At 31.7% G+C, this 71,151-nt stretch overlaps 8 protein-coding genes and 1 pseudogene across 12 annotated transcripts; 5 read left to right on the top strand and 4 right to left on the bottom strand.

The window, feature by feature from the left end:
* The first annotated feature begins 3,031 nt into the window (after positions 1-3,031).
* LOC11439420 (peroxidase 44) lies at positions 3,032-4,500 on the top strand. Its single transcript, XM_039827334.1, has 2 exons — positions 3,032-3,361; positions 3,725-4,500. The coding sequence occupies exons 1-2, from the start codon at positions 3,158-3,160 to the stop codon at positions 4,493-4,495; spliced, it is 975 nt and encodes a 324-aa protein (XP_039683268.1). The 5' UTR covers positions 3,032-3,157; the 3' UTR covers positions 4,496-4,500.
* A 2,616-nt stretch (positions 4,501-7,116) lies between these two features.
* Positions 7,117-12,273, top strand: LOC112416697 (peroxidase 57-like; annotated as a pseudogene).
* A 2,537-nt stretch (positions 12,274-14,810) lies between these two features.
* LOC11435622 (cyclic dof factor 1) lies at positions 14,811-17,687 on the bottom strand. The gene is made up of 2 exons (XM_003624677.4): positions 17,342-17,687; positions 14,811-16,298 (listed from the first exon to the last, which is right to left on the bottom strand). Exons 1-2 carry the CDS (start codon positions 17,438-17,440, stop codon positions 15,123-15,125), a joined length of 1,275 nt encoding a protein of 424 aa, XP_003624725.3. The 5' UTR covers positions 17,441-17,687; the 3' UTR covers positions 14,811-15,122.
* Positions 17,688-22,798: 5,111 nt separating this feature from the next.
* On the top strand, positions 22,799-23,652 carry LOC11432647 (uncharacterized). The gene is made up of 3 exons (XM_003624676.3): positions 22,799-22,959; positions 23,064-23,116; positions 23,315-23,652. Exons 1-3 carry the CDS (start codon positions 22,869-22,871, stop codon positions 23,456-23,458), a joined length of 288 nt encoding a protein of 95 aa, XP_003624724.1. The 5' UTR covers positions 22,799-22,868; the 3' UTR covers positions 23,459-23,652.
* Positions 23,653-30,098: 6,446 nt separating this feature from the next.
* LOC11436961 (transcription factor IIIB 90 kDa subunit) lies at positions 30,099-45,347 on the bottom strand. Of its 5 annotated transcripts, none has more exons than XR_005643133.1 (20): positions 45,143-45,346; positions 44,882-44,963; positions 43,610-43,682; positions 43,109-43,191; positions 42,929-43,005; positions 41,646-41,702; positions 41,439-41,551; positions 40,941-41,020; positions 40,718-40,804; positions 39,414-39,494; positions 39,179-39,340; positions 38,982-39,086; positions 38,502-38,568; positions 38,345-38,409; positions 36,868-36,948; positions 36,587-36,715; positions 34,833-34,919; positions 34,580-34,636; positions 33,986-34,286; positions 30,099-30,240 (listed from the first exon to the last, which is right to left on the bottom strand). XR_005643133.1 is itself a non-coding variant. In XM_039828083.1 (19 exons), exons 1-19 carry the CDS (start codon positions 45,202-45,204, stop codon positions 34,107-34,109), a joined length of 1,695 nt encoding a protein of 564 aa, XP_039684017.1. In that variant the 5' UTR covers positions 45,205-45,347; the 3' UTR covers positions 33,792-34,106. The 5 variants fall into 5 exon arrangements, 2 of the variants coding, with proteins under 2 accessions (XP_039684017.1, XP_024625179.1); XR_003006531.2 differs by lacking the exon at positions 30,099-30,240 and adding an exon at positions 32,401-32,535; XR_003006532.2 differs by lacking the exon at positions 30,099-30,240 and adding an exon at positions 32,408-32,535 and having other exon boundaries at positions 33,955-34,286.
* Positions 45,348-46,800: 1,453 nt separating this feature from the next.
* On the bottom strand, positions 46,801-50,915 carry LOC11435915 (beta-glucuronosyltransferase GlcAT14A). Its single transcript, XM_003624672.4, has 4 exons — positions 50,241-50,915; positions 49,953-50,028; positions 49,739-49,854; positions 46,801-47,640 (listed from the first exon to the last, which is right to left on the bottom strand). The coding sequence occupies exons 1-4, from the start codon at positions 50,731-50,733 to the stop codon at positions 47,126-47,128; spliced, it is 1,200 nt and encodes a 399-aa protein (XP_003624720.1). The 5' UTR covers positions 50,734-50,915; the 3' UTR covers positions 46,801-47,125.
* Positions 50,916-56,548: 5,633 nt separating this feature from the next.
* LOC11426954 (protein PNS1) lies at positions 56,549-59,360 on the top strand. Its single transcript, XM_003624671.4, has 3 exons — positions 56,549-56,856; positions 57,242-58,390; positions 59,073-59,360. Exons 1-3 carry the CDS (start codon positions 56,785-56,787, stop codon positions 59,220-59,222), a joined length of 1,371 nt encoding a protein of 456 aa, XP_003624719.1. The 5' UTR covers positions 56,549-56,784; the 3' UTR covers positions 59,223-59,360.
* Positions 59,361-59,771: 411 nt separating this feature from the next.
* LOC11430153 (protein PHOTOSYSTEM I ASSEMBLY 2, chloroplastic) lies at positions 59,772-61,963 on the bottom strand. The gene is made up of 3 exons (XM_003624670.4): positions 61,691-61,963; positions 60,176-60,437; positions 59,772-60,060 (listed from the first exon to the last, which is right to left on the bottom strand). The coding sequence occupies exons 1-3, from the start codon at positions 61,910-61,912 to the stop codon at positions 59,993-59,995; spliced, it is 552 nt and encodes a 183-aa protein (XP_003624718.2). The 5' UTR covers positions 61,913-61,963; the 3' UTR covers positions 59,772-59,992.
* Positions 61,964-65,971: 4,008 nt separating this feature from the next.
* On the top strand, positions 65,972-68,434 carry LOC11435914 (cation/calcium exchanger 2). The gene has a single exon (XM_003624669.4). The coding sequence runs from the start codon at positions 66,453-66,455 to the stop codon at positions 68,220-68,222; it is 1,770 nt and encodes a 589-aa protein (XP_003624717.1). The 5' UTR covers positions 65,972-66,452; the 3' UTR covers positions 68,223-68,434.
* Positions 68,435-71,151: the final 2,717 nt, after the last annotated feature.

Raw genomic sequence — 71,151 nt, 5'->3', positions numbered from 1 at the left:
AGATGGAGCGAGAATTTCCATTGTATCTCACAACACTGCAATGAAAACTTAGAAAACGCTTGTCATTCTGTGCAATCATATCAGATACTTAGCTAGAGTCTGTTTACTTTCATCACAGTTTTCATTATTTTAGGAAATGCATTTTTTCTACTTACTCTCTATCACAAATGTTTACGAATGATTCATTCATCTCCTTGTTTGCAAAGTGCAAACTAAAATAAACATACATTTTTAAAAAATATAAAAACTATATATTTTTAGAAAGTAAATGGAGTTGTAATCAAAGATTTTTTACCAAAACATAATGTTGGAGTTTATTTGATCCGACTAACAAATCATAAACCGGTCATTTGATCACAAATTAAAATATCAACAGTTTATTTTCTCACTTTACTAACTAAGAGAAGCCAAATTAAAAGATGTTATAGCAGTATTTCCTTGTTTTCTAGCCATCCTTGTTGCCAATTGTTATAGGAGTGCTTTTAAAGTCAATTTTGATAAGAGGCTACACTCTCATGATCCATTGTTGATCTTTTTTTTGGTTACACATCCATTGTTGATCTTTCGTTACAATAACTATAACTATTTAGTAACTACCGGTGTATAGTTACGTATAAAATGAAAAAAAAGAAGGGTTAATAAACATTTATCCCCTGTAATATATGACACTTTTGGTTTTGCCCCTGTAATATTTTTTTTTTTAGATTCCGTCTTTGTAAAATTAAGATTCTTCACGATTGTCCCCTAAGCCCATTGACTCAGCACAATCTTTGATGCGGCACTTAGGTGACTTTTTCTTTTTAATTTTATTTATTTTTTGTTTGCCACGCGTAAAAAATATTTTACACGTCATTTATATTTAAAATAAATTAAAAAATTAAATTTCAAAAAACGAAAAATCTTTTTAAAAAAATCTGACAAACTTCAAATTTTTTTTTAAATTAAAAAAATCGAAAAAAAAAATCAGATTTTTTTTTTCAAAAATTAAAAAACATTTAGATTTTATTTCCAAAATTTAAAAAAATAGAAAAAAGTTCATATCTTTTTCGAAATTAAGAAGATATTTAAAAAATGTGGAATTTAAAATTCAGATTTTTTTCGGAATAAAAAAGTTTTTTTAATTTTTTCTACGTAAAATAAAAATCTAGATATAAATGTTTTTAAATTCAAATTATATAATCTGAAAAAAATTTGATTTTATTTAAAATCTTAACTTCAGATTTTTTTCAAAAACTTTAAATTTTAAAAAAAAAAACAGTTTTTTTTTATAAAATCTTGAAATATTGTTCCAGAATTCAGATTTTAGGAAATTTTGAAGATTTTTTAAATTCTCAATATAATTTTTTATGAAATCTTTTTCGAAATTAAAAAATGGAAAAAATTCAAATTTTTTTCGAAATTAGGAATATTTTAAAAAAAAAATTATGGAACTTAATTTTCAAAATAAAACAATTAGATAATATAATATTTTCAAAGTTTTTTAATTTAAATTATATTTGAATATTTTAGAATCTTTTTCGTTATTATTTTAAAAGATTTCGAAAATTTTGAAATATATAAAATTTGAGATTTTTTTATAATTTTTTTCTAAATTTAAAAACAAATTATTTTTCTCCTAATTAATTCGTTTTTTTTATAATTTTTGAAAATAATTTCCATATTTTTTGAGTTATTAATGACGTGTAAAATGTTTTTCACGCGTGGCAATCAAAAAGAAAAAGAAAAAGCCACGTAGCTGTTACGTTAGAGATTCTGCTGACTCAAAGGGTTCGGGGGACAATTCTGAAAAATCTTTATTTACAAGGACGAAATCTAAAAAACAAAATTTACGGGGGAAAAATCAAAAGTGTCATATATTACAGAGGGATAAAGTTCAATTAACCCAAAAAAAAAAAGAAAAACAAATCAATAACCAATGAATCTACAATTAATTTCAAGGTCATCACGAATTATATGAAATGGTGATTCATACTAAAATTTACTATAACAAGGATACATTCGAATAATAAATACTTAACAAGACAGCTCAAAAACAGTGATGTAGTTATCTCATAATTAGTCTCTAATCTCTATTGAATAGTCTAATGAACAAATACAAGGAGTTGAATACTTGTTTTTACTGTGTAATTTGCCGACCTACAGTGAAAGTTTAATCTTATTGGTGAGTGAGGCTACAATTGTACAATTAAAAATTGAGTACAAGAAAATAACCCCTATTATAATATCACTGAGAGGGGAAATGGAACTTAAGATAGAAACAAAAATCCAAACAAATTTGTTGCAGGCTTCGCCTAGATATAACAATTCGAGCGGATTCTACAATGCAACATTTGGTATTCATCTCGTGATGTTAAATTCTTTATAAAAAAAAAATGTTGCATGTGAATTAATTGTATAAAATTTATTTTTCCTCAATCTTTTATTAATAAAAAACATGTTGTGTCTATAACTATATTTTGGTAGGAACATTGTATATTATATACAAGGATCGGAGTTCGAACCCTGAACACCTTATTTCTTCACATTTTAAATGTGTGAAAAAAAAATGTGCGTAACAATTTTTTTATATGACCTGGATTTGAAGTGAGGATCCGTCACCCCTCCCCTGTATGTGTGAGTTTTTTTGTAGTGATTATTATCTTCGCAAAAAAATTATAGATCAAATTATTTCACAAACTATACGTACACCACACGGTGACTAATACTATATATGGTTCAAGTATCACAAATATACCATTTTTTTAAGTAGTTTTTCTGTCAACGTCAACATATGATAAATGGTGACAACAATAAAGCAAATCAACTGTAAAGAGAAAAACAATAAAGCCAATTAAACTATATTATATAATTTGTAATTTTACTGTGAACATTTACGAAGCTACCATTCTACATTCAAGAAAAGCTAAATATATTAGTCCAAACTTCGGTATACTCATTTGAATTGAATCATTCTTCAAACTCTAATTAATCTACATATGGTATGGCTGTATTAGCTGCATGCATGATTTGTAACATATTAGCTAGCAATGGCGGCAATTTCAACTATGCATTTGAAGACTCTTTTTCTTCCTATATATATAGAAATTCAATTTTCATTTGAGAAGCACAATATATCAGAGAATATTAAGAAAGTACGAGTAAAGTCAAAAGGTTCAAAATGAAGCAGATATCAATCATCATCTTTTTCTTTATACTTCCCTTGGCATTTGCAGATCTAGAATTAGGGTTCTATGCCTCTTCCTGCCGAAAAGCCGAGTCCATTGTTAAACAAGTTGTGCAGAAGCGATTCAATCGCGACAAATCCATAACCGCAGCTTTGCTTCGTATGCATTTCCATGACTGTTTTGTCAGAGTAAGAACTATCTAGCTAAATATGTTCTAAGTGTTAGTTTGATAAAAAAAAAATCCATTTGAAGTTTTAACAGTTATATGAAAGTTAGATGAAAAAAGTTGGTTAACATATTGAGGTAAAAAAGCTTATTATAATTTATTAATTTTTTAAAAAACAATGATAGCTTCGCTCCTCTCTTGCATCTGCAATAAGGGGTTGACCGTTGTTATCCATCAACTAAAAGATCAATACTCAACGGCCAACCACTGACTGCAGAGACGAGACAAGAGAAGACCAATTATTTTGATTTTATTTTTCTATAGTATAATTATTGAAAAGTTTATTAAGTTAGCTCTAGGCGGCCATTCTCAACTACATCGATTCATAACATACATTTTCATCCATGTGCAGGGTTGTGATGCATCCCTCCTCATAGATTCAACCAAGAACAACATATCAGAAAAAGATACAGGCGCAAATGACAGTGTTAGAGGCTACGATCTAATTGACGATGTAAAGGAAGCAATTGAAGCTGCATGTCCATCAACGGTTTCATGTGCAGACATCGTAGCACTTGCTACAAGAGATGCTGTGGCCTTATCTGGAGGACCAAAATACAATATTCCTACAGGAAGACGTGACGGATTAATCGCCAATAGGGATGACGTTGATTTACCAGGACCTAACATTCCTATAGGAGCACTATCACAATTTTTTGCTGCAAAAGGAATTACAACAGAAGAAATGGTGACCCTTTTGGGAGCACATACTGTTGGTGTTGCACATTGCGGTTTTTTCGCAAGTAGGTTATCTAGTGTTAGAGGGAAACCTGATCCTACAATGGACCCTGCATTGGATACTAAGCTTGTGAAGTTGTGCAAATCAAATAGTGATGGTGCTGCATTTTTGGATCAGAATACTTCTTTTACTGTTGATAATGAATTTTACAAGCAGATTCTTCTTAAGAGAGGTATAATGCAGATTGATCAGCAACTTGCTTTGGATAAATCAACAAGTACTTTTGTGTCTAATTTTGCTTCAAATGGTGATAAGTTTGTTAAGAGTTTCGCAACCGCTATGATAAAGATGGGGAAAGTTGGAGTTTTGGTTGGAAATGAAGGAGAAATCCGCAAGAATTGCAGGGTTTTCAACAAACGCAATTAGCTAGAGAGGATTGTAGAGATTCTATTTCTATTTCACTTTCTTTTTATTTTGTTTGAAAACATTAGTTATTGATTTCATTTGTTTGTTCTTATTGAAAGTATTATTTTTCCTTTAGATGTTTGTAAGAATTTAGTACTTTAAAGTTTTTTTTCCAAAACAAATCGTTCATGTAAGTTATAAAATATCGGTACCATCACCCTCTTTTCATCCAACTCTATTGAAAAAGTGTTCATTTGGTTGTTTAATGTTGATGTGACATTTCCAAATTCATTTCTCTCAAACGTAAAATTCACAGGTGCATTATCTACTATTGGTTTGAAACGAAGACCTTTGGTTACTTGATTTATAATGTTGTTAGATGATTTTTTTTTTTTTTGTCAAATTGGTTGGAATATAGAAAGAAAAAGAAGAAAATGCACGTAAGTAATCATGTTTGGTGTCATAAACACTTTTTTTGTTGCATCTATTTGAGAAAAGAGGAAGTATGTTAGAAAGAATGCAGCTAATATAACCAAACTATTAGACTTTTAAAGTGATTCAGTATTAGGTATTGAAAAATCTAGACTTGTATATATCTTTTCTCCCATTTTCGTACACTTTAGCCACACTTGCAAATTATACCCTAAAGTTGCTTTAATGGTGTAACCATAGTGCAACATTGAAAGAAACCCTAGTTGAGACAGCCGATTATTGTTGAAAGTTGAAACTGTGACAATGCCGTCGTTCGTGTCGTAGTCACTTTGCCGGTTGTTGATATATGTTCAAATTTAGATTACATATGCTTGGATCTATGAAGTAATATGACTAGCTATTATGTTTGTGTACATCATAATTATGAAATAATATATGGGAAATGCTAACGATTAAGAACCGTAGATGGTAAGTTCCTATACAATGAAATTCAGCCTCTTTCATTTGAGAAACACAAGATCAGAGTGTATTAAGAAAGTAAGAGCAGAGGATAATAAGTCTTAAAATGAAGGAGATATCGATCAATCATCCTCTTTTTGTTTGTACTTCCAATGGCATTTGCTTATCTACAATTAGGATTATATGCCTTTTCCTGTCAAAAAGCCGAGTTGATTGTGCCGCAAGTTGTGCAGAAGCGGTTCAATCGCGACAAATCCGTAATTGCAGCTTTGATTTGCATGCATTTCCACGACTGTTTTGTCAAAGTAAGAACTAACTTGTTAAATATATTCTAAATTCTAGCTTGTGAATTTGTATAATTAGTTTCTGCTAAGAATATGATTCTTATCTAACAAAAAAGAAATCATTTTAAGTTTCAACAGTCATACAAAAGTTACATGAGAAAACTTGGTGAAAATGGTAATTGTTACTTGTACAAAAAGTTTTAGTTTAAAAATCAAAGCTTTGATCATGTATTACTTAATTGGTTTGTCAAACGATCAACCTACCAAATAGGCATAAGAAGATTGGGATCTATTAAAAAATTGTTTTGATTTAATTTTCGATAGTTTTTATTCAAAAGTTTATTTGTATCGATAACATACATTTCCATCAATGTGTAGGGGTTGTGATGCATCTCTTCTCATAGCTCAACAAATAGCACGAAATCAGAGAAATAAAATGACGCAAACGAAACTGTTAGAGGCTATGATCTAATAGACGAGCCGAAGGAAACAATCGAAGTTATTTGTCCTTCAACAATATCATGTGCAGACATCTTAACACTTTCTAGAAGAGATGTTTTGGCCTTATCCGGAGGACCAAAATACAATGTTCCGACTAAGCTTGTGAAATTGTTTGAATCAGGCAATGATGCTGCAATTTTGTATTAGAAGACTTCTTTTATTCTTGATAATGAATTTTACCAACAATTTCTTCTCAAGAGAGGTATATTGCAGATCGATCAGAAACTTACTTTGGTTAAATCAACAAGTCCTTTTGTGTCTAATTTTGCTTCAAATGGTGATAAGTTTGTTAAGAGTTTTGCAACTGCTATGATAAAGATGGAAAAAAAATGGATTTTTGTTAGGAAATGAAGGAGAAATTCGGAAGAATATTGTAGGGTCTTCAATAAAATTCAATTAGCTAGAGTGGATTGAAGAGACTCTATTTTCTATTTGGGTTTTATGCGTATTCCTACCAAAAGTCGAGTTCATTGTTAAGCAAGTTGTGCAGAAGCGATTCAATTGCGACAAATCCATTACCGCAGCCTTGCTTCGCATGCATTTTCATGACCATTTTGTAAGATTAAGAACTATCTAGCTAAATATATTCTAAATTCTAGTTTGTGAGTTTGTATAATCAGTTTCTACTTAGAATATGATTCTTATCTAACAAAAAAAAATATTCATTTTAAGTTACATCAACTTTTGAACTACCTTTTTTGCGTACACTTCATTTTGGAAGGAGTATCTCTTTATGTTTGTGTACAATTATCATATATATATATATATATATTTGTAAATGACTTATTGAAAAAACATGTAAATGACTCACACACGCACATATGCACGCACACATGCGCACACACTCAAGAATGCAAATAGTTTTCAAACATTGAATTTTCTCAATTTCAATGTCAATAAAAATATCATTCTCAATAGATGTAATCAAACAATTATTTAATCATTTATCTTTTTTTTATAATTTCTTTTGCTTTTGCTGATCTAAAATTAGGATTATACTCCTCCTCTTGCCAAAAAGCTGAGTCTCTTGTTCAACAGGTGGTGCAGAAGTGGTATAATCGAGTCAGATCCATAACCGTGGCCTTACTTCGAATGCACTTCCAGTCCACGACTGTTTTGTCAGAGTAAGTACTAGCTTGTTAAATATTTTTTAAGAGTTAGTTTAAGAGCTTCTATAATTAAGATCCATAACTTCTAAGTATCTGATTCTTATATAACAAACAAAACATCCATTTTAGGTTTCAATAGTTATATATTAGAGTTACATCGTATATCTTAGTGAAAATGTGTAAGTAATGACAACAGAGAATAGTAATAACTTGTGAATTTCACTAATTTGCAATTGAGATTTCAATAGTGATGAAACAGCACACAAGTTCAATTATGCAATAACCAAATAAAGGAAAATTACAGCAAGGAAAAGGAGAAAATTGAAGGTACTCTTCTTACAGATAAGCAGTACACAGCCACAGAAAAATAGGAGGGAGAGAGAGACTTGTATTCACCAAATTCTTGCCTAACTAATCCAAAGCACAACTCAAGCATGAACACATCAGTTTTTCACTATTTTGCCATCTTAACTGTTGTCGTTGCTACCGTTGCTCAGTTTAGAGTAGAGGATGAAGGAGACTACATGCACCAATTTCTAAAAGCGCTGACACGACCTCCCACAGGCTGGTCAAACAACACCCACCACTGCAAATGGAACAGTGTCACATGCCGATCGAATTGCGTTACCACCAGCAAGCTTCCTTCAAGCTCACTAGTAGGTACAATCCCTATCTTGATCAACACTCTCACTAACCTCACACACCTTGATCTTCGGAACAATTCGCTAACAGGTCCAATGCCTGAATTCAATGCCCTCATTGTGCTCCACACTGTGGACCTCAGGTCCTATTAGGCTAACTTAATGAGCACGTTTAAGAGGAAGTCAAAACATTGTTAAAATTAGGCCAACATATTATACAGAAGGACAACTACATGAAAAAACCTGTTTGTTTGCTTTGATAACTCATAGAGAGATTAAAGGAGTGGTTTGTTAGCATAGAACCAGTCAAAAGAAATAAGGAATATAAATATTTGAAGAACTTTTGAAATATAAGCAATATTTACAACAAACTCATCTTCAATGAAAGTGTTTTAGATCTATATTCATCATCCATTATCAGTTAGACCATCAAGTCACAATCATCACCCTCACCTCGCATATCCTCCACAAAAGCTTTGACTTATTTCATTTTCCTTGTTACTTACTTACTTACTCTCTTTCATCACGAAAATTACAGCAAGGAAAAGGAGAAAATTGAAGGTACTCTTCTTACAAATAAGTAGTACACAGCCAGAGAAAATAGGAGGGAGAGAGAGACTTGTATTCACCAAATTCTTGCCTAACTAATCCAAAGCACAACTCTCCCTTATATGCTAATCAGGTGCTGTATTTTTTGTTAGCCCATCTAATCTCCACAATAGTTGGATCACAAGCCACCTGTTCATTTTCTCTAACAGAATTTGATACTGTCGGCAGTTGGAATATTCTCATTCATAACAAAATGCTTATTGTAACTTGTACAAAAAGTTATAGGCTTAAAAAATCAGAGCTTCGATCCTCTCTTGGTTTTATTTTTATATCTTGTTAATTGAATCCATATACAACGCGCATTTTCATTCATCTTTAGAGTTGTGATGCATTCATCCTCATTGATTCAACCAATAACACCACAGCAGAGAAAGACAGTGGCACAAATGAATGCGTTAGAGGATATGATCTAATCGACAATGTAAAGGAAGCAATCAAAGTTGTATGTCCTTTAACGGTTTCATGTGCAGACATTGTAGCGCTTGCTACAAGGGATGTCGTGCCATTGTCAGGAGGACCAACATATGGTGTTCCGACTGGAAGACTTGACGGACTTGTCTCCAACAATGAAGTTAATATACCACCACCTACCTTTCCTGTGAAAGTACTGTCACAATTTTTTATGACAAAAGGCATTACAACCGAAGAAATGGTGGCCCTTCTGGGAGCCGTACCATCGGTGTTGCGCATTGCGGGTTTTTCTCTAATAGGCTTTCTAGCTCTGGAGGTAAACCGGATCCTACCATGGACCCTACGTTGGATGCTAAACTTGTGAAGTTGTGTAAATCAAATGTTGATGGTGCTACATTTTTGGATCAAAATACCTCTTTTGTTATTGATCAAGAAATTTACAAACAAATTCTTCTGAAGAGAGGTATTTTTGCGTACATTTCATCTGGAAGGAGTATCTCTTTATGTTTGCTTACAATTATCATATATATATATATATAAACTTGTAGATGACTTGTTCAAAAAACATGTAATTGACTCACACACGCACATATGCATGCACGCGTGCGCACACACTCAAGAATGCAAATAGTTTTTAAACATTGAATAATTTTCTCATTTTCAATGTCAATAAAAATATCATTCTCAATATAAGTAATCAAACAATTATTTAATCATTTATCCTTCATCCAATTTCACATCCGATTCTTGATAATACTCATTACAAAAAAACTATTTCATTAGTTACAGTTACCACATGTAATATTAATGACAACTTTAAAATCCAATATACTGATTGATACACACAATATGTTTTTTTTTTTTTTTTCCAGTGGTTTGGGATTTACAATTTGAAAATTGAGATATATTTAATTTTGGGTTAATAGGCTTTTAATTATAGGTCATTTTTTGTTTTCCTCCCTGTAAACTTTTGTTTGTTTTGGAATACCCCCTAGACCAGCTGACTGTGTATTTTCGCTGATGTGGCACGCTGAGTCATCGTTTTCTGATGACGTGACGCGCTGACTGTATAATTATTTTATTTTTATTTTTTAGTGTACACGTGACATTTGTGATTTTTTTTATAAAAACGAAAAAAATTAAAAATAATTCTAGAAAAATTAATAAAAATGAAAACAAATGCTGAAAAAATAAAAAAATTGATAAAAATCAGGTAAAATAAAAAATATTGAAAAAATTCTAGAAAAATTAATGAAAAAAAATCTGTGAAAATTTTTAAAAAATCTGAATTAAGTTGCTGAATTTTTCCCTTTTTTATAAAAATTCTAATAAAAAATAACACTTCTTATAAAAATTTCAGGAACTTAAACTATTTGGAATTTTTTAAAAATAATAAGAAAATATATTTCAATTTTTTTTTTAGGAACTTAATTAAGATTTTTTTTTTAATAATTTTTTCAAAGATTTCGATACATATTAACTTTCCAGATTTTTTTTTATTTTTCATTTTATGAGATTTTTTTTTATTTTTTCAGATTTTTATAAATTTTTTTATTTTTTTCAGAATTTTTTAAAAAAAAATCACAAATGTCACGCGTGCACAATAAAAAAATTATACAGTCAGCGCGCCACGTCATCAGAAAAAGGTGATTCAGCGTGCCACATCAACGAAAATACACAGTCAACTGACCTAGGGGGGAAAATCAAAAGTGACCTATATTACAGGGGGTAAAGATCTATTAACCCTTTAATTTTTAGGTTATTAATTGTGGACCTTTTACCATTCCTCTATTTGTTCGGTAGTGGAGTAATGTATTTAGAAGTTATAACAAACGGGCCCATAGTGGTAAAGGATGGGTCGTCCCTATACCTACTGTATATAAAGGAAATATTAAGTTTTAATCAAATTTTTCCGCTTCCAATTTTAACCTTATTTACAATTTTATCATTCTTTATCTAATTAGACATTGAATTTCATCGTAATTTAAAATTGGATCAAATCAAAAAATAGAAATTAGGATTAGATATAAAAACAATAGAATTACATAAAAATAAAACTGGTAATTACGAAAGTCTGATAAAGAATTGTTTTACACGTGAATCAAATAAGGTTCTACTCTGTTTTTAGGTGGTTTAAGTTTCACAAATGTACATACCTCTGATCCAGAATTTATGTCAATGTATTATATATTTAGATTAGTCCATATTTGAGTATACGCAATAGAATTCAAAAAAATTTCAAAGTCTAAATCGAAGTTTAGTTTGACTGTACTATGTAGCTGCATACAACTTGAAACACATGTAGCAATTCAGTGTGAAAGGCTACAATTTCAAATACGTGAAAGCCAATTTTCATTTTGAAAACACAATATCAGAGAGTATTAATAATTAGGAAACTATGCAAAATTTCCCCATAGTCAGATTAAATGGAAGTGAAATAAATGCGAAATAATAACACACAAAATTCTTAACGAAGTTCGGCCAATAATACCTACTCTCTGGACTGCTGCAGATCTCTTTAATAAAAAGGGAAATATACGTGTTTACAATCACTCACAATCTCTTTAATAAAAAGGGAAATATATGCAATAAGGATTATATGCCTCTTTTTGTCAAAAAGTCGAGTTGATTGTGGAGCAAGTTGTGCAGAAGCGGTTCAATCGCGACAAATCCATAATTGCAGCTTTGATTTGCATGCATATTCAACGACTGTGTTGTCGGAGTAAGAACTAATTTGTTAAATTTATTCTAAATTCTAGCTTGTGAGTTTGTATAATTAGTTTCTGCTAAGAATATGATTCTTATCTAACAAAAAAAAAATCATTTTAAGTTTCAACAGTTATACAAAAGTTACATGAGAAAAGTTGGTGAAAATGCTAATTGTTACTTGTACAAAAAGTAATAGTTTAAAAAATCAAAGCTTTGATCATGTATTACTTAATTGGTTTGTCAAATGATCAACCTGACCACAGAGGCATAAGAAGATTAGGATCTATTAAAAAATTGTTTTGATTTAATTTTTCGATAGTTTTTATTCAAAAGTTTATTTGTATCGATGACATACATTTCCATCAATGTGTAGAGGCTGTGATGCATCTATCCACATAGACTCAAAAAATAGGACTAATTCAGAGAAAGAAAATGACGCAAACGAAACTGTTAGAGGCTATGATCCAATGGACGAGCGGAAGGAAACAATAGAAGTTATTTGTCCTTTAACAGTATCATGTGCAGACATTATAACACTGGCTAGAACAGATGTTCTGGCCTTATCCGGAGGACCAAAATACAATGTTCCGACTAAGCTTGTGAATTTGTTTGAATCAGGTAATGGTGCTGCATTTTTGGATTAGAATACTTCTTTTATTTTACAAATTCTTCTTAAGAAATGTATATTGTATATTGCAGATCGATCAAAAACTTACTTTGGATAAATCAACAAGTCTTTTTGTGTCTAATTTTGCTTCAAATGGCGAGAAGTTTGTTAATAATTTTGCAACTGCTATGATAAAGATGGGAAAAATTGGTCTTTTGATTGGAAATGAAGGAGAAGTTCGGAAGAACTGTAGGGTCTTCAATAAACTCAATTAGCTAGAGTAGATCACAGAGACTCTATTTTCTATTTGGGCTGAAATAAAATTATTTAAGTGAAATAGAAAATAGAGTCTTTGCAATCCACTCTAGCTAGTTGAGTTTATTGACGACCTTACAATTCTTCCTAATTTCTCCTTCATTTCCACCCAAAACTCCAATTTTCCACATCTTTATCATAGCGGTTGCAAAACACTTAACAAACTTATCACCATTTGAAGTAAAATTAGACACAAAATGACTTGTTGATTTATCCAAAGCAAGTTGCTTATCAACCTGCTATATACATCTCTTCAGAAGAATCTGTTTGTAAAATTCTGATCCAAATTATGCAGCATCATTTCACACAATTTCACAAGCTTAGTATCCAATGCAGGAGGATCAAAATTCTTAGAATTGATATATCTCTGACCAAGCCCTAGATGCTTGAGGGTGTTAATGATCATTATTTGTGTGAGACGTGTGTTACAATTCATTGTCTGGAGTGAAAATATTGTTAGGTAACACATATATTGAATTATGTTACAAAATCTTATAATCATATATAAGATAGTTAATGCATGTGCATAAGTATTTTTATGAACATAGTCAAGAGGTGTTGAACTACATTAATCTGAGTATTTTTTTTAATCTCTTTTCTATGTGCTTATGTGTGTCCCATCAAAGACCTTTAGACATGTGGGCAAGTTCAATAGTGTGCAAGATTTTCTCTAACACTGCAATATGAAGTACTTATAATTAGATTAAATTTTTTATTTAACTAATAAAAGGAATGCCTTTTTATCAAATGGACCATTTGAGTCATTCTTTTGACATGAGTCAAAAAAGCAGAAATTCCACCAGTTAATTATTTACGTTACTAAAAAGAAATACCTCTACCTAATTGTTTAGTAAAAGGATCTTTTTATCATAAAAAGTAGAGCCATAAAACAAGGCTTTTTAAAACCCATGGAGACTTTGGTTATAAGTAAATAAGACTAATTGCTCCAAGAAAGATAGGAAAAAGTGATAAAGTAAAAGCACTTATGATCAAAGACTATGAGTCTTTACCTTGTTAGAACTACACTTAAAAGAATTTCCAATTATGACTTGCACTTCACTAGACAACAGAAAAATAAAGTAAACGTAAGTAGGGTAGTGTTTTTCCCTAAAGATAAAGGATAATGACTTAACCAGCTTAAAAGAGAGTTCTTACAAGATCAAATGTGACATACTACTAATTTCACCACTTTTCCCGTACAACATAATGCTTTCATGGGAAAAATCACTTTTAGAAAATGTATATTAATTTTCAACACTTTTCCTTAGTGCTCTTTTCTTGAATTGGAAAACGAATCAAAATTAAAGACCAACTAACCTATGCATATGTGTGTCCTATGAAAGTAATAATAATAGTATGTTTAGAAAAAGTAATTTTTGTTCAAAACCTATCCAAGAGAAACTTTACACCCAAAGACCATTGGTATATTGTGCATCACAACTCTTAAGAGTATATATCGCCGATGAAGATTAGATGGTGTTCCACCAATCACAACGGGGAATCGCTCGAAGACATCACGGAATTTCCCTCCAAAACTTCGGAAAAGTTCCACTGAAAAAAGATATTTGCAATTAGGAGAAAGATATACATCATTGTAACTACCTCTCAATCTCTCATTGACTTGAACGCCTCAATATTTACAGGTACAAGTACAACACCCCACTAAGAAGCTACTTCCGTGTCATCCATCACGCTCAAGCAAAGCCAACCTTCGCTTGAGATCCATCTCGATCAACATTAATTAAAATTGTTTACAGTTAAGTTTGAAGTAAAATAATGTGATTGAATGATTTACCAAGTTTGATGTAAACATTAATACACATTTTTCAACTCGCCCAAACACTTTAATTTTGATTAAAAAATACAAGGCAAAATCAGTTATGGTATAAACCAGTAAACCACCACTATGAAATCAAACACATACTAAGTGTGTGTTTGGATAAACATTTGATAGATGTGATTTTGAACATGCTTAATTTTGTATATTGATTTGATCAAGATAAGTTTGAAATAAGGTGATTTATGTTTGTATATTTTTACTCTTAAAACAAGTTTGATGTAAAACAGTAAAAGTTAGTCTCAGCAATCAAAATCAATTAGATTCAAAATGATCAAACTATTCTACTAGATTTTACTAAAATTCCATTTGACAGAGAACAAAATCAATCTCAACATATCTTGTGTGAATCCAAAAACACAGATTACTTCCAAAATTCATTCTAATCCACATTGGACAATTGAATCATGAACTCACACATCTCAAACCAATAGATATTTCGCTACATACATTAATAACATCCTAAACTTTTCTATTTACACCTCCATAAGTGAGTACTGTTGGAGTAGAAATAATCACTATCAGTTATCCTTTATTGTGTCAAAATAAAAAATCATCATTTTCATAGATTATAGCTCAATATAAATTTAAGTACACAATTGAAATAAAATCTTACAATAAATACCACAAATCAATGCTACCTTAAAAAAAACTGCAAGAGAAACAAAGGCCAGCAATATGTACTAGTTTATTTGACTGAAAATATCAATGAAAAATTTAAAGCTAGAAAATTATTATATGCTTTCCTGGATTGTATGAGCATGAGAAATAGCTCCTGAGCTGGCTTCCAAAATCTGAGAGCCACCCAATACACCGTCTTTTCCTTCTTCATTAGGCTTCTTGGTAGCTAATGTAGCCCGGATAGGACTTTTCGAGACCGCATCTGTGACATCAGTTCTAATCGTTTTTCGAACCGGAACACACTTGTCTGTTTTGTCTTCATCTACGAAAACTGTATCTCTACTGTGCTTTCCTAGGGTTGGTGAGCCATTTCCTGAGCAGCAACTGTTACTAGTAGATGAAGGCGGCGAGAGGCAAAGTGACGGTCCACTCCAATGTGATGCTGCTACAAGTTGTAAAGGTATATTTTGTGGCCGAATTCCTGGAATTGCCAACATAGGCGTCGGACACCATTGCATGGATGCAGAAGTCGGATGAACTGCTGCCATCGAAGCAACATTATTCCAACCTGGATTCATCGGTAGTACCCATGGAGAAACAGGATAACACTGCAACCAATTTGAAGCATTGTGTTCTGATACTTCATTTCCTTGATTTCCGGTATTCGTTACAGAAGATCCACACAAGGACGGATCCTCTCTATGTTGCACAGAACTGTTTGAATTTGCATCAGCATTTCTTTTCTGGTCTCTAAGATGAAGCATTGATTCCATTGATTCGCAAAGAGGGGTATCAGGACCAAATTTCAATACAGTCTCGTTATCCGTAGATGTGTGGTGGTGATCGGATGAGTTAGTACTTTCTAGCCTCGTGGTTGGAATTCCATTCGTGGTTACTATAATTTGCCGGTATTGAGAGGCTAGGTGCTTATTCTTCCGCCTCCCAGCACCTATCGGAACATTTCTCATTGTTCCACCAGCAGTCCAATACCTTTGGCAGTTCTTGCAGAAATGTCGAGGTTGATTGACATTATAGTTGTTGAAATAACAAAACTTGGTGTCCCAACTGTTGCATCGCGGACACTGAACAATCTTGTCTGGTTTCTTTAAGAGTTTATCTTGATCTGTAGTCTCCGTGTTATCTTCAGTGGGCTTGGAATTTACTATTGGCTCCTTTTCCTGTATAGACTCTTGTTTACTATCCATTGAATCAGAAGAATTGTCTTGTTGCTCAGTTTTTTCTGCACAAGGTATTTCCGCTTCTGTTTTCCTTGTACTGCTGCAAGTATCCTAAAATTTAAACCACGAATTAGTGATAAACTAAGCAGAATACAAACTAACAACATAACCTAAGAATAGACAGAGAAATGAAAGCTAGGAAACACAATTACAATATTAACAAACACAACAAATTCTCACATAACAGGACATAAGTATAACTTATTGGCATCTCAAATTTTGCAAGCATAATATGCACCTATTTCACTAGTCCTGATCTTTTACTTCTATTGGATAACAATATCTGCCTCAACTTCTGCTTATCTCAGATAATTGTCAAAGTATTGAACTCAATTCATATACTTGATTTGATATACAGTAGGACTGAAAAAACATCAGAGATTATGTATATAATGCCAAGAGAAATCATCATAAAAAACACCTAGAAATTAGAGTGTACAAATGACTCTAACAAAACGAAGAGGATCATGACCAAATCCTTTGGTTCACATCAATCCAAGAATTACAAAAATCAATTTGATGAAATCAGTCTAAATTAAGTTTTTTTATCTTTAGATATAACATCCATCTTCCACCACAATAAAACATAAAAGAGAGATGCTACAATTAAAAAATGAAACAAATTCATCAATCATCAATCATTGGTATAGCTAGCTTCACCTAAATACCGCCTTTGTTTACATTATTTTGGTCTTAACCCTCTACTCTCTCGTAATCTTGAGTTTAGCTACGAAGTAAGTAAAGTCTGACTAAAGATTGTTATAGTCCGGATTCAAACTCGGGTTCTACCAAACAATTTGTCCTTAACTCAAGCTCATTAAAATGAATCTTAATGGTAACAACACCTCCACTGAGAAACAAAATCACCCTTAAAACTTCAGAAGATTTTGATGCTTAAAATGAACTCAAATAACAAACCAAAAATCTCAACAACCCCATAAGAAAACAAACAAAATAAAAAACCAAAATTTACGTCCAACCAATTTTCATATGCAACATACAATGAAATAAAAAAGCATGATTCATGAAGAAAAACATAAGCTGAGAGGCTGAAAAGATTGTTCTGTTGTTATTATAGTTATATATGTATGTACCATGGGTCCAGAATTGGGCGGAATTCGACATTCTGGCACCGGAATCTTCCAACCAAATAGCATAATACCATGATCCTTCTGAGTCTCAGACATGTTCATATGTTGTTTCAAACTTTGAAGCTAAGCTAAGAACCTTAAAAAAAAAAAAACATAAAAACAGAACAGAAACAGAAACAGAAACAGAGGAAGAATCAAACGTGTGAGAGTAAAAAACAAAGAAAGTGTGTTTGTTTTTGTTTTGTGTAACTAAAATTTGTTATAAAACAAGACAACTTTTGAAAGGGTAGAAAGAAAGAGTTGAAAGTTGCACTATAATAAACCCTCTGAAAGTAAAAAGGTTCCCTGCAAAAAGCACAAAGAACATGAGGCATCAAAAACACACACACATTAGTAATTTTTATTTTTTCATTTACTTTTTATTAGGTAGATAAAAAAAAGTATTCTTTAATTCTTTCCTTTCCTTTTGCAATCACAAAGTGTTTCTTTTCAAAAGATTTTGCCTTTTTTTTTTTAATTTTTTTTTTTATTGAAAAGTGTTTTCTTTTCTCTTGATTGTGCCCAAACATGGGACCCTATCTATAAATTGAATATAAATGACTTCCATATCATTATGTTAAAGAGCTAATCTAATTGAAATAAAAAAGTTTATCTACCAAAAAAGAAAAAAGGTTTAGTTTTTCTCTCTAAAATGTAATCTTTTTTACTTATAACCCAAGCTGCTCAACATCTTCCTTTTTGCATTGATGTAAATGTGGAATTTTTTTCACCTAAAAATATAAAATAAGGAAGTTTAGAGTAAAATAAAATGTTCTCAACTTCTTTTATAATTACTAAAACATTATTAGATTTTTAATTTTGTTTTAATTATAATTTTTATCAAGAATTAGTAAACTTTTCGCACAAACTTAAAAAAAAAAAAGGAAAAAACTTAGGTATAACTCTTAAATATTTTTTGTATGGTTCTTAACTAAATTCATCATGATTTCCTTAAATTCATAATTTTCTCAAAGTTTATTATATCTAAAAATAATGATATTTTTAGTTAAGAATCATACGAAAAATACCTAAAGAATTATACTAAGTTTTGTCCTAAAAGAAAACCTACTTGTATATCACAAAACAAATAATATTCAAATATTTTCATTCTTATTCTTTTTTAGAATAATCTTTGTATACCGACATTGTGCATTTGTTAATATATTTTCAATTAAGTTAAATTGCAATAGCACTTTATCATGTTAATTCTTAAAATACTTTTATAAACACCTATTTGATAATATATTATTGAATGTATACATGCGTATCGAAATTATAATAATCATATATATTTACAAAATAATTAAGTCAAATGTTAATAATAGATAACATTTATAATTACAGGTTTAGAGTTTATATTCAACTTTGAAAATGTAACAATGTTAAATTTTTTAAGAGAGATTTTTCTTATTGCAGTTTTATCGATTTAAATTATTAATCTCTACAGTTGGATATAGATGATATATAGTTCACATAAAAATACCATGTACCAAATGGAATATGTACAAGCTTTCCGAAAGAAAAAAAGTGAAATATGTATGATTATCATAAAAAAAATAAAGATGATCTTCAAATACACTCTTTAACTCATATTTTGATTAAAACACATACGACTCTCATCAATTTTATATGAAACTGAAAACAAAATATACTCTAGAATTTGAGTTTTTTTTTTTTTAATACTCTAGAACTAGAATTTGAGATATGTTTGCATTTTCTGCTTTTGGTCACGCGCGTTTGTTGCAAAAATAATAAAATAGAATAATGGAATAGCATATATTATATGTATATAGATAGAATATTATTATTGGTATTGGAATGGAAAAAGTGGAAATAGATGAAAAGGAGAAAGTAAAAGTGCTAAGTTGGGGGGTGGAGACAGGTGGCAAATGAGTCAGCAAAGAGTGTAAATGATAGCCAAGAAATAAATTGGGAAATAAAGATGTGGATGACATCAGAAAGAGAAAAAGAGACAAAGGTGATTCTTGATGCTTTTGTATTTGTTTGCATTTGCAATTGCATTGCCGACTTAAACATTGGCCCATGCTTCCCTTCCGTGCAACCCAACACTAAGCTAAAGGAGGTTCGCTTTTTATAGACTACATATATCATATATTGAATAAATTTTAAAAATAAAAAATTTCTTATATTTGAGATTGGAGGGAGTACATGCCAATACTATTGGAGTATATCACATTTTCTATATAAAATTTGGTTGGAAAAATGTTCTTATTATGTGTTTGAGATATCTAAAATAAGATTACCTTCATTGAAAGGGAAAATGGATTTAGAGTTGAATAATTAATTTTCACATGTTTGAATAATCTCAAGTAAAATTGAATTTGTCTCAATTAGTTCCAACTTGAAATCAAAATTTTTAGTTATTTTTAAAGGTCTGACTAAAGAATTTGTAGTTTTTATCTCATACAATTGATTTTTAGAGTTGAATTTATTTTTCAACTCATTATTTGAAAAAAAAGATGAGAGCTAATGGCCGAATCCTCTTCGTCTGACCTGACAACGATTTAATTTAGCTCGTCTGATCATGGCTACAATTGGTACTGTATGCACAAGAGTCTCATCAGCATGAAACCTATACGTCGAAGGACCATTTCATTTATGTCTTCTAGATTTTCTATTCCTCACATTGACTTAATTAGATGGGAGAATGATGAATGAACAATTAAAATAAATTATTTAGATAAGAGAGAATGATTGATTGAGATATAGGAACAATGTCACCAATGTCATTCAAGTGCTACCCAACCATGTGACGTTTACACTATACCAAATTTAATCTTAATCAAAATTCAAAACCATACCGAAATCCACAATAAATCATAGTAGTCTCCATCAAATACTTTACAATATTCAAGCCAAAGTTCTTGTTTCTAGATTAATGATTTTTATGCTGATTAGCAGTTTAGCACTTAACTGTCTTAGTCTTTGTAGTTTTAGCCTAAGTATCATGAGATTACTTGTAATGAAAGTCATCTAGCCTCGTGCTTTCCATCTTGATGTTTATCTACATTGAGATAGTGAATGAAATCAATATTTTCACATTACAATGATGATGATGGCTAATACATTTTAAGATCAATGTTTTCATTGAAATTCAATTTCAAGAAGGCATACAACTCGATTAGTCGGAGATATTTGGGTTGTACTCCTAGATATCTACTTGATGTACGGTTGTAGAGTTTAGGAGGAAGAAGTTACTATTGTGGAAAGGTATACTACATCTATCAATAGGATGGTTTTCTTATAAAGTCCAGTGTTTGGTGTGTTTCCTTTATACTTATTTTCATTTTATAATGCTCCATAGGCAATGATTTAGAAGTTGATAAGGTTGTAGAAAGAATTTCTATGGATTGGAGTTCAGGAAATAAAATAGGTTTGTGTTGCGACAGGATGTGTATGCCAATCTGTCATGGAGAGTTAGAAGTTATTTTGTCGCTTTCAGCTTAAAAGGGAATGGAGATGTACAACTCAGCTTATGCTTATAGTAATAATTTCCAATTGTTGGTGTTTTGTCCTTCACGTAATCAAGTTATATGGTTATGTTCACTTTTGTACATGTATAACAATGTAGACATCAAACAAAAACATGGTATGTTGAATGATCGTACAAGATTAATAGGTGTACATATATACACCTCAAGGATATTTGACACCGTATTCCAATTTATTAATGAATAGTAATGAGTATAAAATTAAGTAGGTGTATATTTTAATGGTCTTGGACGCACATTTCCTGAACCAAACTGAGTAGAGGTCCAAAGGAAGTACTCACTACACAAATATCCTTCCACTTGATTGACATGGATGATGGTAGTATTGATTCCTCAGAAGTGGGTTTAATTAACAAGGTCATATTTTATTATGCATATGAAATATTTTCATAGCCACGACACGAGCCACCCTCACTTTATGCTAATATGATATGATAATGTTAAACAACATTAAATACCTCTTCTTAGACTTACACACATTGGAGACAAACTCACCCATGATATCTTTCTTCCTAGGTACCTCATTTTCATTTTAACAACCCCACCCTCATAAGAGAAAAGTTGTCATTCATTGTCGAGTTAATATGAGGACATTCTTTCCTCCAAAACTATATGGTGCACAAGTACATTATGCATTGTACTATTAACTTTGTATTTGGATACACCGTGGAGAGAATTGATTTTCACAAATTGATTTTGATTAAAAGTGAGTTGAATATAAATTGATTTTTGTTTGGTTACATTAACTTAACCGTGATTCTTATAAATTCATTTTGTTTGGATAGTTTTTGATTTATCGTTTGAATCAAAATTAATTTTGAATGCATAATGACCACATTAGATTTCATTTTTATTTATATATTAGTAAAAAAAATTATATTAAGAGCTTTTTTTGTATTACTCTCTCCGTCCTAAAGTATAAGACGTTTTGGACATTTTCCATGTATTAAGAAATGTATGAGAAAGATAAATTAAATAATTGAAAGAAGATAGAATAATAATTAAATAGTTAAAGGTATACTAGAAAAATTAACATGAATGTTTCACTGGTATTGTAAAACTACTTATAATTTGGGGCATTTTTTTTTTCCTAAATCGACTTTTAATTTGAGACGGAGGGAGTAATATAGATAGTTTAAATTTAGTTAGATATATTATATTATTTATATGACAAATATAGATTACTCAACAAATTCTTTTCAATGTTTTCTTTAAATGAATATGTCAAAAAAACAAAAGAAAAACTTGGTAAAATGGAAACTTATCCAATAAGAATTTGTCATTTAATCAGCATAGGAAAAGAAATTGATGGGCTTTAAGAGCCCAATTCTTTTGACAAAAAGAGAGCCCATTTCCAACTTCTTCTCTAACCTACAGAAAGAAAAAATAAATTGCTCTTCTCCCATAAAAAATTGTTCGCTCCCAAACCAACAGACGAAAATACCTCAGCCACGTAGGTGTTAAGTTCAACGTGACTTAAGTCATTTTCGCTACATTAGTACATCCTAGGTGAGTTAACTTATGTAGGTTATAATCCAACGTAAATTAACTCATATATGTTATAACTTCAGCGTAAATTAACTCATGTAGGTTATAATCTAGCGTGGTTAATTCATAGGTTATACTTCAGCTTATTGAATGTAAGTTAACTCTTGTGAATGATATTTTGGTCACTTGATTGTTTTTTATTTAAAATCATGCCGTTGAAATATTGCTAAATACAGGCCACACCTTTATTTATGATCCAAAAGTACTTTTATGGTTTTTATCCACAAAAAGGTAGTTTTGTGGATGATTAACCGTGAATACATCAATAAGTTAGGTCAGTGGGCAGATAATAACAAATGAAAAATAAATGAACAAGTTGACTTTTATTGATTGGTATGGTACATTCATATATGTCTATTATTGTGCCACATATATTATTTAAACACTAAAAGGTTCTTGTTCCCCTTGTCTCATCCAGCAAGTAATTCAAGATGCAAAGAAATTTCTTGAGCCTGCTTGTGCTACTGCTTTTCTTTTTGAGTTTCTCATATGTTCTCTCTTCCTCTGCTTCCCTTGCAACCAGTAAGCATTTCACAGAATATTTAAAGGATTAATGTTTAATATTTTAGTTCTATTTCAATTTCTTTGTAGAATATTCTATGAATATTTGACTTTATTTGTCCTAGGAACCAAAAATTTGAAAGGTGAAGATACATCATCTCAGCCTTCTCTAGCTATGGTCAGTGGCTCAGTGCTATTCACCTCTCTCCATATATATATATATATATAGACACACTATAATATAGCCTATAAAAATATTAATGTTGTGATCTCAAGATTTGAAATGGGATTATGTTAAAATTATGTACCCTAATCAATGTTTATTGGTTTATCTTCTTTTGATTGTGCTCTTTTTTATAATGTGTATAATTGGCAGGTGGATGGTAATTATGGTGAGAAAGTTATGGTAGTTGATAAGGAAGAAGCATTAGTTGAAAGGAGGATGGATTTGGAAACTCAAGACTATGGAGGGACCGGAGCAAATACAGATCATGAGCCAAAACCCCCTAGAAGGATTTAATCCCTAATTAAAAATGCCACTAAATTTATGTTTCCTTGTCTTTTTCATGTAATGCATGCATGTTGTTCCCTTTCATTAATTTAATTATAACGTGTTTGTTTTGTCACGCCTTTGTCTGCTGCTTTTCTATTCAAAGTCACAAATTGTATGTATCTTGAGTTGTTATTTCAAATAAACAAGGTTGTTATTATATATAGGAGTGACAGACGAACATTTTATCCGTTTTTTTTATTGCACTAAAACATGTAAAATTTACATGATTTTTTTCATGAAATTCAATTCTCATTAAATTTTGATGAAAATTATGTCGAAATATTTGTGACGTTTAAACTTATATCTTTTTCAATAAAAATCAACAATAGGAAAAAATTTATTTAAAGATATAATTGCAATAATGAAAAATCTAACATAAAATCTCTCATTCCCTTTATAAATTATTGTTTTAGATAATATTGTTATAATGAGGTGATTCATATTTTAATGGTATTTAACTATTTTGAAAATTAATAATTTAAGTTCTCTCAAAAAAAAAATTAAGCAAGACTATCCACAATTGTGGATGCTTCATTTATTTAGCATCGAGCTAAATAGGCACCCCCGTTGTGGAGTGATATAAATTTTTTCGATGGATTCTCTATTGGCAACAATCCTATTTGAGACACTATTACACCATTTTTTTTAATTTAATGGCAATATATATATATATATATAGATAAAAACAAAGGTTAGAACAAAATACACGCGAAGAGTCAACAAGCGACACTCCACCAAACCACCGCAAAGAGGAACACATCAAACCCCACAAGCGGGGCCAAAGGCACACAAAAAAAAAACACCTAAAGAAGCAAAAACACAGAGACAAAAAAGAGCACCAAAAAGCCAAGAGCCAACCGCCGCAGCAAGCCCAGTAAACACCTGCAAACATAAAGAACAACAAGAAAAGCCTGAAAAGCCACACCGGGAAGGAAGGGGGGGATATGACCCCGCCTAGCCCCGCAAGCAGCCCCAGGAAAACCCACCACCATAAAACCCTACCGACTCAAACACAGGACGGGTTGCACCTCCCACTCATAGAGAGAACAGGGACTAGCAGGGCACTTAGCCAAGAACCACTTTCAAGCTAAGATTTTAACTCTGTCCACCACTGGCTCCTCTCGGAGTAAGCCACCAGCAAAGATAAGGTCGTTTCGGGACGCCCAAATGGTCCAAATAACAGCATGCCAAACAAGAAGCAAACATAACCTAACTTTCCTCCCCCCTCCTAAACCCGTAAAAGCCTGAAACTGTTGGGCTAGCCCCAGAGGCATCACAAACTCCCAACCCAGCCATCCATCAAGACACCTGATACCACACCGGGAAGAAGGAAGGACAAGAAAGGAACAAGTGAACTGTAGACTCAGACGGCCCGTCGCAGAAGACACACCCCATCCCATCGACAGGAAGCGGCACACCGCGCCTGATGAGATTGTTATGCGAAGGACACATCTTTCAATCAAAATTCGGATTTTAGTTTGTCACATTGTAACAGTCTAACACATTTCACCGAGTTTAACTTCCATTGGTGATCATTTGACTAATAATTTACACCAAGAAAATATGTCCACAAAAAGTAAAACAATCACCAAACATGCATCTTAGCTATATTTAAAAAGGTGTATCTATCTACATTCGAAATCCAACATTCAGATATAATTCTAGCGATACTCGAAACAATCTCCTGCGTCGTCTCGTCTCTCACATCTGATCTTGTCTTTGCTTCATTTCCTACAATAATAAACCAAAAATGATTATTAAAGAATGTTGTCCCATTTGAAACTAGTATAAATGAAAAATGATTATTAATTTGAGCAGAATATGAATTCAGTTCATTTGCCAAACATGTTACTGCCTTGCAGGGAAAGACACAAGAACATGAATAAGTTCAATACATTTGTCAATCATGATAGAAAGTGGGAATAAAATTGTTTGTACCTCATAATACTCTTGGTACTGATTTTCCCATGTTTTCTGTCTGTAATGCCTCTCTTCCTCATTTAAAAGGTAGCCATCAACCTATGCAGCATTTTCACAGCGAGAATAATCAATGTCTTATGCATGACCATGAAATGATAGTAAAATAGCGCGGACACAAATATGTGCTTGTGTGTGTAATACAAAGCAGCATCTAGATGGAAAAATTTCAAGAGCCTAACAAAAATATCATGTTAAAAAAAAATGTATCTATTTGCCGTCTATCAAAAATCTGAAAATAGTTTTGCTAAAATAATGTAACAGTCATTTGCAGCTCTAACAGATAAAACATTCACTTATTAGTCACCTCTTCGTCGTCGATATCAGAGAAACTTTCTGATTCATCTTGAGCTTCTGCAGTGGAGTCATCATCTCTATGCGAGTCATCATTATCATCATCTTTAGAGGATTCACTCTCAAAATCGTCCCCTAAAAGCACTTTTGAGAAAAGTAAGAATTAATAGCTGTAAACAGAGGAAATCTACATTCCCTAAAGAGAAAATAAGAGCACGCGGAAATACTTTCTAGCGCAGCGGCGAGCAATTCTTTTTCCTGTCTCTTGTATGCACTGTTTGACGCTTTCAACACCTAACCAAAGGAAGTGGAGAAAAAGATATTTGAAAATTGTGTTTGCAAAATGAAATATGCAAAATAAGCTACTAACATCTAGACAAGAAAGAAACTACTAACATGTTTAAAGCATGTTTCACATAGTCCAAGAACACAATAGGACACTTTGCTATCTTTGTGCTCACACTGACACGGTAGATTTTTTGAAGTAGATGCTTTGAATTCACTGTTTTTTTCATGCTCTTTTGCCATTGTATTCAACTCTTCAACCTGTAACCAAAAACATACTCTAAATATAAGATCCCAAAAGTGTATAGAGCTTTGGTAATCCAAATATAAAAAAACACCTCATAACAAGAACTAGAACATTACAAAATCTGGATATAACACTGAATGAAGAACCAAATTCATAAAGTGTATAACTAAACTACTGTGAAGGTTAATGCTATATCTTACTGCTAACATGATCATTCTTTATCTTTAAAATTCGAAAGCTTGAAAGGAAACATAATCATAATCACAATATATAAATCATAATAATAAATTTATGGAAAGAAAAACCTAAGGTCTCAAAAAATAGCAGGCAAACGAGCCACCACAAAAAAATAAAAAATAAAAAACTGCCACCACAAAATTCTGCATTTACCAAGTAAATGTTGGTTGGATCGAGATCAAACTGTGCAGATTTCAAGGTTGGAATTTTAGTTTAGAACAAGAGGTGTTCGACCTTTTGATTTGATTAGACAACTTTTACACATGGAACTTACAAATAATGATTCCCTTAAATCCAGCTCAACTAATTGTTCTCGTATAGCAGCCGAGCCAGGAATGGCTGTTAGTGCACACCTACCATAAAAAAAAGTAAAAAAAAAATCTACTTAAAATCTTCATTGACCCAATGATCACCGACGCGATGATTGTGTGAATGAGGGATTTTGACTGGACAGTGAAACAAAGGAAAAAGAAGGGAAAGAAAGGATACCACAGAACCGCCGGCAAACGTCTTCGCGAAACTCCGGAGATTGAGAAATCAGAAAGCGAGATGAAACCCTAATGACTATGATTAATTTTTTTTCATATCAAAAACCCTAATGACTAATGAACGTTCTAGTGTAGTACTATTTGTTTATTTTAATTACGATAGATTTCCAAAAATACCCTCAAAATGCCATAGTGTATAAACTTTGATGACGGGTACTTTTGAAGTTTCACCTCAGAATAAAAAATTCCCGCCATTTCACGATGAAAATGGGCTAAAATTTTATGTATTTTGTACTCCAAGACAAGATACACAGAAAGTTCCCCTAATTTATTTTACGGAACCCTAATTCCAAGTCCCGAAATCATCCTTAATCATAACCCTATAAATAAATTATATTTCTTCAATCCTTCTTCCCACTTATTTTATTTCATTCATTCTTTTTCAAGATACTACTCTATTTTGTGTTTCTTAATTCAAAGGGTAGTCTTAAAGATGGAAGGTTGTAGAGTGCTTGAAGGAGAGTCAGTAAGGAATTTGTTTGCTTATCAATTTTTGGTGGGTGATTCGATCATTTGTTAAGGAGGGATTGGGTATCTGTAACTCCTCGCCATGTTAACCAACTTTGTGACAACTTATTTTGATGGTTCATACTATTGTATCTTTTCGAGAAATCTAAATTGACTCTAGATAGATAAAATTTATTTTTACATGTATGATATAAATGATTTTGTGTCAAAAATTGATTCTAAATTGAAATTACAAGTTTGAGTTTCAATTCTAGAATCTAATCTTCCTTTTAATTTTATTATGACTTTATCCATTGTTTCTGAAAACCTTTATTGTCTTGTCCCAATCCCTAAATGCAAGAACATAACATCATCAAAGTACTATCAACCATTAGTCTTTGTAATGTGATCCTATTCATGAAGATTGTAACCAAAACCTTTGCTAACCGCCTCAAGTTTATTCTCTCTATCATTGATGAGGAACAAAGCGCTTATAAAATAATGCCTAACATTCAAATAAATTAATGTAACTTAAATTAAATTAAAATGCTAGGGCGCCGCAGATAATTTATATAAAAAAATGTTATTTAAAACGAATAAAATACAAAAAATAATGTAACGATGCAGCAAATAGATTTAGGGTGTATTGCATCACGAAGATGATAATAGATAGATTAGTTAGAACTTGATTGCTTGGACAGTAAGTTGCCTTGCTAAGTAGTTAGTAACAATAATCCTATGTGATTACTTGCACAATAAGTTACGACAGAGCTTCATTTGTATTACAATATGGGAGGTTGATTTACGAAATAGGCTCGTGGAGTGTTTTTTTTTTTTTAATCAGCAAATATTATTAAAAATCAGATTCATGTTCAAGACGAATAAAGACCGGTGATACGATACAAACGAAAGGCGCCATATATATGCGGAACATCTGTAGAACAAACACCAAAAAAAGATACCCATGCGCACAACACCCACCAAAATAAGCATGGTTATCTAAAAACAAACTCCTACACGCAATCGACCACTGAATAAACGATATCCATAACCTCCTATCGCCACTACTCAACTCAAAAATAACCCCCTCTAAATGAAACACTCCGTCCGCAAAAGTCAAATATGCGCCAAGATAGCGTCGAACCACACACCCTTGCAGAGATCAAGCGCAAAACGCCTGTAGGCTGCATGTTTCCTTATTTATGTTATAAGGATGACAATATAAATATTAAACCAATTAAATTAACCAAATTAATTGTGATTATCGTTGTGCGTCTTGCACGGGCTATGCTTTGAAAAACTTTTGCTGATTCAAAAAGAAAAAATGTAACTTCATCAAATATGCGCCAAGATAGCGTCGAACTACATAACCCTGTAGAGATCAAAAGCAAAACTCCGTAGCCTGTTTCATTATTTATATGCTATAAGGACGACAATATAAATATTAACAATTAACCATTGAATTTGAAAGTTTAAATCTTGTACATGATCTCCCTAAATTTTCGACTAAATCTAAAACCCTTTTTACTTTTATTGAAACAAATTAAGATTATTATTAAACGACGTAAATATTCGTGTATTCGAATTAACAAAGATAATGTGTGTGATATAAATTTTAACCCAATGACGACTTTCTTTTTCAAAATATGTAACTAACAAAAATTGTTGAGTATAACGGTAATCTGGTAAATTAAGCAAATCTTTTTTGGACTCTAACAAGCTAAACATTAGAGACGATGATCAAAAGTATACCTTCTATGTCGGATTCGTGAAGAGGTAAAAAAAACGTTGAAAATGATGGGTGATCGCAAATTAGTTGGGTCAGACAACATAATTATTGAAGTGAAAAAAAAAATCTTGGTGATATAGGTCTCAAATCAAACGACTAGTGAAGGAGAAACACTTTAATTCTAATCTATAAGAACTAAAAGGGGATTTACAAAATTGCGCAAAATATAAGGAAATTAAACTTATGAGTCATACTATGAAGTTATGGGGAAGATCGATTGAAATGAGACTACAAAAAATGACTCGAGTTATTCACAACCAATTCAGTTGTATGTCTGGTAGGTTGACCATGAAAGCAAATGAACTTACTAGGACGTGTGATGGAGTGATACCAGATGGATAAAAAAGACTTGCACTTAATTTTCATTGATTTGGAAAATGCATACGATAAAGTGGCTAGAAAGATTTTGTGGAAAGCTCAATAAATAAAATGGGTTAGAATTGCTTATATCTCAGGTATCAATGATATGTATGGGGGGCTACGACTAGAGTGCAAGGATGTATGGTGGGGAAACTAACAATTTTCTCGTAACTGTAAGATTGCACCATCGGTCAATCCTAAACCCTTACTTTTTTACTTTAGTTTTGGATGTACTTGAGAAAAAAAACACCCAAGAGTTATAGCCAAGTTGTATACATTTTGGAAATGATATAGTCATGTTTGGACAGTCGATGAAGGAATTAAATGGAAGTTGAAAACATGCCTTAGAAGCGCATGACTTCCGCATAAGTAGAAGCAATACATAAAATATGGAATGTAATTCCAACAAAATGCAAATCATTTCTAACTTAGAGGTGAAAGTTTGAGAACATATTAACAAACCAAAAAATTATATGTTGAAGTCTAGTAGTACTTTATGTCTTGTTTGGTCTCGTCTCTAGTGTCGTCCCGTCTCGTAGATCTGAGCTTGTCTCTCCTTCATTTCCTACAATAGTGTATTTACCAAACCAAAAAATTATATGTTGAAGTCTAGCAGTACTTTATGCAACATTAATCATACTATGTAGACAATAAAACTATGCATAACAGTTGGATCCGCACTACTAAGCATTTCACTTGGCCTGCACATAAATAAATGCTGTCCCATTTGAAACAAATATAAATGAAAAATGAGTATTAATTTGATTTGAATATGAATAAGTAGTAAACAATATAGACAAACGCATATGTGTATATATACCAATTATGACATTTCTTGATTCCTTGGCTTAAACAAAAGAAATACACATTATGTGTTCTGCTACTACATGAAAAAACATATAGATGTTTTGAGCTTTCGATAATAGTTAAGGGACCAGCCTGGAATAAGATGTTGCGAACTTCCTGTTATAGCCTTTGACGAAACCGTTGGAGTTGTGGCATGGAACAATAGAGCCATTTGGTCATAAAAATTTCATTTGGCATGCATAGGAGTCTTTTTGAATAAAGTAATTCTCTATTGTGAAGGATAAACCTTTCGTGGAGAGAATTCTCTCCTATTATCTTTTATCCTTTATCAATCTTTCAATAAAATCACTCATAGTTTTATACAAATCTGCTCATTTTTTATATAGTCTAACTTCCACATTATATAAGTGTAAGCAACACTAAAGCTCTGGTCATAAGTTTATAAAATGGGACAGGGCCAATTGGTATTAGTGTTAAGACTAGGAACACTTGTTGTACCAGAGAGCATAACTTCCTACATGATATGATTTTCTGAGATTCTATCACATTCTTCAAGTATACCAAATTTTAATTCAATTGGTTGTTACTGATAGGTCGAGGTCTAGTAGAAGACCACAAAGCAGCAACTAAAACATTATTTAATCTGGACATAACACTAAGGGAAGAGACAAATTCATCAACAAAGTGCATAACTAGAACTAACAAGAAGGTCATGACATATGCTACTGCTAACATCAACATTCTCCCTCTCTTCAAGAACCAAAAGTTTGAAAGGAAACAAAATCTAATAACCCCTACCCCTCCTACCACTCTTATGAACAGCTTTAAAATCAAATGTAACTGCGGTGACTAATCCCTTCAATATAACTAAGATCTATTTAAGGGTTTGACATCTCCCAACAAATGCTTCTTCATTCACATCGACAAGAATCAAACCTTAGACCAAATGGTTAAGGGATCCAAATATATTTTACTTTCCATAATTTATCACTATTGTTTTCTTCTTCCATCAAATAGTCTAGTAGCTATATGATCTAAGTGTGAGAAGTATGAAATCCGAAAATAGAACTTCAGTCCCTACATGACACGTAATCAATTTGTATTCGTCAGGTAATTTTAGCTCCATTGAACTAATCAATAGACTATTTGACAAAAAAATTAACGTTTCTCCGTCTATCACACTGGATCGACAACTTTTTTTATGGAATAAGTTTAAACGAGTTAGTAGAACTAGCATGCTTCATTAGAGTCCAAACCGATTTCAATATTTAAAGAACGTTTAGAGATATATCATCCACTAAAAAGATATCAATTGAAAACATGTCGTTAATTTAAGAGTTTTCTTTTTAATAAAATCTTAAGAGATTTATTTTATTTTATTTTGACATAACTTAACAGAGCATGTTAAAATACATCCATGATAGTAACTTTATATTAAGGCTAAAATATACTTTTGACCCCTACGTTTGGCTCCGTAGCAATTTTAATCCCCTATTAAAAAAAATCACTTTCCAACCCCCTAATTTTACCCGCTTTTGCAATTCATAGGCCCCTCTGATTTTGGCCAGGTCAAAGGCCATTGTGTAATTTAAAATTAAAAAAAAAAACAAAAAAAAGAAATTAAAAATAATTTCCCTCCTCACTCATCACTACTTCATCTTCTTTCTTTTTTTCTAGAAGAAAAACAACACCAACAACTCTCACCATTTTTTTTAAACCATCCAAAATCTTATACTTTTATTTTTCATTGCCCATTAAGGATTACAAAAAAGAAAAGCACCAGATAATAATTTCGTATCATCACACAGATTTTCTCTTAAAAGAAAACAAAAAGAAATATATCTCCAACAAGTGAAATATTCTTCTCAAAACCACAGAAGAAGTTCAACAAGACGAAGAAACATATGAGGAAGAAGAAAAATTATGAACCCCACTTTCATCTATGAGCAGTTATCAGCGTTTCTATGAACTGCAATCCATCGAATCTCGACACAAATTTCTCCGTCGTCGACGAAGATCTCTCATCATAGCCTCTTCTTTCAACTGTACCATCCTAAAAAAAAACACAAATTCACACAACAAAATTTAATACCATTCAAGAAAATTAAAGAAAATTCAGATCCAAGGCCAACTATTATTTCACAATCGGACCAACTTTTCTGACAACCACGGCACCAGAGTTCTACACTCCCGGGCCGAGAAAGTGATCCACGACCATATACTTATTTTCCTCCTTTTTCATGAGTTTTACCTTTTCTGTTTATGCATTTTAAATTTGTAATGAGGACACTAATTTTATTGGGTATTTTCAAGATTTTTGAAGATGATGAGAACAAAGAGAAGAGAAGGAATGGGGTTTATTAGCTGAGGGACACAATAACACTCATATTCAGTGTTTTAATCTTGACCCCTGATTTAATCCTATTCCTATCATTATTTTTTATTTAAATTTAATTCAATAATAGCCTTTGATTTGGTCAAAATCAGAGGGGGGCCTATAAATTGCAAAAGGGGATGAAGTTAGGGGATTGGAAAGTGATTTTTTTTTTTAATAGGGAGCCAAAATTGATACGCAGCCAAACATAAGGGGCAAAAATGCATTTTAGCCTAATTATAATGGCCAAAATAAAAATAAAAAATCTCTAGAAGCACGGATCGAACCCAAGTCATTTGGATAAAACATGAGCACTACACCACCGCCAAGCTACGCCATTATTATGTTGTACATCCGACAATATAAATATAAGACGGATAAACCTACCAACTTAAAAATTAATAGTGTTATACCCCTCAATTATTTTTTTTACCAAATATATATGTTTGAAAATTGATCACTGGTTGAAAGCTTATAGCATGTAGATTTTATCTATAAATTTATTAAAACAATCTGAAATCAATTAATATGTTATTGAAACACGTCAAGATTAACCTCTTAAGTACTATTATCGAACAGTGTTAATCTTGCGTATCAATAACATCAAATCATTTCAAATTGAAATAAAAATTTAAAGGACAATCTATATGATATAAACTTTCAGTCAGATGATTAATTTGTAAAAATATATGTCTGATAAAAATTTATTGAGCAGTATAACACTATCCATATTTTACACGAGTGTAATTAAATTTAACCAGACTCGCTGTTTCAAACACTTACCAATACCCCAACCAGATCAATAGCTGATCTGCATTTTAAAACCTTGCTAAAATTTAGTAAGAAAAAAAACCTATCTAAAATGATAGGAAAGACTTTCAGTGTCAACTGTGAGATTTTGTAGCTATCATATATATCTAATTTAGCTATTGACATGATTAAATGTACCATTTTTGTATTTCGATGAATATTTTTTGGTATGTAACGCAATATCTTAAACATTTTATGTCAAATGGAGTACCCCTACCAGATAACAGCTACCAAGATGAATCCTAAATAATACCTAACAATTTCCTGTTATAGGTTCATGTATGTTACCTATGATTAAAAATGGCGTGGAAAAACCCACCTATTCATGCCATCTCAAAATAGATGACAACTAAACATCCAAAGACTTCAACAATCTCCAGTTCCCCTGCCGGCAGCCATGTTGAATATGGATTGCAATAGAAACAGCATCAACCAACTAATCAGTAATAACCCTCATCATAATTATAACCATCTTCTTCAGGGAAATATGATTCATCCATATTTTCATTATTATACCAATCATTGTCACCATCCTCGAAATAATCCGCTGATCCCAGCTCATCATCGTGATTATCAGAGGCTAGATCAAATCTTACTTTCTTGGGATTACGTTCATCTGCCTGTAATATAGATTAATCATAAGAAAACAATTTCCAAAACAATTAACTGTTGATAATGTATATGTTGAAAAAAATTATTTTAAACATGTATAGTAAAAAACAAAAGCAATGTCATTAGATGGAACGGGTTTTAAGCTTCAACTTTTAAATGTTGATAACTTTCAAATGACAGAATCGATGGAACAGAATTTATGTTTCAGCTATATCATATGAATATTTGTTTCATTGGCAAAACTCAAGTGTATACAAATATACTCATGTTAAAAGGAAAAGAGAGTTCAAGAGCAAATTACTGGTTTGTCTTCAAATAATTTTGCAAAGTTATCCATATTGACTTTGTTACTGAGCCCCTGCAAATGATAGAAGTAAGCAAATATTGTTTGTAAATTAGTAATATATAAACAATTTCAGAAGATCTTATGTGTGTGAGCATCCGCTAATTTGCAAATGCCTAAAAAGACTAGAAGCCTAGAAGCTTTATAGTAATAAGTTTAGTAAATAAAACATCTAAGAAAATGCATATATAGTCTACTATTGAAAAAATACCTTTCTTTTCACCATTTGGCAAGCAGCCTCTACAGCAGATTGAGCAGGCCCTGATTTTTTTGCTTGTTGAGCTCGTCTCTGCTTTTCCTACAATAGTGTATATTTAACAAACCAAAAGATTATATGCTTGAAGTCTTGCAGCAATTTGTGCGACATTAATCATACTATGTAGAAAAACTATAACTAAGCATAACTATCGGATCGTACTACAGAAGCATTCCAGTTGGCCTATACATCCAAGAATAATGTCACATTTGAAACTAATATAGATGAAAAATGAGTATTAATTTGATCAGAATTCAAATTCAGTTCATTTGCCAAACATGTCACTGGGGAATAAACAAGAATATAAACAAGTTCTATGTATAGAAAAACAATTATATGTATATATAGCAATAAAGTCCTTTCTTGACTACTTAGCTTAAACAAAAGAAACACATAAGTTGTTTTGTTAATACACTCCTTAGTTTTGACACTTCCTTGTTTCATCTCACTTTTCTATTTTCTATGATTATTCAATTCATCATTAAAAAACATGGACATTGAGATTGAGCTTGGGATGACAGGTAGCAAACCAGCCTGGAATTAAGATGTTGCAAACTTCCAATTAGCCTTGGAAGAAGCTGTTTGAGTTGCAGCATGGAACTGAGCTACATGGTTTCTGAAATTAGTGCCGTACCAACATATGACGAAGCAAAATAAGAGAACAAATTGGCAGCACAGGGCAGCTGAAAGGCAACTTTAGAAAAAGCAGATACTACGGACGCAGCAAACAGAACTGGAGGATGATGGTCGTAAATGGTAGAGAACACGACTAAGGAACACGGAAAGGAAGAACATCTAGAAAATAGAGTTCTGGATTTTTTATGAAGTTTCATTATTTAGGATGGTACCACATGAAGTTATGGCTTTTAGTCTTTTAAGAGAGGGAGAAGAGAAAGAATAAAGACTTTGAATATGATTATGGTACAATATGATTGATAATTATTTGAAACAGAAGATTATGAACCAACACTATACAAACTAAGAATTATGGAAGCTAATGTTGAAAGATGATCTAACCTAAGATATATATATTTAAAAAAAAAAAAAAAACAACTAATCCTATGCGATAAACTAAGATATACAACAACAACCAAGCCTTATCCCACTAAGTGGGACCGGCTACATGGATCAAATTGCCATAATGTTCTATCATAAACCATATTTCGATCTCACTCATTAATCTTTAGATCTTTCTTAAAAAATTCTTAAGATACTCTAACACAGTATCCAAATATTTTATATAGTCTACCACCAAGTTGTTGAAGTGTAAGCGACGTCATAGGGCTAGTCATAAATTTATAACATGGAACCGGATAAATTGGTATCAGTGTAAGACTAAGAGTAGCGTAGGAATATCACATTCTTCAGTTCAAGTATTCCATATTTTAATTAAATTGGTCACAGATAGGTCAAAATCTAGTAGAGTAGACAACAGTTTTATAAATTGGAAAATCATATGCTAATTAAATGATGTGCTGAGAAAGCATAGATTATCTTTCCGGTTATCATGTTATTGGTACGAAGTTTCAACCGCCGTTTATGAGTGACTAATCTCTGTCATGGAACCTGTGCGGTACACAAGCTGGGTTCTACCCTCCCAACCGTTTTTAACATGATTAATGTAATCAGAGCTACAAATCTAACACCAGATTTCACAGAAAATTTTATATCAGAACTGATGATCTCACTAAAAATTGTTCAAAAAGTACCTTTCTTGTTTTTGCCACAGAAGCTGTGGTGGATTCATAAAGCTCTCTTGATTCTACAGGACAATTTTCCAAATTTGCTTCATAAATTTTCTTTTGAGCTGCTGCAGCTGCTTCCTTGGCTGCTTGCTCCTGAAAGAAAATATAAAGTCAAGTGAGATCCAGTGCACATGAACTCCAACGAAATACTAACAAGTAACAATTATGAGAGAAAGTGGAATAACTAACAGACTACTTTATCTGGCCCTATTAAAACAACAAATATTAAATAAAATTGTCTGTACCTCAAGATACTCGCGGTTCTGATTTTCCCATATTATCTTCCTGTACGACTTCTCTTCCTCATTGAAAAGGAACGCATCAACCTAAGCAGCATTTTGGCAGCAAGAATAATCAGTGTGTTTATGCATGACAATGATCTGATAGTATAATAGCGCAGAGCCGCAGACACAAACATGTGTTTGTGTGTGTAATACAAAGCAACATCAAGATGCAAATTTTCAAGGGCCTAGCAATAAACAGAGAAATAACTTTGACCAGGAGAAACAATAATCATTTGTGATTATCAACCAAACAAAATGAGCATAATTAAAGACCCATTTATTACAAATTATTAAAAAAGTGATTTTGATACTCAATAATTTAGAGATTAATTTTATAGATTTTTAAAAGAGCAAAAGCTGGTCTGTGTTTGTCTCTGAGGCTTGTGTACATGTAAAACAGTAAAGCACCCGTACTGATAGGGGTGTGCAAAAAAGAACTTGGTCAAGTGAGATGGAAGACAGAACTAGAAAAAGAAGAAGACAATAATTACAGACCACGATATCTTTATAAGTTTATGTTTATAAGGACTTCCTGATTAAGATTACCTCTTCGGTTTGCTCTACTAAGTGATTGGCCGATATCTCCACCAAATCGGACCTCAGACTGATTATATATAAAACAAATTGGATACATATGGTGTATATGGTGGCAGCTTGAGAGGGAGTCTTGATTATGGTAAGAATTATGATTATTAGGTTCAAATTATGATTTTGGGTGGAGATGTGGCGTCTCCCTCTCTTGTGGTCTTGGAATGTTGGCCCGTTATTTCTCCCAACACTCCCCGGACTCCCCAAAAATTGATATCGGAGCCTGCTCGGCTTGGTGAGGGAGCGGGAGTGGATCCTTGTATTGAAAGTCTTCCTGGTGGAGTAGTCAGGATGTGTGTTCCGTTGGTAATACCGCAGTGCAAGTACTGGATGTGGGAGCTCACACTTGTGAGGGAGATTGTTAGGTTCAAGTGCGAGTGGTTAAGTCCCACATCGACTATGAATGGGTTAAATGTTGGATATAAAAGAGAGGTGACCCATAGAGCTAATGCATTAAGGTTTTGGATGGAGATGTGGTGCCTCCATCTCTTGCGGGTCAAATTACCCAACACAATCAAACAGATCATGTTCAAAAACCAAAAATAGTTTTGACTAAACAATGCAACAGTCATTTGCAGTTCTAAAAGCAGAGGTGTATTTAGATAAACCAATAACAGTAAAACATTACACTTATTAATCACCTCTTGGTCATCAATATCAGAGAAATTTCCTGGATGGAGATGTGGTGCCTCCATCTCTTGCGGGTCAAATTACCCAACACAATCAAACAGATCATGTTCAAAAACCAAAAATAGTTTTGACTAAACAATGCAACAGTCATTTGCAGTTCTAAAAGCAGAGGTGTATTTAGATAAACCAATAACAGTAAAACATTACACTTATTAATCACCTCTTGGTCATCAATATCAGAGAAATTTCCTGATTCATCTTGAGCTTCCGTACTAGTGTCATCCCCTGAAATCATTTTTGAGAAAATTGAGAATTAATAGCTGAAAACTAAGGAAATCTAGATCCCTAGAGAGAGAAATAAGAGCAAGCGGCATTACTTTCTAGAACAGAGGCAGGAAAATCTTCTTTCTGTCCCTTGCATGCGCTATTTGATGCCTTCACCACCTAACCAAAAGAAGCAGGACGGAAAATATATTTGAATAGCATGTTAGTTTAAGGCCATTGTATGTTGTATGGAAAGAGAAAATGGAGTTGCCATTAAGTAGTTGGATGCCCATATATTCATTGGATTGAGAAAAGATGGTTTCACATAGGATAAGTATATTAAGAAAGAAAAAGCTTCTACTTGATCACAAATTTTTAAAAGCTTCTCATCTTATTTTGTTTATCCGACTTTTCTGATAATACCAATTTACAACTATAGAATTAGATAAAATATTTATCCTCTTTCTAAAAAAAAAAGCGCTAGTGACTATTCACACTCTTTTATTTATTTATATCAATTTAAAAGAGACATATCATGGATACTTAAAAATGAAATGAAAAACTACCCGAATTCCCAATCAAGGTATACTTACATCTGCATTTTCCTTAGAATTTGTTTTCTTGACTCTCTCTTGTTCAGCTCGCTGGAATGCAGGAGGGTCCAAACCACCACCAAATCCTCCCGAGACCTTATCAAACTGTAAATGTATCAATCAGATCAATAATAAACATTAAAAATCAGAATTGGTTCAAAACATGCAAAAACCTAGGCAAGAAAGAAACTACTAACATCCTTGTAACAAGTTTCACATAGTCCAAGTGCAAAATGGGGCACTTCCATTTCTTTGTGCTCACACACTAGAGGGGTTGAAGTAGATCCATTGAATTTACTGTTTGGCATTACAACCGGATTTTTTTCATTCTCTTTTGCCATTGCATTCAACTCCTCAACCTGCAACCGTAACAAATTGATGAAAAATTTGAAAACTGAAGAATGCAAAACTGTATATAAGTCAGACACATACTGTCAAGTTAGAAGAGTCTGTCATCTCATATTCTATCAATCGCTTATTCATCGTTTGCTCGCATATATGGAAGAGTCTTAGCTGCATTGCAAGTTAGAAAATCAACAAAAGACACCCATATAAAAAAACTGGAACAGAAAAAACAGAGCATGAAATAGTGGAAATTAAAAAATAAAACAAAAGCTAGGCTTAAAAAAGTGAAAATAAATTCAGCAATTGAAAAACAAAAACACTCATAACTAGAGAAGAAAAGAGAAAGAAGGGGGAGAAGAGATTGACTTCCCAATGTACAGGATAGTGATCAGAACGAAAAACAGAGCATCAGATTAATGTAACGTGAGAGAAGGAGAAAACAAAGATACCGCCGGAAAACGAACCAGGATCACTGGAGATGGAATTGCGGCGGAAGTTTGAGATGAAAGGCGGTGAGGGACAGAGTGAGAGAGCGCGCGAGAAGAAACGAGAAGTATTAAGCCCTAATGACTAATGTTTAAACTTGGTTTATTTTTAATTACCGAGAAATCCCGATAATACCCTCAAAATGCCAGTCTTTAAACTTTGATGATGGCTGTTTTGGAAATTTGGCTGGATAATAATAAAAGGTTCCACCTATTTCAAAAAACCAATCTATTTTAAAAACCCAAACTGATAAATTAATCTGGTGAAAGCATTGAATTGGTGGGTCATTGGTTGAACTAAATCACATGATTGATAATCCGATCCAAGTTTAAAAAATTCTAGAAAAAATTATGACAACCTTGATACCTTAAAATTAAAAATGATGCTAAATTTATTTTTTACCTTGTCTTAGAAAAGTAAGATATGACATTTTTTAAGGGAAAAGTTGAATTTTAATATTAATAACATTGTAAATAAAAGAAGAAAATTGGTTTATATAAAACTGTCAAAAAATTTGGTTCATATAAATTAAAGATAAATCTCATATATTATAATCGGTAAAGAAAAATATTTGTTAGTTATTACAAAAATGTAACCTTTATATATTTATATAATTGCATTAAAAAACAAAAAGCGGTTGCTATTGTGGTGGTTTGCTAAACACAAGGAGAACTTATGGTCACAAGTTCGAACCTTGGAGAGGTCAATTTTTGAAATAAAATTTAGGAAAATAAAAAATAAAAAAATACTTTAGCACAATGAACATAAAGTTGATTAGTCTAATTTTATATTGATTAGATTTTATAATTTCACAAACATTTTTATTTTGTTTGAGTTAAAGTTGTACGATTTTAGAAAAGACTATAATCATAGAAAGAAAGAAAGAAAGAAAAGATGTAACTTACAATATCTCGCTTGGAGACTTTATGACCATGTGCATTAGCAGAGGTGTATAATGCAGCAGCAAATAATCCACCAGGTTTCCTCCCTGTCTGTTTTCAAACGTTAGTTAGCAATGCAATGTCTAAATGAGGAAAAATAAATCACATTTTGCTTTCAAAACTAATGTTTTGCATCGTAAAAAAAAATCAAAAACTGAGTAAAAATATCAGATAAAAAAACAGTCACCTGCAACCAGTCACGGTTCATTTGCGCAATAATGTTCAGTGCAGTTGCAGAGACAACCCCATTTCTATGGCCAAGCAAATCTACATGTAAGTCAATCCAATAAATAATAATGACTCCTTTCTCAACACAAAAAAAACAATGCGATAGAAAATTGAAATGAAAAATGATAAAACCTATTATAAAATTCTCATATAAATAAAACTAGATGAATATTTTTCCATACTGGATCATACAAGTTAAATTGTCGTTATATATTTCCACTTTTATCAAATGAACACTTAATTTAAAATATAAAATAATTGTCTCGACTAAAAGTAACTTAGGAACATTTTCAAATAAACAAGATGATAAAAATGTCTGTCTATTTTCTGAAGTGTGAAAAAAATTGCACTGGTCTACTGTATATAACCTGTCCTGCAAGGCAACCAGACTATCCATCCTATGCACCAAAATTTCACTTATCCAATTAAACAAACTGAACTAAAGCTGGATACTTACTACTAGTATATTTATGAAGATAAAGAGAAGGATCGATAGGCTTTTTAACAATTGGATGATTGTCAAGCCTTAACACTTCACAAAGCTGCAAATAAACTCCTCCAAGCTCATAACTGCACAACAAAGCCATACAAACAAGATTCAGAAACACAGCAGAAAAACATTGTCATATAAGTAAACCAATAAGAAATGAGAAAGCTTACTCACACATTTATCCTTAAATTGTTTGAAAACTCAATAAGAAAGTATGGCTTTTTATTTTGCCTGCAAGAAGAAACATAATTTGAGCACGAAAAATAAAATATTAATGTTGAATTTCAAAATTCAAACACTATTTATACAGCGCTATCCAATAGAAATTACTAAAAAATCAAAATATTGAACAGATCAGTGTTATCCTCCGTATATATTAGAATTTCTACTTTGATGATTCAGTGAGAATCTTAGACTGAATAATGTAAATCTTTCTCAATTGATTTCAGTTAGTTACACGACGGTGATCAATCATTTATCGATTGAACTATGTAGCTCCAGAAGGTTCTAGCCAACTGACAGCTGTCCGTTTGTTAGTTGCAGCTAGTGACAGAGTATAAAAACAGTTACAAGAGTATTTATCTACTGTGGTAGGGTCTATGGTAGTATACTGAACAGTAGGAAGCCTAATAATTGAATTTTCTCCCACAAAGCGCTGGGTGTGATGAATAACGCGCAGTGCTTGGAGCCAAGGTCCTCAAACCTTGAAGGTGGCAGAGCCTTAATCATATGGCCTTTAATAGTATACAATCTGAATATGGTCTTAACCTATAAAATGGGCCTTAGTTTGCTTCCTCAGCACATTCTGTTATATAGTCTTAACATAATATAACTGACATGTGTGTGCTGGAAAGTAGAAACTCGTCTATAGCACAGAGAGTTCTTATTTCTCTCGGTCTCTCTCATAATAATTTCTCTCACTTTCCTTTAATTTCTCAACTTGTAGTTCTACTAAGCAACCTCTGACACTTTTCCTACATCAGTACAGAATTCATCCATAGATTGGAATTTGAAGCTCAAGTATTCATTTTGAATGAACTTGAACATAACTATCTAGCTTCGAATTTCAACTTCTACCTTGACTACATGCACCCTAATCTAAAATATTGTCTATTGAATCTAGAAAAATAAAATATGAAATATACACAACACAAACATATGACTTATGTCCAAACAAATATACAACTTTGCACCTGCAGGCAGCCTATCAGGTATATTAAACTAAGAAAATGAGATGCAAGTTTAATATTTGAAGTAAGCAAGTGATAAAATAGGTTTGAAATTTCTATCAAGATTATTATCTGTCTATTTGATCAGATTACAAAAAGGGATCTTCAAAATTTTCACATCATGTAGACTGTAGTAATTTATTGCCACTGGAACTATAAGATGATAAATGTACGAAGGTTATTGCAGATACAGCTTGATGCAAAACCGATGCATAAAAGATTCCATACCGGAATGCAAGATAAAGACACGCAGCCCGTACTTGCTCTGATTTACGTCCTCGGGTGAAATTTTTTGCAAGTGCTATCTTCAATAGAAAACTAAAGGATTAGTTAAATAAAGAGAAAACCATTTGATTTGATATTACATAGAAAGCAAGGACATGGATGAAATTGAAAATATTAACATACTTCATAGAAGGCCCTAGCTTGGCGGACCACATCTCCCTCACTTACTCCAAGGCTGAGACTTAAATATTCCATTTCCTTAGAAGCTGTAAGCCAAAGAAAACTGGCACATGTGAATATAAATAGTCGCATGTATGAAATTATCCGTGGTAACTATTTAAAGATAAGGTATAAAAGGACAACTATCCAAACTTCCTTTTTATTGCATTGGCTACTAAGAGCACTATTGGAGTATACCTTACTTGACTAATCTTAATATGGATATTAAACACTAAACTTATTATTGGACGACAGCTTTGAAATTTTTGAGGAATGGCCAGAAGAAAAGTAGCAAAACTTGACATATTCAACACTAACATAGTAACAAGTTCAATGACTCTCACGTAAGTTATATCATGCCAAATAAGAAAATCAATTGATATTAAACAACACAACATTTTGGAAGCCATCACATCAATTACATCCTGTATTTGGAATCAGTAATGAGGTTTAACAAATATATACCTCTATATAAAGTCCTTTTACGTGAAGCATCTAACTCCTCAACTGCTTTTACCAAATTTCCCGATATTTTGCTCTATTAAACACAAATAAGGAAAACCGTAATAAAATACATAACAAAAACTGGAAGGTAGGGTGGAAAAAAAAGCAACGGACAAAAATGCTCATAGAAAACACAATCAAACTTGTCTTTCCCATGGGTCACCAATAACCCGGAAACCTCAGTTGAAAACACCAGACCTAATAATAAAGTTATAACATTCTCTTTTGATATAGTAAAGTGCGACGAGATTTGTTATGTTGCATTTCAAAGAAACTCTACTATGAACTTTGAGGAACTTGGATATCCCTATTTTCCTTAAGCACGCGACAGCGTCATGTTCTACAAGATAAACACATTCCCCTATTTAAAAGACCTGGCATCACCTGTGCAGAAGCACATCAACCTAGATTTGGATCCCCTGCATGTGCAGCGTAGTGGTGACTATCTAGCTTCGCAATCCAAAGGAACAAGCTTTTGAATCCCTACCCAGGAATATATGTCCTAGCGCTTTCCCCTCCTCCTAAATAAACGAAGAAAAAATAATATAATCCCTCCTCTACTTAAAAAGAAAGAGTTTAATTTTCACAAACTGCCGGTGTAAAATAGTTTACACTGTCAGCACATCAATCACTAAAACTATTATGTCCATGAGACATTGGAGATGATTATGATAAAATTCAAACGTTTCTAATAATCTGACAGTTGTGATTGATTGACAGGGTGAAAACTCTTTAATCTAATGCATCGACAGTGTAAAAGTTATACACTGTCATCCATTAAGAAACCACCAATCTGCCATGTGATACAACTTATTTCAAAATGAGTTTAATTTATATACACCGTCAGTGTATGAAAATGTTATACATGCATCCAATAATACGTTGTCACATCAATTAAAACTTTTGTACACTGACGATGTATATAAATTAAACTCTTTCAAAATATTATGTGATTTGACAGACTAAAAGATGTTCAATGGATGTCAGTCAGTATAAAACTATTTTACACTAACAATGCATCTTCAGTCTTCTCTACAACTACTTTTCCTTTCGCTCTAACCATACCCGCAAATTAAACTTAAACCGCAAGCAATTAAAATCCCCATTATCCCTTTACACTAGCAACTTATATCTCCTTCCCATAACACTACATCATCAATTTGATTTTTAACCTCAAATTCCTCTACCCTAAACAAAAACAAAAAAAGCCCATACCCTAAAAACTTAAGTTACCTGTCCGGCGGAGTTTTTAGTAAAAGTGGGCTCCTCAGTTAAAATCTGATCTTCCAACACTTTCCCACAAGAAGTACAAACCCTGAAAAGTAAAAAAAAAAGAAAGAAAGAAAGAAAAAAATGAATACAGATAAGAAATTTTCAGTTTCACAACACATTCGAAATTGAACAAGCATAACAGGTAATAACAGTAACAGAATGTAGAAATTGAAATAAAAAGGTGAATTGTTGGTTGAATTAGTGTGAAAGAGTGATAGTTACAAGTAACATTCTTCGTGTAGCTCAGCGCGAACGTTTTTGACGCAATGATCGCAGTAAACCATTGTGCTATGAGTTGAAGAAAACGAATCTAGAGAGTGACTGAGATTGTGAATTTGAAGAAAATCGGAGAGAGAGTTGAAATTGTGGATTGTGAAGGAGTTTCAAGTTTTGTTTGAATTGTTTGTTAGTTAGGGTTCATCGTTGGGTGTGCATAAATAAGCCGCCAAATTAATTAATTTATTAATTATAATTTTCAACGATCACGCCGAAAATTAACTGAAATGAAATTATTTACACAAAAAGACAAAATTGCACAAATTATAAATAGACTTGGGGTGCAAGATTCGTTTTTTATCTTTAATTTAATATTCATATATTTAATTAATATTTTTTGACGTATTTAATTAATATTTCATGAAGTTATCATTTTTCTCTCAATGTATTTTTAGGAGGTAGATAATGTGATAAACACTACTAAAACTTACACACAATTATGTCGTACAGTCTTTGTCTCTTTGGATTCAAATCAAATGAAGACGTTTAACTTAACAATTTTAACGTTGTCAATTGAGTTGAATTTTATGGGGTTTTTTTCTCATATCATATCATGTACAAGAAAATTACCCATATAATATTAATTGAAAAACTTAAATATGGTTTTTTATGTTATTTTATATTTGCAAATCAGGTCAATCATTAATTTTAACAAATATTAAATAAAAAATGTTAACCAGTAACTTTAAAGTTGGTTAAAGATTCAAAAATAATACTATTTATGGTATTTTTCTCAAAATATTATTATGTCCGCACTTTAAAATGTTATGGTACAATGTTGGTACCATAACATTATGGTACCAATTTTAACAAATATTCAACAAATATTCTTATGTAAATATTTTTGAACTTTAAAGATTCAAAATATTATTATGTAAATATTATTATGGTACCAATTTTAACAAATATTCAAAATCTTAAAATATTATTTTACCATATATTTTTTAATATTTCTCAAAATATTATTATGTAAATATTATTATGGTATTTAATTATTAGTTAAGAACCATACGAAAAGCACCTAAGGAATTGTACCTAAGTTTTCTCCTTAATGTTATTATTAGTATTGGTTGTAGGTAGTATTAATTGAAATATTCGTATTTATTGGAAGAATAGGTAAAAAGAAAGTAGATGAGTTGGTTAGTCGGTTAAAGAGTGAGAGAAAATAATGTTTAGGAATAAAATAGAGTTCTTAGAGAGAAAAAGAAAGTAGAGTGTGAACGGAGGTGGATTAGAAAATTGGGTAGAAAAGATGTGTAGTTAGTAAGCTGAGTAGTGTTTTAATGATTTAAGTAGAAGGAGATGTGAATAGCTAGGTGATGTAGTTACATAGTAACAAATTTTAGAGGTACAAATAATAATCTCAAAAGATTAGTAACAAACTTATAATACACATAGTAATCTAAAAAGATTGGTAATAAACTTAAATTAGAGCTTATAAATAGAAAAGATAATTAGAGAAAAAGGGTTACAATAAAACAAAACTGAGAAAAGATTAAGGATCAAAGGAAAACTAGGGGTTGTGGAGAAAAGAGATAAGGAGACATAGCGAGAAGAACCTAGAGAGAGATTTCAACGGTAGAAATTCATCTATTCTGCAAAACTAGAGATAAGGGGGAGTGTTTATTCATTTATAAGGGTTGCGTATTTATGTGGGTAGTGAAGGGTTCTATTCATTGTTCCCACCCATAATTGTAGAGCAAATTAACAAAAATCAAAACTGAAAACAAAAAAAAAAAATCAATTATCAACCTAATATTTTGTATATTGTCTTTACAAGTGATCAATTAAATGGAAATCAAATGGTTACCTACACTTGCAAAAAAAGTGCTTGGACTTTAGACGAGACAATACCGATCTCAACCAGCTAGCTTAATCAAAGGTCTCAAACTTGAGCGGTGTGATACCCGATTTATATCAAAAAAATGTTTACCTACACTGCATTTGGCGAAAAAATTTATCCATGAGAATTTTGTTTAACAAATTCTTGAGCCTTCTTGAGCCAGGACCAGGTTTAAGCAAACCATAATTCTCAGCTCTCAAACCTGAACATGCTTTGTTCCTTCCACCCTGAGAACACCACCCTCCAAAAGAAAATCCCCCCTTATACCTCTTCAGAAGATCTCTATCAATTTTATCAAGAACAATATTATTTCTCTTGAATTTTCTAGCGAAAGGACGGCTACTCAGAACCATTTTCCTATAATCTTTAAGTCCTAGAGACCTAGGGTGTTGTTTTGGAGGATTGTCCCAAGTAATGTAGTGAAGATCATGGTTGGCAGTGGTGTTCTTGTACTCCTGTGAGTTGCATATTACTGTTTGGAAATATCCTTCTGGTGATGAGACAAAGTTAGTGTAGTAGAGGAGTAGAGTCCTTGGCAGATTTTCCCATCCCATGATGCAATACTCAGAAAATGATCTTGATACTATTGTCCATGCTGAACCTGAATTTTGTAAATATTGTAGATGCAATTTTAGAGGTCTAGTATAATATGATGTAATGCGATGATATATATATATAATATAATGTCAATAGTTTGTTCCATTGCCTTGGCACAAAATCAAGCTAACATAATGTTTCAGAAGTGTACCCCACATTTTTAAAAAAAATCATAATGTGTGAGTGGGAGAAGAAATTCACTATATAGATAATAGGTTTTTTCTAGATTACTTTTGAAGAATGGTGGGTAATTTACCCACCAACCAATAAAAATGAGCAATTTGTTGATGGAGTCAAGATAGTTCATGGATACCACTTAAAAATGTACTTATGTGGCTAATGTGTATTGGTTAGGGTAAATTACACACAATATTTTATATAGAAAAATAAAATGATTACCAGAAAAGTTTTTTTATTCTGTGTTTGAAATTGAGACTGACCTAGTAAACAAAAACAAAAGAAAACAAAGGGAAAAATGTACTCATTATTAAGACATTATTATGTATGCACCGTTTATGTATGTATGCACCATGTTCCTCTACAAGTATGAAGGCACGTGAATTGCTAGAATCATTCAAGAAATTAACTAAAATAATGATGGCACCATGTGCATCCACTAGAAATGGACACTGCACACTGCACAACACCATCACCATCACCATACCATATGTACATGGATTCTCATCTGCTTTATTTTCAAGTAAGTCACATGTGTATTTTACTTACTATTTTCCAATTTAAGGAAGCACTTAGACCATCAGAATGCCAAGGTCTTACTCAAAAGTCGCATCTCATTTATTTGAGAGTCTCACGTATTTTAATATTAAAAAAAATGATGACATAAGTGATTACCGGATCTTATTTAAGAAATTTATGTGAGGTGCTGAATTGGAGAGATCGGATGCTTATTATTAAGTATTATTATTAAAATATTATAAATGAGTTATGTCTACATATAGAACTCATTTATGTACTAAAAATGAATTTCTATGTTATGGATGCTCTTTTTTTTGAAAGAGTAAATTTTATTAAACAACCAGATCCCTGCTCAAGACGAACAGAGATCGGTGAAACTGAGAATACAAACAAACGGCGCTGAATATAGGCGGAACATCGAAAGTAAACACCCTAAAAACACTCATGAGGACAACACCCACCAAAATACCTATCACCGCCTAAAACCGACTCCTTCACAAAAAACGACCTCTGTAAAAATGATATCCAACACTACTCATCGTCACTACTCACCCCAAAGAAAAAACACCCCTAAAAATAAATTCTCGAACCTAAAACACCAAAGCTGAGCCATCTCCGTAAATTTCTTTATTCAATTTCTTTATTCTCAGGCCTAATAATTCGAAGGTTATATCACATCTCAATTTTCTATTCAATTAATAATTTATATGTAAATGTGCTTATATAGTGCCCACACCACATTTTCCCTAAAATTCATCATGCAAGAGTTGATGAGAATAGATAAATACTAATCTTGGTGGGTAAGAGGAGGTTGTGGGTTTTAAACTTTCAGGCACTCAACTACATAGTTAGGTAAAATTTCTTGATACCACAACATTAAACACATGAATGCTCAACAGCTACCACCTAGCTACCATTAAATTACCTTCCATGACTAACAGACAACTTGTTGAAAGTGACATTTTCTTTAGCATCCAGAACAATATTGATAGTTTAATCCTTAAATCTCTAAATTCAACCATAACACGTACGTAACTTCTGAATTATATCATATTTAAATGTTCTAATCTTAGTGACATAAATGTTAAACTAATCTATAGACTATACGAAATAAGCAAATGCAAGAGGTGAAATATAAAATATAGATAAGATGTCAATTATGTTCTAATAAGGGCATTAACCAATTAACCAAATGACAATAAACTATGACATTGATTCATTAACATATATTTTGTGACAACTCATGGTTACACTAATCATATTTTATAGAATCACATGGTCCACTAGCAAAAAAGATAAGATAGCATGAGTGAAATGAAGGAAACAAGAGGAAAAGCACTTGCAAACACACAAAACATACATTGGCAAAGTCCAAAGTAAGCTAAGAGGTTGAAGGGAGATTAAACCTGTGTATAGTTTGAAAGATGTTGGCAAATTCCTTTGCTTAATGATCCACCAAATATCTGATTTATTGAGGCTATAAAGTCCCGGATCTATAATCATTGGCTTCCCTCTCTTATTGCTAAAATTGGTTATAAAAAAAAAAAAGACATGAAATTAGTACAAATCACAATGCATATGAAAATAGAAAATCACATGAATGAACAATATTCCACTCACAATTTCCAACCCAAACGACTACTATGTTGTATGAAATTAATATCCCTTGGCACCTCAGAAAAAACTTGGATCAGATCTGAAAATTCAAAAAAGGTTCATACTAATTTAAATCAATCATTAACAAATGCAATCAAATCACCATAGTTAAGATCATTTCACAAATCCAATAAAATAATGAATGAGCACCAAATATGTAGCATCTTAAAAAATGTTACACTTGAAATTAAATACACACACATAGATTGATTTATGCAAATGTCATATAGTAATTAAGGACACTCACCATACCATCTTGTGTAACCAATGGATAATCAGAAGCACTAAGATTAATAAACCAATCCCAATGACATGTCTTAAGAAGCATTGCCATAGCATGAAGAGTAGTTGCAAGCATAGTTGGTCCTCTATAAGTTACCAAATTAGGCTTCCCAACAATCCAAACATTCCCAACTTGACTAAAAACAGGATCATTAGCCACATATTCTGCCACATCTTTATGTTCTGCATCTGGAGCACCATAATCCATGTGAATTAAGTAGTAGTTATTTGGATGATACAACACTTTAAGCAACCTTTTGAGCTTCAAAGTATCACCTTTGGATGCAGAGATCAAGTAAGCAAAAGTAATTGGGTATGTTATGTTGGTTCTTAGGACATTGAAGTAGTCCATAGCACTAGGTTTCAAGGTTGAGATTTGAAGGGTTAGTCTTGTTGGGATGAAGAGAAAAAAGAATAATATTGAGGTTACCATGAAGGTAAACATGAATATTTTGATGCCCATTTGAGAGAAAATTGCAAAAATAAAGAGAGAGGAAAATTGTGGGAGAGAGAGTGAGTTGGTTGAAGAAGAGGGAGAGAGTGTTGTATTTTTCAATGGTTAATTTAATTTAATGATGCAAATTTTGTTGGGGTGTGAGGATATTATAGTGTGAGTGGAATTAGGAATAGTGTGCTTTACATATTGTGAGTTTTTTTTTCTCTTTGAACACAAGGACACCATTTGTCAGTAAATTGTCGGTTGAGACAAGAAGTGGTAGATTCTGGTGAGGTGCAACTTGCATTGCACTCATTATAATTATTGCCACTATTATTTTTAGGTTTAATTACCTTTTTATTTAATTGATATCGGATTGATCATCTAACTAAAAATTAATTTATTTCGGTCATTTAAGTTTCTCATTGTTACTACATTAGTCATTTATGTTAATTTTGTTCAAATAAACGTTAGGGTTGGTGTTATGTGGGTACCTGACCTCCTGTTTCACACATATGAACCATAACAGTTACCAATAATATCAGTCATTATTTAATCATAATACCTTAACAAGACATAGGACCAAAATGATACTAATAAATAAAGTTAGAGGACCCACATAATACAAACTCTAACGTTTATTTGAATAAAACTAACAGAAATGACTAAATGTAGTAACGGTGAGAAACTTAGAGGACCGAAATAAATCAATTTTTAGTTAGAGGACCAATCCGATACCAATTAAATAGTTAGAGGACCAAAAAACTAATTTAACTTTATTTTTATTATCAAATCATTATAATCTTGTCCCAGTTGAGTTTTTTTTTCCTTTTTCCTTACTTTTTATTTCTGTTTTTCTCATTAGGATGATGCTTAAGTAGTTCTTCCTTATCTTAGAATTATGGAAAGTAGTTTAATTATCAACTTTCTATAATTTCAATTCTTAATTTTTGCAATGGAATTTTATTGCATTCTAATTTTTTATTTTATTTTTTTTTGCATAATTTTTGTTTCTATTTCTTTTAATAACAGAAATACCATGTCGAAATAAAATAAAGCAAAAATAGTTAAAAATACAGACACAACATCCACATAAACTAAGTAACACATCAGATGAATTTCGAGTTTAAATTCAAGAAATCTTACTGTAAACAGATAATACACCATTTTCATCTAAATATAAAAAAATTATTTAATTTCCAAGGTAACCCGTTAACATATTAGAATTACCTTAGAATTCAAATGAAAACTTTTTTACATTGGATGAAAATGGGATGAATCAATCAATATACAATAAAAGGCACGATGATGAGAAGTATGTGATTGTCTTTGTTAAAATATTAACGCAGCTATTGCTAGATGCAATCCCGTGTTTTGATCTTAGAGCTTGTCTATTACTAGATATTCGTAACACGACTTTGATATAGTTGTGGTGTTTTTAAATTGGTAGTTCTTTCAAGTTCTAGACTACCTCTCCTCTTGATACTTCGAGCACTAATAAGATTGGACATTGATTTAGTATTGCCACAAACCTTAATTTTGATGTTTCTTGAAAACAATGAAGTTGCACCAAAGTTTAATTAAATAGAAAAAACAACGGAAACACGTAAAAACTGAATGGTATTTTGAAACCAAACAAATGGGTTAATTTAAAATATTTTTCTCCTAATGTTTGTTTCTTGTTTAGTTTTTTGTATTATTTTCTTACAAAGATGTATATTTCTCTAGTTCGATGGAAAATGCAAAGTTACATGATGATAAGGTAAACAGTATTTGTGTGCTGGTTAATTTTTTTAAAGAAGAAAAAGAAAAAAAGACTTTTGTTTTTGTATATTTTGATAAATTAAAAGACAATGATTTGTAAAAGAAAAAAGATATTGAATGGAAAAAATATACTATGATGAGCTTGTATGATTTTTTTTTGACGTGATTTTATAATTGTTGGTTATTATATAAATTGTATTTTACATATTTGCCCTTTAGTTTCACTTATTTTAATAAAGGAAAGTTGGAGAGTTTTGTACAAACAAAGAAGGTGTTCAATGCTAAAACACACCTTCACCAAAATTGAGTATATTAGAATTATTAGAATATATTTAGTCAAAAAAATTTAGTTTCTTTTTTAATGGCAGCATAGATTTAGATTAATGATCAAAACTGAGTCAAATAAATAGAAAATAGGAGAATAATATGCATGAGTTGAATTCCATAATAAGAACTAATTAAAGAACAGGCACAAAAACTGAAATAATTATCCAGATAAATGAATTTAACATATGATTATTGAAAGAAAAAAAAAGGAACAAAGAGATGGTTATTATATATAAATGATATGATAAATAATTAAATTCCCTATTTATTAAAAAAGAAAAGAAAAAGAAGAACATGGAGAGAAAAAGAGAACAAAAGTAAGAGAGGCAGATTTGAAAAGTGAATGAAGAAATGGATTTATGATCTTCTGTCCCTATTTTTCTATCTTGTATTCATATTTATACTCACGAAGTAGGTTAAGTTCTTTGTTAGACTAGGAAGAAGCCAGAAGTGAAATTGTTTGAGGCTGTTGCTTTGCATGGCATACACTACGTAAATGTATGCAGAAAAATGGAAAGAGGAAAAAACAAACGTTAAAGAGTAGATTGGACTATGCTCAAAATGTTAAAAATCATTGGATGCCTGCTGTCTTTTTTTCTTCATTTTATCTTCTTTGGCTTGTAATAATTTTAGAAAAAAAAAAATGTTATTTGGCAAGAACCAGAGCAAGTCTTCTATAATCACAAGACCATGAGCACAAGTCTTATATGCATTCACATATAAAAACAAAATATTGATTTTTTTAATTACTTTTGAAATAATTAGAAGAATAAAATGTGGAATTAATATTTTCTGAGTGTCCATAAAATTTTTATATTTGATCTTGTGATTATAGAAGAATAATCTCATATATTAAGTCTGAGAGAAGACTCTTTTGAACATCAATCCGGACAACTACATTGTTCATCTTAAAACCCTTTTTTTTTTTTTTTTAATATAGAGGAGGATTTGTGTAACACAAAATTTAGGTTGTATCATTGATCAATTTCGCTCAAACATTTTTTTTAATTAAGGAATGATCTTGCATTAAAACAATGATTCAAAAGCATCAATGCATTAAGCTCCATTCTTAGTAACAGGATTCATTGAGTGGTTTAATTCAAATATAGACTTAGATAATATTTTCCAATCAACTTCTAAATCAAAATCAAGATATGAGTGATCAAAGATATCAATCATTAAGAATAGAAACATTAACAAATACTCGTATTAACTGAAATCAAAGTTTGGCACATTACATCCAATCCCCAACAAAAGAGATTTGACCACTCATTCCCATTAGAGAAGATCAAGAAATAGAATCAAGATAAAAGAACAAGAACAAATCCTCCTTAATCCACTATGGTAGTGATATTCCCTCCTTTACCTCTCTCTTTATTTTTCTCTCTATTGTTTCATTACTCTTTTGGAAAATGAGTGTGCAAATTTGTTTTTTATTTGTTATACTTAAAGGTAATTTGAAAAGTTTAGGGTGTTCATGGGGTAGAAACATAAGCATAAGGGTATGAGGTAAAGTTTTCTAAAGTATAAGGTCTAGGCAATTGCTCACAACAAGCACCTCGAACTTCCAAAAATATCTCTCAATGGTAGTTAAATAGTAGTAGTTACAAACCGTTCGCCCGATGTATTTTTCTTCTGACTTGTATACTCTACCTTGGTTAGCATCCATAATGCTCCTTTTGGCATTAAACTGGATCTCGTAAATGCAAAAAAAAAAAAAACTAAATTCATACGCATAATATATTTGTTAATACGGTGCGATGAAATTCATTCATCCACACACAATGAAAAAATCACATTGGTCAGCACGAAGAGTGAATCATAACAGTTTATAACTCCATTCGAGTAGTATATCCATGTTCACAGGGCATGGAATCTCTTTTTTCTTTAGGGACATGGAATCTCTTAATGCCTTCTTTTTCTTTGTTTTAACCTTTTTTTTTTACATATTGTACCATATGACTATGTAAATTGCAGACCTACATTTGTTTTAACCAATCAAGGCCACACACTGCCATCAAAATGTCTTAATCTCATCTTTGTTTTGCCTTTCAAGTTTGAAGGAATCACTCAAAAGTCCAATGCATATATTTTTATTTTTTTTATCTTTTACAAGTCTTTTGTTTCAATCAATAAGGGAGTGTTTGAGTTGTTAGCTTCGATGTCTTAATCTCTTTCTTGGTAACAAGTCACAACAAATTAAAGAGGATAACGAGAGTAGTAGCCAAAGGATAAGGAAAAATATTAAAACATTTGATGTCAAATTGTATAGACATAGTTAACTTATTTATTTGTATAAAATGTTAACTGATTTTAGTGTTTTATAAAAACAAAACCCAATTTGATCTAAAGAATTACCGGTTCACCGCGTAAAATCTTCGGTTCACATCAGTTTGTATCAGTTTAGTTACACAGCCGATCCAATACTTGGCTCGAATCTGTCACGTCTCAGGTTGCTTGTTGGTCAGTCCGACCGGTAGTTTCAAATTGGATTTTAAATCTTTTCTTAAAAGCACTTATCAATTGAACTGTTGAAATTAAATCTATAACTCTGTTTTTTCAACGATGATTATGACATTTTCTGTTTGAATAAGAAATTGTTTGAATCTATATATGCAGTCACATTTTGACTACTTCTAGTTCATATTAAATTCATTTTTATATTTTCCTTTGTTCATATAAGTACTGGACAAGAAGTGAAAATTAGTTAGTAGTTGGGTGGACAACTCCTTTCTTTTTCCCTTTAAGAAAATATAATTTAAAAGATGTTTAATTCGTGTCACTTTATGATTATCCTGAGGAAAAGAACCAATTTTCCAGGGAAAATTTCACCTAACAGGGCCACTTGGACCATATTTATAATAGAGGCAGAAGCACCTTTTGGATGTTCAGCATATCTCAGTTAAGTCTCACCTGACAAAAAAAAAAAAAAAGTCTCTAAATTTGACTTCTTAATTCATTATTCAAGATACTTGATTTATGCATTTTAAGAAGGACAAAACTTAGATGCATTTACTAAATGTTTTTCGTATGATTCTTCACATAAAATATTCATAAGCTACCTATGATTATTCACATCCACAATTTTTTTAATGTCTGCTACAATGAAAAAAGTGAAATTTATATGAAGAACAATACAAAAAACACGTAAATAAATACACCTAAGTTTTTTCTTATCGAGAATATCATAAATATGAAAATAATTTAGTTAGATATATATTGTAATTAGAATTATTTGTATACTTATTCATAAAAAATAAAAAATAAAATTATACTACCAACCAATCACAAGTTGTCACATCGTTAAAAATAATTGATTTTTTATGAGTATCTTAAATTAAAATCATACTTTAAATAAATTTATGATTGGTTACGAGACAATGAATCAAGACTAAACTTTTTATAAAATGTGATCAAACGTTACTGATTAAAGCATGCATCAATAGAAAATATTTATTGAAAATCACAATATCACTTAATTTGTTAAATATTTATGAGATTTACATAATTACATATATCAAAAGCCACAAATTAAGAAAAAAAAATAAAAAGTGCCCATCAAAATTCATTGATTAAAGATTTACACGTTATAGAAAACTGTTGCATAAAAACAATATTAAATGTTGCATGTAAAAAATAATATTTGACCTATACCAGTACTCCACGTCATCACATACATCCTCTTCTACTCTTCATTTTATAGTAAAAAATACTATATAATTGCATAGCTTTCAGAATATGATAGAAAAATGAATTGAGAGAAGAATGAAGTTTTGGTCAATGGCTTGTAAAGCAAAGAAAGTGTGATGTGAAATGTGACATTTATTCAATCATACATATTTGAAGCTTCTGAGAGTCTTGGAAATTGAGATATTTTTCCAACTGGTTTTGCCTCTTTGGTAGGGAGCAAGAAAGTGAAAGAGCAATCCAAGAAACTGTTTTTAGCGTTTGAATTCTTCTTGAGTTGAGTGCAGTTTTGAATTCAACATGGCCACCTTGAATAACCATCATAACAGAAACACACAACCACAGGTTCAACAGCAAACTCTTCACATTGAGGTATTTTTCTCTTTCTTTCTTTCTCTTTGTTTCTTTAATCTTTTCTTCTTTACTTTTTCTTTAAACTGTGGAATTCTCTTTTTGCTTCTAATCTTCTTTAAACTTTACTCCCTCAACAAGCTTGCTTGTTGTAGAGTGAAGATATAATCCATTTCTTACAATATTCTTGAGTTTATTCCCGTGTTGTCGATCGCGGATTGTAGAAAGTAGCCGTTTCTTCAAATTCGGCTATGTAACAGTGTTATAGCGCCGCTATTTGACCACATTTTGTACAAACAGCGTATTGCGCAGAACAATAGCGATTCGTTCAAATTCCGATTCGTTATAATATATTGATTGTTTAATTTATAGAAGCCTAAAGTCAATTTGGTTGTTTCAAGTGTAGGCACAAGATTCAAGCTTTGTCAACACACCAACAGTGGCAGGAAAAACAGTCAGAAAGCTATTTCAGATTCTTTTCTACTTGTATCTGGTTCTGATTTCAATCTTGGTGATTTTCATCACCGTCTATGGTCTTGTCTTAGACTATTCAACCCACCATTTCCACCCTGAGAAATGGTACCCTCCACTTCTAGCATCAACAGTATGTGGAGGAATTCTTGGTTTGATGTGGCAATGGATCATTGCAAGCCACCCGGAAAAGGCGCTCAGGGCAGCATTTTGGTTGAGTCCATTGTTAACGTGTGCAATGGGAATTCTGTTTGTGTTAATTGGTTCTGCATTGAGTTTGGTAGTTGGTATAGTTTCTTTGATTTCTGCAGTGATTCAATCCCTCTATGGTTGTTGGGTCGGTAAGCGATTCGTCTACGCCACTGAAATCTTATTGGTTTCAAAAGCTTCTCCTCCTGCTAAAACCAAGCGCTTAGCATGTTCTTTAACTGTCATCGGTATCATTTACTGCTGTTTTCTTGTGTCTGGAATTGGCGGCGCAAAAGCTATCCAAAACAGAACCAAACTAGCAGACATTTGCATCTTAGTGATCATACTGAGCCTTGGATGGACTATGCAGGTTCTAAAGAATGCAATACAAGTCACAGTTTCGAGGGTTAAGTATATGCATTTTTCTGGAGGAGGTGACATAGACACCAGAGTTGCATTTTGTGACACAGTCAAGCACTTAATTGGAAGTGTTTGTATAGGCTCCATCCTAGTCCCTACCATTGGACTCTTCCGAGGCTTTGCACGATCAACGAGTCTGATTGGAGGTGAAACAAATGAGTGCATGTTTTCTTGTGTTAGTTGTTCGATGGGAATTGCGTCGCTTCTTGTGACAAAGGGGAATAGATGGGGTTTTGTGCATGTTGGAGTTTATAACAAAGGGTTTGTGCAAGCATCTTCTGATACTTGGGACATGTTCATTAGAGTTGGATTAGAGGAATTGATAGATTTGGATCTCACTGGTGCATTCTGTTTTCTTAGTGGTGTTGCAGTAGGTGCAATTTGTAGTCTTGTGAGTGGAATCTGGAGTCTTATACTGTACAAGAACTATGCCATGGAATTATCCATTTATGCTTTCCTCATTGGCTATTTCCTGGTAAGAACTCAGTTCCAATTCAAATATTTTAAATTTAATCTTTTTTATTTATATTATAACTATATAGGTTTGCCGGGATTGATTTATTTGAGCTTATACCGTATACCTACTAGCATATGTATTTGCGTAATTGTTTGGACGAGCTTATGGAAGCAGCTTATGGCATGTCCATAAACTAATTTCAACTTATTTTCATCAAGTCTCGAGAATAACTTATGAAAACAGTTTATAGCTTATATGAAGATAGTTTGATTTTATTTTATCTTTTTATTAAAGCAATAGTTTATACATAAGCACCTCTATGATAAGCATTTACGCCATACACACTTAATTAAATTGTTTATCCAAACATAGCCTGATTATCAAACCTCAATTCAAATAGTAAATTCTCAGACTAATTAATCAAACTCATTATTAAACCTCAATTCAAATAGTAAATTCTCAAACTAATTTACTATTGTGTCAAATTCTCAGATTAATTATTTGAATTATTCTCAGACTAGTTATATCTTCAAATAGTAAATTTTCAGACTAAATAGTCAAACATTAACATAAACAAAATGGCCCTATTTTTCTTAATAATGAAGATAACTTGAAATATATTATTGTTGACAATTTGACACATTATCCTTTGTATTACTTCTGTGACTAAGATAAAACATTATTCCAATGAGTTTTGCAGTGTAGGTTGGCTATTGCATGGCCACAAGCATGCGTTTCGGCTTACTATGTGGCATACGCAGAGAACCCACAGAGCACTCAATTTGACTCAATTATTCCAGTACGTTTGGAGCGGCTTCACAGATCTCAAGCTATACAAAGATCTTCCTGAGCTTAAACACTGAAGATAATAGAATAGCATACTGGTCGCTTGATTTAGTTTTGATGTATTCTTCAAGTATGATAAATTCTTTGATAATGTTGGTACTTTACTCATCTACATGAATAGAGAAGAGAAATGATTTTTTGACATCAAAATTATGTTCTTTGATTTTTCTGTGTATTTTGAAATGTGTGTAAATTGCTGAAGATAAAAAAAAATAAAAATAGAGAGAGGGGGAGAGCATCATATACATTGTTTGTATTTTGATGTTCAAATAACATTGAAATGAAGCATGACTGAGTATTTGTATAAGCTATTTCTACAACAGAATAGGGAATACGGTAAACTTGCATCATATAAGTTGTTGGGAGGAGCTTATAAAGATAAGCTAAAAGCAACTTATGAAAATATCATAAACTATTTTAATGAGCTCTTCCAATTCTCTAAATATTTGCACACAAGCTTATGTCATAAGATAGATTCAATTAAACTCCTTCAAATTCCTTTCTAGTTAATTGAAGCAGTGGCTCATGCGTAAAACTTCATCAAATTCAAGTATTCAACTATAACTTTCATGTAAATTTATTTAAGGTAATCAATCTGTATAACAAAAGAATATTGTGAGTACACATAATCAAGAACTGTAAGACTGATCTGGTTGGTATTGGTAGATATCCTTGACATAACAAAAAATTAAAAATAATAATGACTTACAAGCAATGCCAACCAAAACATTACATATTGGTGGTACAACAGAATTCCAAAAAGTCGGACTTAGATCATTTGGATCCCAGATGACCTCGTCCCCCGCATTCTGTACACATTATATTACCAGTTCCCCCACAACCTACATGTGCAAAAATATCAAATCGAAAACATTGTCAGCAAAAAAAAAAAAAATGCTGCAAGTATTGTTCAAACACAAGCAAGGTGCATGAGACTGAACAGGAAAGAGAATATACCTAGGCAACGAACTTTAACAATTATGCCCTGACTTTCCATTATGGAGTCAACATATAGACCTGAACCAGCACAAGTGGCGCAAAGCACGGCACCTTTGGCATGACAGTCATTGCATCTGGTATTGTTACCAATAGCTTTTTCAGCCAAAGATAACCCAACAGGCTTCTCAATTATTTCTTCTGGGATAGCTTTATCATAACAAAACAGAGATTCAAGATTACTTCGGCGTCTGTTCTCATCTTTTTTTAAACTTGATGCAGACTGAAACATAAGGAAACAGTTAGCTGTGACATTCATTAGATATAGAACAATCTTCTGCATAAGTAATATGTAAAAAGCTCTCTAATCTCATTGAAGATCCATCAATAAGAACACAATGCTTATAATACCTCATCACAAAAATTATCTAACTTTTATGGCATGTTACCTCTATCTGTATTTTTATCTACATGTAAGAAAATTTAGTCTTAATTCTTAAATGTACACAAAACCTTGAGACTTCTTTAGATCTATTTAGCAGGCAGCAAAGGCACTGAAACTGATGAACATAACTCTAGTACGACAGCAAATGTACATGTAATCCGTTGAGTTATCTAAATTGTCCAAAATCGAGGAAGATTAAGTGTATCACAATGATAGATCTATTCATGTCTTTTAGCTCATGAATTTATCTATGGTTCCATAAAATATCATTTATCTCCTTTTCATATGGGTTCACATTGGGATGAGAGATGCATAAACGGAACCCAGTTCTGCCAAGGTTGAGGTTAGTTATTTCTTTGTGCAGTATGAAGCCTTACAAAATCACAATCATTTTATGCATTTATAAGGAAAATTAACCATGATGTTGTAGACCCACTCAATTTTGTAAGCAAGTTAACTCAAATTTGATTCCTGAGTCCTAATTCCATATGATTCTAAGTTAATCCGAGAGTTTGGCAACCATGAATGTCTTTATTTCTTCCATCCCATCTCCCTTCTAGAAACCTATAACTTCAACAGTACTTAATAGTAGCATACTGAAGACTAAAGGGTAAATTCAATAAAACTATAAAATCTGCTCCACTCTCTTATTGTGTATAAAAACTTATTGGCATAGTTGATACCTGAAATTATCTGATCTGATTCCGGCTACTTCAATGTGCAGAATAGGTAGGTCATGTCATTTAACTTTCTCAGTTCTTGCCATTCAAGAAAGTAATGAACTCCAATTCAAAAGAAATTCCATTTCTATATTTTACCAGCATTTAGGAATATATATATATATATATATATATATATATATATATATATATATATATTAGTTGAGAACATGAAATCAAACATGTAACAGAAGATAACATTATTGAATGATACTAGTAATACATAACCAAACATTAGCATCTTCAAATTTGTTCAATCCTAAAGACATCCTTAATTAAAACAAAAGCATTTCAAGAAATCCATCACTACAATATTTGTTTCTAAACAACGATTCAAAAACATAATAAAAAACGTAAGAGAGAATTACTGACCCCATGAGAAGAGCAGCTAGAAGCTGCACCATTGTTGTTAGAGGAAAGAACGTGAACTTTGAAATTGGACCCAACGAAAGTGATTGGTTTATTGGGAAGACTGGAAATCTTCAACGCTGATGAGTTTTGCGAAAGAACGAATTTTGAGGTTGCCATTTGAATAGTAGGTGAAGCCATTGATGCTTTATGAACGTGTATTATTGCTCCAATGTTCGGTTTCATCCATACAAAACAACCTCGTATTCATCGCTTGTTTTCAGTAACCAACCGGGTTCTCGTATTTCACGATGAATATCCGAATGGGAATTCGGGTGCAGTTTATGGACTTTAGAAACCAAATGGGCTTTCTAAAAAGGAAATGTAAAGTGTGATACTATCTACACCCCTCCCATGCACTATTGGCATGTATAGTATATATGGATAGGAGGATAACCCACCAATAATTTGCTAATTTGATATTTTCAAATTCATACAATCACCACTATTCAATATAGTCATCACACACATTTAAAGGAATATTTAAGGGTTTTACATGTATTGAGTTTAGTCGACTTTGATCAAATCAATTACTCGACTCCATTAAATTTCATCGGATTTGATTTGATTAAAAGTACATAGTTTTTCCTGTCAAACCAACTCAACCTAGCAATGAATGGGTTGGTTTGAGCCTAGTCATAAGACATACCTTTTTAAAATGTAAAATTTAATACTTGGAATATGTTTTACAATTTTAAATTTTAGCACTTCAATTAAATTTGAACACTTGTTTTTTTTGGTAGTGATCAGCTTGCATATTTTATGCATTGTCCCAATCAACTGAGTTAAGCCTGTGAAGACAAATTTGAACACTTCTAGATCAACACATAAAAATCTTAACGTTATTTATAAAAATAAAAATCACAATTTTTTCAAACTATAAATCAATTACTCAAATCAAACCACTTTAGATTTAATCAAACTAGTTCGGATTCAAACTAAACAAAACACTTTGATTTAAGTTGCATCACTAAATTTATAAACACTCTCATCCTCAAAATACCTACTCATTCTAATAGTATGCATTTTTTATACGTGAGAGCATCCAAATTCTTTGTAAGGTTTATACTTACCTCAAACCCATAATAATAAATGTCTGCTTCCTCCAGGTTATGTATGTCTCTATATTTGACCTCACAATGTCCAATGACAACCACAACACAATTCAAAATACCTTAAATCATCTCAAGTGATAAATACCAACAAAAATATAAGGCGGTTAAAAGATCTTAATAAAAAAAGTAGCTTATCTTTGAAATGTGTGGATTGATAAGAAAGTGGAGGTTGCGGTAGTAGGTTTCAATTCCAACTCCAAGTGTGAAATGAAGAACGGTGACATCATCTTAAAGTGCTTATGGATTATTTTCATTGTTTTATAATCTACTAGACAAATTCTATGGTACATCCAATAAATTTATATGTATCGGTATATCAAGTCGTAAAATTAATAATAAATGAGTTGTTTTTTTAAGAAAAATAATTATTTTCTATCATTGGCAACTAAGATAATTAAATTTTATTTAACAAAAGCTTCGAAGAAATAAAATTTAATTTTTAAGAATTTTTATTACTCATAACAATGAATATTGATTATTTTTATGACAAAATGTAAATTTTTTAATATGATTCTTATAAATAATAAAATGATGATTTTTCTTATGAAATGATGTTTTTTAAAATATAAATATTGACAAATACTTCATCCGTCTCAAAATATAAGCAAATTTTATTTTTTTAGGTTCATTCAATTAAACGGAGGGAATACCTTTTTATTTCATTAAGGTGATCGTTCATTTATAAATTTTGTGAAACAAGAGTACTCGTACACTCAAAATTTCATAGAAGTTCCCATTATTATATTCTTTGTTGTTGACACTTGACAGATGCACGTCGCACGTCGAGTAGAAGGCCGGCTTCGGTGATGTAAATCACAAGTTACCACGCAAATTTGAGAATACGTGTTGTGATTTCATTGTTGACGTGTTTTTTATTTTTAGTACATAATAAAGTAAAAAGTCTTATGAGTTTGTGTATTTAGTGTATCAGTCAATGCTTGTTTGGTTCTATTATAGAAAGTCCTAAACTTTACAAGGGTCATACAAACGGTTTCACCATGTTTTTTTATGTTTTGTTTTCATTTTTAGTTTTAGAATAAATTATGAGCTGAAATAACTACTAGTAGTATTTGTTAAAAGAAACATTTATTTAATCTTTATCACGGTATGTACCAACTTTCATATATTAAATTAGAATCGATCGCTTTATTTCATTTTAAAAAAGAGTTAACACAAAGATCATACACATAATATAAAATTTAATTTTCTATTACTAAAAAATGTCATCAATTTATTCATCGGAATTTCAGCGAAAATCACAATCTATCATCATAAAAGAAAAGATCGTAATCAAGACATGATTTTCAAACGCGGAGACGTAAAGGGAAAACACAAAAAAGCAGCAGGGAGTGCAATAACTAAGAGACTTAATTAATTAGTCAGCGGTTTATCCCAATTGCCGACATGAAGAAGAACAAACAAATAGTATCAATTTAGTTGTTGAGATATCCACTTTAATTTTCATCTATTCATGTATAAAGTTTGTTCTACAACATTCAATACTACTATATCTTAGCTTTTGTTAAAAACAGATCGGTATAATATAACCCATCAGAAGAAGAGTCGCTTTAAACGAAAAGATAACCCACCAAAGTCGCTTTTTATCCTTAGGTATATGGTTGCAATCACACGAGCACTTTACACCACTCAATCAAACCTAATGGGAAATCAAATGATAGTTTACTTTGGCCAACAATTTATTTGGAAAAAAAGATAGATTAAATACGCACTAATTAAGAAAAGAAAATATTTATATTGTTGTAATTCTATATTGCTGAATAACTTCTTATGAAATGCTTTTTTTGAAGAGAAACTTTTTATGAAATACTTATATCACATAATTCATCGGTGGCTTGAAATGTTATCTTTTAATTTTTCATCTAAATATGAAATTAGTTTATCCTTCATTGAGTTCGTCAAGAATGATGTCATTTAACACCAATGTATAAGACTCTTCTTTAAGGGACCTAATTTATAGGACTTGATTCTCGATGTATAGTTCAATAAAATTAAGTGTGGAATATGATTTTGATCTTTATAAATATAACAGCTTTTTGTTTTAGTTTTATAAAAAAATTGACTTTTAGTTACCGAAACAATTTTCATCATCTTTTAGAAATCGACTTCTAAAATAATGGATTGGTGTGCCCTTTAGTCACTGCTAAAATAATTTTGTTTGTTAGGAGACAAACTTATGACAGCGCTCACATTTTGACAATGGTATAATGGTGTTATTTATTTTAGTATATAGTATAAGTTATCCCCATATATTTTTTAATATAATTAAAAAATATAATTTATTAACATATTAGGAACCTTCTGGTGCGGATTTTGTATTGGACTTGGTGTCGCACCATCAGGTTCCTTTGAAGGTGTCAGCTTTTGTGTGGAGGCTCCTCCATGATCGTTTGAGAATAATCTGAAGGTGGGTATTTATAACCCTCTTTAGCTTATGTTTTCTTGACTTGGACTCTAAGTAACTAAGTCCTAAGTCAAAAAGCATATGTGCTAGATGTTTTTAGATGCTTTGGCCGAATATTTAGCTCCATGATATAGGGAAGGCGGTTTCACGGCTAAAGGGCAAGGGTGCGCCCTGTAGAAGGGCCAATAAGCCTTTGTAGAGGGCTAACAAGCCCTTAGTAGAATATTGACGGACGGTCCATGCATTAATAACAACATATGTTGATATTAATAGTAATGATAGTACTCATACAATAAATACTTCTATACTCACCCTAACAATACATCTCACTTATTCATGTCAAAAATCTTAATTATTAAATTATTTTTTATTATACCTTTTCCTAAAAAAAATTATACCTTTGTCGATTTATTGAATATGTTCAAATGAATAATTATATGTATAGTTGTAAGGACACAAGTGTTCTTCCTACTCATATTTAATATTCGACACGATTACTTTATATTTTTTGTAAACTAAAGTTAAGACATACATGGAAAACAATAAAAAAATTATTTTATCTAAAAGAGAATCTATGGAAAACAATTAAAAAAAATGACAAAAAGAAAAAGGAAAACATGTTGCTCATGTCATGGAGGATGAAATACCATCCATACATGAATGAATCCAACACAAACGTGACATATGAAACTTCGATAGGAACTGTTTCTTTCTTCATTCACTTCATTCTCTCTCTCTCTCTCTCTCTCACTGCTACTACTACTCCCATGAATGTGCAACTTCTCTTCCACCGACACGTGTCTATATATGTGTGAGTGTTTATATCCTTTCTTTTTTCCTTTCATTTCACACTTCTCAAACTAAATTTTCATTTTCATTTCACTCATCTTATTCGGTTGCTGTATCTTTCATCATCCCAATCAATCTCAATTTCTTTTTCTTTGCCTAATTATCTCTCTTAATCTCTTATTTCTTTCCACAAATCTCATCCAAATTTTGAGTTTAAAAGGTTGGTTTTTTCTTTTGTTCTGTTCTGTTGCGGTACTATAAAAAATTCTCTGTTTTTTTCCTTAATTCAGAGTTTTCTTAATAACCAAGTTTCCATCTTTATCATGATCATGCAACTGGGTTTTGTTTATTAATCTCTCAAACCAAAAGGGTTTTGTTTTCTTAACACAACCAAACCAATATGTCACAAATGTCACAATCCAAACGCATGTTTTTCACTTTGTTCTTAAACACATCTTTCCTTTTGTTGTTTTGTGTTTTTCTTGTTCTTCACTTTCAATCCTATGAACATGTTTTTCTCAGAAACAAAACCAACAATAATAACAGAAACTTTGTCTCTGGTGTCACTGATGATGAGGATTGTAAAAGTTTTCATAGCTTAAGTGATTATAAAGCTAAGTGCTTTTACCTTAAATCAAACAACCCTTGTGTCACACAAGGCTATGTTGATTACCTTTACATTTTCTATTGCAAAATTGGAAATTTCCCTTTATTGGGTCATACCCTTTTGTTTCTATGGTTATTGGTTCTCTTCTATCTTTTAGCTAATACAGCTTCTGAGTATTTTTGTCCTTCTCTTGATAATCTCTCCAAAGTTTTGAGGCTTTCACCAACTATTGCTGGTGTCACTCTTCTCTCTCTTGGTAATGGTGCTAATGATGTTTTTGCCACGCTTGTTTCTTTCAAAGGTAATGGGACACAAGGCATTGGATTCAACACTGTTCTTGGTGGTGCTTCTTTTATTTCATGTGTTGTTGTGGGAATTATAAGTATTTCAGTTAGACATAGAGAGATTCGTGTTCAAAAATCTGCTTTGATAAGAGATGTTTGTTTTCTTCTGTTTGTTCTTGTTTGTTTGTTCAGTGTCTTCATCAATGGTGAAATCAATGTTGTTGTGGCAGTTGGTTTTTGTTTGATGTATGTGGTTTATGTTGCTATTGTTTATGTCACATCTAGCAAAAGAAAAGGTGTTTGTGATGAAGATGATGTTGATTATGGTGATTCAAGAATTCATGGCAATGGCAATGATTTAGATGTTCCTCTACTTGGTTTTATGGAGAAGGGAATGGTTCAGGTACATAGCAATTCAAATGGACTTCAAGAATGTGAGTTCAAAATTGAGAAGAATATTTCTTGCTGTGAAAAATCTTCAATATTTAGAATGTTACTTTATGTTTTGGATATGCCTCTTTACTTGCCTAGGAGATTAACAATTCCTGTTGTTTGTGAAGAAAAATGGTCTAAAGCATATGCAGTTTCTTCAGCTATACTTTCACCACTTTTATTAGCTTTCCTTTGGATTCCATACAAGGAAAACAGTTTCTCCAATTCATCAAGCCTAATAGTTTATGGAATTGGGTTACTGGTTGGAATTATATTGGGAGTAACAGCAATTTTCACAACTGAGGCATCAAATCCTCCAAGAAAATTCTTGTTGCCATGGCTAGCTGCAGGGTTTATGATGAGTGTGACATGGAGTTACATTTCAGCTCAAGAGTTAGTAGGGTTGTTAGTTTCACTTGGTTTCATATGTGGTGTTAATCCTTCAATACTTGGATTAACAGTACTTGCTTGGGGGAATTCAATTGGTGATTTAGTAACTAATTTGACAATGGCTTTAAATGGTGGGCCAGAGGGGGCTCAAATAGCAATTTCAGGTTGTTATGCTGGTCCTATCTTCAATACAGTTGTTGGATTGGGATTATCTCTTGTTACATCTACTTGGAGTGAGTACCCTTCATCTATTGTGATTCCTAGAGATCCATATTTGTGGGAGACATTGGCTTTTTTGGTTGTTGGATTGATTTGGGCACTTGTTGTTTTGATTAGAAGAGATATGAAGCTTGATGGAATGTTAGGTGGAGGACTTTTAGCTATTTACTTCATTTCTCTTATTCTTAGGCTTACTCAAACACTTGGTTCTCTTCAATTTAAGGATATATTAGTGTGACTCTTCAATAGATAATAAGAATTATCTATTACCAACTGACATAGTTTGTGTATATGAATGAATTATGTTTATGGAACTATATGATATAGATAGGAGTTATTTCTTAGGGCCTAGTAGAGGTATACAAGTACTAGCATAACTTCCACTTCAACTTGTACCTATCTTTCCTTTGCTAATACCATTATTACTAAGATATTTTACTGATGCATCAAGATTGTGTTAATTAGTTTTGCTAATACCAAAAAAATGTTTAATATTTGTCTTGCTTTATTGATATGAAGATGGTGTTAATTAGTGAAATCCTAATACTACTATAAAAGCGTAGTAGTGTTCTTAGCTTAACCCAATTGCATTTAATCTGTCTCTATTCACATTTGATTGCATTGAGGTCACTTAAGTTTGGATTATCTGACTTCTCAACATGAGTTTTATTATTATCCCCATTCATATTTTTAAAGGGTATGTTTTAATGTTTGGTTGAGGGAATAAAAGGTAAAGAGAGGCTGAGAAGTGAGAATGTGAGATTAGGGAAATATTAATACTTTATGGTATTTTCTTTTTTGAAGGAAAATGTTAATTTGAGGTATATTTTTTTTTTAAGGAATGTTAATTTGAGGTATTGTTTTGTACTCATTCCGTTTTTAAATATAAGACATTTTTGACAAAACTTTCTTACTTTTTTGTAAGACATTCTTTGAATTTCAAGCTGCATTAGTTATTATTTACTAACTTGTCCATAATAAGTTTATATATTTTTCTAGAACCAACAATAAATATTAGGATAAATATATTAACTAATTTTTTGGATAAGTTTATCAGAATAATATCAATTGATACTTACTATGATCAATTTTTTAAAATTTTTGTGATTTAATTCAGAGGTCTCATATTTTAGGACGGAGGTATAGTATAAGAAAAATAGAACCTAAAGAAATAGGTGTTGATTACTCCCTCGAATTTTGATTTACTGTAGTTTTTTATTGTGCAGTTGTGGAGATGACTGATGAGTGTTATTTGAACCAGAGACAAAAAAACAAATTTTAAAAAAAAATAGAGGAAAACTTTGTTTGTGATTTTAAGGAACTTTGAAAATTAAATTGAATGAATTGATATGAAGTTAACCTCTTTTATGGTTTATCAATCAATGAGTATCTAATTAAACACTTTTTTAATCTAAGTATGTTTTGATGATCAAAGAAAGTGAAAGGAAAGATAGTAAGAGGAAAGATTATTGAAGGAATGAAAGTGAGTAGAATGTGAATGGAAAGTGAGATGATATTTTAGTTGTTTGGTATAAATGAAAGTGAGAAGAAATTGAAAGGAAAGAAAGATATATATACATATCAAATGACAAAAATGCCCTGCATTAAAATGAAGTACTTTAAATTAGTGATTTTTCTTTAAAAAAAAATAGTGATTTTCATAAACAAAAGACGATATTGCCTAAAAAAGTAACAGTATGGAATTAAATAAATTTTAAACAATAGGTGCCTTGTCGAGATTGACGTGAATGAATTTTTAGCAAAATAAGCATGTGTGATATATACTTCAAAAAGTGAGGGCCATATTGTCATTTCCTATGTTAGATTCTCGTTTCATAATTTCTTCTCATTTCAGGGAGGAAAGTTTTTTATAGTGGGGCCCACCTAAATCATTACACTTTCTTTCCTCTGTGACAGAACATCCAAATAATGGAAACACATTTTCAATGAACTTTCTTTCCTTGCTGCTTTCCTTCCACCCTCTTTCCCTAGAACCAAACGCAGCCTAATCTACCATGACCTGGTAAACCTTTAGCATTTAGTTCTGATTTTTTTTTTTTTTTGAGGTATAAAAACTTAATCTTATAAAGAAAAATTAATAAAAATATATACCGATAAATGTACATATATCCATTAAAACTAAACTATTGGTGTGAGGTTTATCATAAACCGAATCAATGGTGGCACTATAGTCGATCAATAATTATAAATATACTTTGTCTGAGTGTGAGAGATGTGAATGTTTAGAGACCGTAGGTTAGTAGATGTATAGAACATTTCTTGACGGTTAGTTGGAAGTATATAACATATATATATTCTTGACAAATTGAAGACGCCTTGTCTGGTGGCTTGGATGAATCGGACTTGATTTTCGAGTGATATGTGCGTTTTGAATATTAGTGAATTAAATGTGTTTCTAATTTCTCTAAATATGTGGTCAGGATTCCATTTCTGACTTATCCATATGAAAAGAAATCTGGTTAGGTGGGGAAGAACACATTATGTGTGTCTAGAAGATTAATCACCGTTGAGTGTTTGTATCAATATTATGATATCTTAAAAAAATTAATTTCAAACAATGTTCTTTCAAAATTTTATGTTAGTACTTTTTTTTGGTACAATTTATTACTTATTTTAGGAGTAAATAGGCAATTACTCCCCTGAAATTGTAAGTTTCGTCAATTACCCCCCTGAAATTAACAAAATTTCAATTACTCCCTTGAAATTGAACAACGTTAATCAATTTACCCCCTTCATCAAATTCTTCCGTTAGTCAACATGATGTTTTGCAAATACCCCCTTGAAGTTTTGCACTTATGTGCAAAATGCCCCCCGAACTTAAAAATTTATATATTTTTTCTTATACTTTACTCAAATGATATTAAAGGCAAAGAACGAAGCTTGATAAATGTATTTAGGATTCAAGGAAGAGTTTAAAGAATTACTTGGTGAAGGATACTATAGTAAAGGAGAATTACAAAAAGTGTTTATTGAAAAGAAATACATTGGTGGAGTTGAGAAACTTCATGATGACAAGAAGCTTGAGAAATTGTTTGATTGTTGTGAAAGGAGTGATGACATTGAAGTAGGTGAAGGTGGACGTGAGGCTTGTGGTGATATAAAGTTTGTTCCTTGTTAAACATGTTATGGAAGTTGTAAAATCTACT

Source organism: Medicago truncatula, chromosome 7, assembly GCF_003473485.1.
Source record: "Medicago truncatula cultivar Jemalong A17 chromosome 7, MtrunA17r5.0-ANR, whole genome shotgun sequence".
Taxonomy (NCBI): Eukaryota; Viridiplantae; Streptophyta; class Magnoliopsida; order Fabales; family Fabaceae; genus Medicago; species Medicago truncatula.
The sequence above is the reverse complement of the archived record's forward strand: the minus strand, read 5'-3'. Positions and strand labels throughout refer to the sequence as shown.

What these genes read in the sequence shown, in the direction of transcription:
- LOC11439420 (XM_039827334.1), top strand. Translation starts at nt 3,158, where the DNA reads ATGAAGCAGATATCAATCATCATCTTTTTCTTTATACTTCCCTTGGCA. An exon ending in GTTTTGTCAGAGTAAGAACT is followed by an intron (nt 3,362 to 3,724) that starts ATCTAGCTAAAT and finishes TTCATAACATAC; the next exon opens with ATTTTCATCCATGTGCAGGG.
- LOC11435622 (XM_003624677.4), bottom strand. Translation starts at nt 17,440, where the DNA reads ATGAACATGTCTGAGACTCAGAAGGATCATGGTATTATGCTATTTGGT. An exon ending in CGCCCAATTCTGGACCCATG is followed by an intron (nt 16,299 to 17,341) that starts GTACATACATAT and finishes TTTAAATTTTAG; the next exon opens with GATACTTGCAGCAGTACAAG.
- LOC11432647 (XM_003624676.3), top strand. Translation starts at nt 22,869, where the DNA reads ATGCAAAGAAATTTCTTGAGCCTGCTTGTGCTACTGCTTTTCTTTTTG. An exon ending in CTCTGCTTCCCTTGCAACCA is followed by an intron (nt 22,960 to 23,063) that starts GTAAGCATTTCA and finishes TATTTGTCCTAG; the next exon opens with GAACCAAAAATTTGAAAGGT. An exon ending in CTCAGCCTTCTCTAGCTATG is followed by an intron (nt 23,117 to 23,314) that starts GTCAGTGGCTCA and finishes TATAATTGGCAG; the next exon opens with GTGGATGGTAATTATGGTGA.
- LOC11436961 (XM_024769411.2), bottom strand. Translation starts at nt 45,204, where the DNA reads ATGGTTTACTGCGATCATTGCGTCAAAAACGTTCGCGCTGAGCTACAC. An exon ending in TCCTGCCTCTGTTCTAGAAA is followed by an intron (nt 38,410 to 38,501) that starts GTAATGCCGCTT and finishes AAATGATTTCAG; the next exon opens with GGGATGACACTAGTACGGAA. An exon ending in AATTATTTGAAGACAAACCA is followed by an intron (nt 34,287 to 34,579) that starts GTAATTTGCTCT and finishes TCTATATTACAG; the next exon opens with GCAGATGAACGTAATCCCAA.
- LOC11435915 (XM_003624672.4), bottom strand. Translation starts at nt 50,733, where the DNA reads ATGGGCATCAAAATATTCATGTTTACCTTCATGGTAACCTCAATATTA. An exon ending in AGTCGTTTGGGTTGGAAATT is followed by an intron (nt 49,855 to 49,952) that starts GTGAGTGGAATA and finishes AACCAATTTTAG; the next exon opens with CAATAAGAGAGGGAAGCCAA. An exon ending in ATCTTTCAAACTATACACAG is followed by an intron (nt 47,641 to 49,738) that starts GTTTAATCTCCC and finishes TACAAAATTCAG; the next exon opens with GTTCAGCATGGACAATAGTA.
- LOC11426954 (XM_003624671.4), top strand. Translation starts at nt 56,785, where the DNA reads ATGGCCACCTTGAATAACCATCATAACAGAAACACACAACCACAGGTT. An exon ending in AGCAAACTCTTCACATTGAG is followed by an intron (nt 56,857 to 57,241) that starts GTATTTTTCTCT and finishes TTTCAAGTGTAG; the next exon opens with GCACAAGATTCAAGCTTTGT. An exon ending in TCCTCATTGGCTATTTCCTG is followed by an intron (nt 58,391 to 59,072) that starts GTAAGAACTCAG and finishes TGAGTTTTGCAG; the next exon opens with TGTAGGTTGGCTATTGCATG.
- LOC11430153 (XM_003624670.4), bottom strand. Translation starts at nt 61,912, where the DNA reads ATGAAACCGAACATTGGAGCAATAATACACGTTCATAAAGCATCAATG. An exon ending in CTAGCTGCTCTTCTCATGGG is followed by an intron (nt 60,438 to 61,690) that starts GTCAGTAATTCT and finishes CTTATGTTTCAG; the next exon opens with TCTGCATCAAGTTTAAAAAA. An exon ending in TGTTAAAGTTCGTTGCCTAG is followed by an intron (nt 60,061 to 60,175) that starts GTATATTCTCTT and finishes TTGCACATGTAG; the next exon opens with GTTGTGGGGGAACTGGTAAT.
- LOC11435914 (XM_003624669.4), top strand. Translation starts at nt 66,453, where the DNA reads ATGTCACAAATGTCACAATCCAAACGCATGTTTTTCACTTTGTTCTTA.